The sequence below is a fragment of the Mirounga leonina genome, unplaced genomic scaffold (assembly GCF_011800145.1).
Source record: "Mirounga leonina isolate KUSES-001 unplaced genomic scaffold, KU_Mleo_1.0 Mir_127, whole genome shotgun sequence".
Classification (NCBI taxonomy): domain Eukaryota; kingdom Metazoa; phylum Chordata; class Mammalia; order Carnivora; family Phocidae; genus Mirounga; species Mirounga leonina.
This window is the reverse complement of record NW_023270316.1, coordinates 18548678-18620766: the sequence shown is the minus strand read 5'-3', so window position 1 is coordinate 18620766 and position 72089 is coordinate 18548678. Positions and strand designations below refer to the sequence as shown.

General features: G+C 39.5%; 1 long non-coding RNA gene across 1 annotated transcript; it reads left to right on the top strand.

The window, feature by feature from the left end:
• The first annotated feature begins 19885 nt into the window (after nt 1–19885).
• On the top strand, nt 19886–51351 carry LOC118009306. The gene is made up of 4 exons (XR_004678873.1): nt 19886–20147; nt 21911–21984; nt 37571–37675; nt 47630–51351. It is a non-coding gene; the product is annotated as an uncharacterized LOC118009306 (long non-coding RNA).
• Nucleotides 51352–72089: the final 20738 nt, after the last annotated feature.

Here is a 72089-nt window from a genome sequence, read left to right as displayed (position 1 = left end):
GGGCAGAGGGAGAAGGAGAGAATCTTAAGCAGGTGCCCCTAGAATCTTGCTCTTTATTTTTTAAGATTTTATTTATTTGCCTGACAGAGAGAGACACAATGAGAGAGGGAACACAAGCAGAGGGAGTGGGAGAGGGAGAGGGAGAGGGAGAGGGAGAGGGAGAGGGAGGCTTTCCGCTGAGCAGAGAGCCTGATGTGGGGTTCGATCCCAGGACCCTGGGATCATGACCTGAGCCGAAGGCAGACGCTTAACGACTGAGCCACCCAGGTGCCCCGAATCTTGCTCTTTGAATAATATGGGGTGCCTGGGTGGTTCAATTGGTTAAGTGTCCGACTCTTGGTTTTGGCTCAGGTCATGATCTCATGGTCGTGAGATTGAGCCCCGTCTTAGACTCCACATCAAGTGGGGAGTCCGCTTGAGATTCTGTCTCTCTCCCTCTGCTCCTCCCCTCACTTGTATGCTCTCTCTCTCTCTAAAATAAATAAATAAAAAAAAAAAAAGAGCAAGAGTCCCTTTCTCCTCTCCTTCACCCTCACCAATCTCCCCCTTACACCTTCTAGAATGACATAAATATATACATTTTTTTTCTTTCAAACTGAAGGGCCCAATCATCACAATTATTCACACCTTGAATAATTATTTACTGAGCACCTACCGTGTGCCAGGCCCCAACTTTCCCAATAAAGCAGTGAACAAAATGAACAAAACCCCCAAATTCAAGAGCATCTACATAAAGCAGAAACCACTTACCTGAAAGGATTAACATGCCATGGTTTGGTCTGTTAATGGAAAAACACATTTATTTGTGTTAAATTAAAATACTGAGGGTTGATACATATACACAGACATCGATAAATCATTAGCGATCCAGTCTAGTCCTCCGAGTATTTACACAATGAATTAGACATAAGAATGAGCTATCAATTATAAACAACAGGAAGGATGCAGCCATGTACTCATTACCTGCAGGTGATCCGAGCTCGTATCTGGATTGGGAGTACACATGAGCCTTAGGAAATAAGCTCTCTTATCCCAGTCTTACTGCAAGAATTGGATTCCATGTCCTTCTCTGTCATGAGACCAGGGACGTTACAGGCCAGAGGAAGAGGCACTGTCAGATATGCAGGCGAATGTGTGGGCCCACAGACTTTGAAAGCGAGCTGAGTAAACTACAATAGTTCCGGGCTTCCCATTGTGTTTTAGGAGGAAAAATAAGGAAAGAGGGCTACTGGTTGTCCCTTTTACCCCAGAATGTTCATTCCAAGCATGTGGCCAAATGCACACATCCACAGAATATTCCACTCCTCTTCCATTTCCTCTGGCTTCCCCTGACCTATCTAGCGAGGTGATCCCTTTAGGAAAGGACATCGAAAAGGCCCGACTTCACACCTGTCAGGCCCAATCGTGCTTGCTGAGCAGTATCAGGACTTTCTGGGGTCTTGGTGGAGCCAAGATGGAGATGACAGCACCAAAGGGTGGGTCTCAGCAACAGCCCTGACCAGCAAGTCCTTCACTAGGGAGGCGGCAACGTGGAGAGGTTTGGAGCACTGACTTCATAGCCTGACGGCCTGAGTGTGAATCCTGGCTCGACAGCTTACTGTTTGACTTCAGAGAAGTTAGTTAACCTCTCTGTGCCTCAGGTTCCTCATCTATAAAATGGAAACCATAACAACACAAGGAAGTGCCTCAAGGAATTTTAATGAGGATTAAATGAGTTGGTATTTGTGAAGCACCTATAAAAATACAAGTGGTATGTGAATATTTGATAGTGATTCTTATAAATTTATCCTTCAAGAAAGGCTGGGTAGTGATAGAGTGAATGAAATGTTTAAGCATCGGTTACTTAATTGCCAAGGTTGTTTTTGCTTGGTTTTCTGTTGTTTTGGTATCAGCATTAGGGTTAGTTCTTTTTTTTAATTCCCAGGAGAACTATAAACAATCTTAAATACTGATTGAACCAGGAGAAGGCCTCAATTATTAATCTAGCCTCCATTCAGTCTGATTTTCCCATTGATTTCTAACAAGATTCTTATCTCAGAATGGAAATCATTGGTAAGTGTTATGTTTGCGTATAGTTATTTTACATATGAATGGTGCATATACTCTTTATCAACAGTGCCCATGACGAACTGTGGCTGTGGGTGACTCCAGAGCCATGTCCCCTCACCTCCAAAGCTCACTGATGCACATACTGACAGTTTGATTCTCTCCCTCCTCCTTACTCCAAGTGGGCCAACAGAATAGGGAATTAATTAAAAACATACATCTATTGATGATCACCATACTCCACCTCTTCTTAAAGACAAGCCTGATCATTTTCCTTCCTCCATGAGCATTCAAAGCGGTTCAAAATTCCCTTCATGTTTCTGTTTTTGTAGACTGTAGAACAATGCTTAATCAAACTTTGTCAAGATAAACATGAAAGAGCCCACCTGCTTGGATCATTTCCATGAGCCCATATCCATGTTTTGTTTTGTTTTTTAATAGAATTCAGTATAAATAAGTTAGGTAAAACAGGTCATGTATAAGTCCAAACAAGCTGGTAGCTCTGCTTCCCTTCTCTCTATTACTAACTACCAACGCAAAAAAAAAAAAAAAAAAAGAGAGAGAGAGACAGAGAAAAGGAAAACTCTAACAAAGGGTATCCAGAGTATCCAAAATTTTATTTTGCCCATTAAGAACATTAACAAAAAAATTATCCATCATCTTAATTTTTTTTAAAAAGTCAATTTTAACACAAAATAAAATGGACATATTTAAGAGTAAATAGTCCTTAATATGAGGTGCATTTAGGATTTTTAAGATGCCTATAATTGTCCTTATTTTCCTCTTTTTGTCATGGGTTAGTGAATTTTGCATTATCTCTTGAGAAACCAGTGTAGGAGACATTATTGCCGATCATGTTATCTGTAAGCATAGTTGTCTCAGTCCATTCAGGCTGTTATAACAAAAATACCCTCAGCTGGGTGGGTTAAACAACAAGCGTTTATTTCTCACAATTCTGGAGGCTGGGAAGTCCAAGATCAAGGTGCCAGCAGATTCGCTATCTAGTGAGAGCCCTCTCCCTGGTTCATAGATGGCCATCTCTTCATATGGTGGAAAGGCGAGGAAGCTCTCAAGTCTGTTTTTATAAGGCCACTATTCCCATTCATGAGGACTGCCTACGGACCTAATCACCTCCTAATACTGTCTCACTGGGGTTTAGGGTTTCAACCTATGAGTTCGGGGGGACACATTCAGTCCATGACAACAGTTTGAGCACAAGTCCCATACCCCCTGAGCACTCCATTTTCATCTCTTCAACCTGAGATTTACCAGGTCTTACAAAGTGACCTCAATTTCAGGAAATATTATAAGGAATTAGTCCCTGTTTTATAAGCCTAAGTCAATCTAACTCCCTTTGGAAACATCACATATTACAAACAAACTTGCTAAATGTTCCAGTAGTCAGTGTTTTACATTGCACACTTGGAACCAGGCTTCATAAAAATTGTGGCATGTAAATTAGCAACTCGATACCAATGCTGTGCATTAATATACGAACAAATGCAACCTGGTTAACTTGCATTCTAATTGTTTTAACATTACAGACTTAAAACACACTAACATAAAACACCTCAGTGTGCATTTTACATTGAAATCTCCATGCAGTGTCAAGGCCTTTTCTTCAAATATGGTTTCACTGATCAGAATTTTATTGATTAGATCATGTCCTTCCCACAAGAACCATATCCCAATGTATCTTCTGAGATTTCTAATATTGGTTTCAATAAAAAGGAAAAAAAATCATAAAACATTAGCAAAATAATATGAGGATCTTTATAGATTTTTGGCTTATTTTCTTCATAATCTTTTATGGTTTTTCACCCATTTCTGAGCTGTTTTTTAAAAAATCATATTGTCTGCAGGGAGTCTTTCTAAAGCATTCAACTTAGTTTTCCTAGAAACAACCATTTTCCCTTCCAATTCTTATTTCATTAGTTTATGTAACATTAATGCCATTACATAATTACAGTAACAACTAGCATAAATTAGTTTAGAAACAAACACAACTGATTTTTGGCAAGCCCCCAACACCGACTGGTGCGAGCAGAAACGTAGAACTTAAACTGGAAAGAAGCCTGTTAGCCCTAGTGAATACTCCGTGGCTTTGGGTCAGTATGTTTTACGGAGGAAGGACAGAGTTTTGATTAACATATTGAAATAAGAAAACATATGTTCACATTAACAGTTTTTTCATTTAACTTCATTAACTACTAGAAAAGTTAATCACAAATAGAATACTAACATTTTAGCATTGCTGCATCATTTAGTGACATAGAGAAAGTTGTAATAATGGTATTCTTTACAAATATAATTTTTAAAGATTTATTTATTTATTTGAGAGAGAGAGCATGTGGGCACTAGCAGGGGTAGGGGCAGAGTGAGAGGGAGAGAGAGAGAATCTCAAGCAGACTCCCTGCTGAGCGTGGAGCCCTCCTCGGGCTTGATCGCACAACCCTGAGATCATGATCTGAGCTGAAATCATGAGTCCAACGCTTCACTGACTGAGCCACCCAGGCACCCCACAAATATAATTTTTGAAACAAAATTGTATTGTAATATCTTGGCTTAAAACAAAGAGACTCGGGATGCCTGGTGGCTCAGTTGGTTAAGCGTCTGCCTTCGGCTCAGGTCATGATCTTGGGGTCCTGGGATCGAGCCCCCACATCAGGTTCCTTGTTCAGAGGGGAGTCTGCTTCTCCCTCTGCCTGCCACTCCCCCTGCTTGTGCCCTCTCTCTCTCTCTCTTTCTGACAAATAAATGAATAAAGTCTTAAAAAAAAAATACAAAAAAACAAAAAAAACAAAAACAAAGAGCCTCTAGGTCTGGGAGAGCAATATTAGATCTAGCCTGTCCCCTACTCAAATTTGCAGGGTGACCATAGACAAACCATGATAGAGACAAACTTTGTTTCATCTGTTTTGCCCTCCATATGTTCTCTTTGAAAAACCATCATTTTTTATCACCCCTCTCATTTACTACTTCTTTCAATCCCCTAATAAATATTTTAAGATGCTGCCTAGCTGGTCAAATGCCCTTAATTTTTACATCCAAAATTTTCCTCCTCAAAGATCTCCCACACCAGGGGTGCTGAGTGGCTTAGCGGCTTAAGCATCCGACTCTTGGTTTGGCTCAGGTCATGATCTCAGGGTCATGATCTGAGGATTGTGAGAACAAGACCCGACTCAGGCTCCGTGCTCCCTGGGGAGTCTGCTGGAGATTCTCTTCCCCTCCCTCTCCTTCTGCTTCCTCCTCCCCCCACCCCCACCCCACCCCCGGCTCACATGCACACTCTCTCTCAAATAAATAAATAAATCTTTAAAAAAGTTCTCCCACATCAAAATTTAGCTATATCCTGTCTCAGTTCTTCAGCTTCTGTCTTAGCTAGGTTAATACTTACTAAGTTATGTCAACATGAATATATTAATGTAGTTAGTAACTTGAAGATCTAACAATACGCTCTGAGTTAGTGTGCTTCCCTATGAAGATAGCATAAGGATTTTAATAGGAATCTTATGGAGATAATCTCTCTCCCAAAAAGGTGTGATTAATGGTAGGGAAGACTTAGGAACTGGTAGTTCTTAGTGAATATATTTTTCGTCCTCTTTAAAAATTATTACTATGGGGGCACCTGAGTGGCTCAGTGGTTAAGCGTCTGCCTTTGGCTCAGGTCATGATCCCAGGGTCCTGGGATCGAGTCCCACATCGGGCTCCCTGCTCAGCGGGACGCCTGCTTCTCCTTCTCCCACTCCCCTTGCTTGTGTTCTCTCTCTCGCTGTCTCTCTCTCTGTCAAATAAATAAAATAAAATAAAATAAAATCTTAAAAAGTCTATTTAAAAAAAATTATTACTATGGAAGCCACCTAATCATTCTTTTTTTTTTTTAGAAGAACCTGCCAGAAGAATTTTTTTTTTTAAGGTTTTATTTATTTGACAGAGAGAGAGAGATTAAGCATGAGCAGGGGGAGCGAAAGGGAGAAGCAGGTTCCCTGGGAGTCTGACGCGGGGCTTGATCTCAGGACCCTGAGATCATGACCTGAGCCAAAGGCAGCCACTTAACTGACTGAGCCACCCCCCAGGTACCCCACCACCTAATCATTCTTATCATTAGGGCTGACTTAATTCCTTGCACCAAAGATACATGTAAAATTACCTCTACCAAAGAAGGAGGGTGAATTCACAAGCTGCCTCTCAATCTCAAAGGCACCTTTATTTTATTTTGATCCAGAAAGTCAGTCTGTGTGTGTGTGTATGTGTGTGTATTTTTGGCATACTTATTAAAGTTTGTTTTCAATGGAAAAGAAGCATGCTATATTTAATTTCCAGAGGAGTATTGATCTCATTTTAGGTCCAGCCAAAGAGGTTATTCTTAATAGAATAGCTGGAGCCACACCCTTATTAACAGGCACCTAGTCAACTATAACCCACAAGCCACTGGCACCACGTTTCCCCCCAAAATTAGAAGCAAATATTGAAACAAACAAAACCCAAAAACTGTAAAACTCTCCACTCCTATACAGTTTGGCTGAAACTCTTTCCCCTCTCTCTTCCCCATAAATCAAGGGTGGGAGAACTTCAGCCTCAGGCCATGCCAGTTCATGGGAAGTACAGTTAAATATTTGTCATCCCACTTACTCAATAATTCTCAAGCATTTCTGAAGCTTTCTATTTTCTTCCTTGGCTTTCAAGTTACATGAACTGCACTTTTAATCTAAGGAAAAAATAATTCCACAAATTTTGACTGAGGCAATGTCACTTTTGCAAGTTTATCATGACCCCTTTAAAGTAGAATTATTTTTTAAAAATTTTATTTATTTATTTGAGACAGAGAGAATGAGAGACAGAGAGCATGAGAGGGGGGAGGGTCAGAGGGAGAAGCAGACTCCCTGCCGAGCAGGGAGCCCGATGCGGGACTCGATCCCGGGACTCCAGGATCATGACCTGAGCCGAAGGCAGTCGCTTAACCAACTGAGCCACCCCGGCGCCCTAAAGTAGAATTATTTTTTAAAGTTCTTTTCAATCGTGCAGTTATTTTTAATAAAAATATTTATTACAGTTTTTACATTATCAATTTTGTTTTTTAAATATTTGTCATTTGTCCTTTTCTGTTAGAAAGTTCTAATTTAACAAACATGCCAAAAATATGCATGTGTCTATTTATACAGGCTTTCTGGATCAAAATAAAATAAAAGGGTTTTTTTTTTTCCCTACTTATAAATGTAATTCCTGAATTTGCCCTGTTTCTACAGTGAGATGGTTGTGTGGTGGTATATCTTCTATGCAAGGAATTAGGAGTCAGCCCTAATGATGAGGTGCCTTCCAAAGGATGCTTCTGAACTTAGTCTCTACAGTTTTGAACTCTTTAGAGAAAGATTGTATGTTTCTGTCAGTGTAAGTTACTAAGAAAATTATAAAATTGACATTTTCTAAGGCCTCTTTCAGAGTGTATTGACACTGTGGTTTATGGCCTGTGTTACTAATGGTTTATAAGCAAGATTTGTAAAGATAGCTGATTATATACACAGTTCATTTTAGAAGACTATTTAAAGGTTTTTGAGTGGCATAAGTAGTATATTTCTTTTTAAAAATATATATATTTATTTATTTATTTACTTTCTTACTTATTTCAGAGAGAGCATGCATGTGTGCGTCTGCAGGGTATGGGGGGTGGGCAGAGGGAGAGAATCTCAAGCAGACTTCCTGCTGAGTGTGGGCGCCATTGTGGGGCTCGATCCCATGACCCTGAGATCATGACCTGAGCTGAAACCAAGAGTCCGACGCTTAACTGACTGAGCCATCCAGGCACCCCAAAAGCTATATATTCCTAAAAATATTTAACTATAGGGTCTACCAATACAGAGAGTCAAGTTAAAGAGTTCCGTTGATCCAGACTTATTCTATCAGGGTCGGTCTCTCTCTGACTGTTTCATTGAATAAATAAATTAACCCTCGGAAAATCAGAGAATCACAGCCAAAGGGACAACAGTGGATAAAATTAATGCCAGTTAACTGAGATGTTGCCATTTTTCTGTACCTACCATGAATAATAATAAATTAATATCTCCCAGAGTGAGGCTAAAATCTTAGAAATGGTAGTCTTTTTCTTTCATGCACACACCTACACAATTAAAATGAATTGAAGAAGATTTAACTTAAATGACATTTAGAATTTTGTTTTCTGTTATTGTTTTTCTCCTGCGCACCCTGCCACTTTGCAGAGCAAGGAGTGTAAAGGTGTAAAGGGTGCTGAGGAGACTTTGAGTAAAGCAAAACTGGAATTAAGGAAAAGGTGGGTCAAAGAATCATAATCATAATCTTTGGGTTATGAAGAAACTAAAAAAAGACCTTATATTCACGTAGGGAGACCCAGAAATAAACAATAAACATAATAAGAAAGTAAATTAAAGTGGATGTTTTAAGATGATGAGTGCTTAAAAAAAGTAAAGCAAGGAGAAGATTGGGGGGATTTGCAACTTTAAATGCATTCTACAAAGAAGAAGGTAAAACAACACTTAACTCCACTTCTTGGGGTGGAGGTAAAGGGGTGGGAGACAAGTCTTGGCAAAAGAGCCATAAGAGAATTTTGGGTGAGCCCTTGTTCTTAAGTAAATAAGGAGAAAAATAACCATTCCCTGCCTTCCTCCTGCTTTCTCTTCGCCCATTAAGCAAACACTGGCAACTCTTTTTTTTTTTTTAAAGATTTTATTTATTTATTTGAGAGAGAGAGAATGAGAGAGAGAGAACACATGAGAGGGGATAGGGTCAGAGGACGAAGCAGACTCCCTGCCGAGCAGGGAACCCAATGCGGGACTCGATCCAGGGACTCCAGGATCATGACCTGAGCCGAAGGCAGTCGCTTAACCAACTGAGCCACCCAGGCGCCCCACTGGCAACTCTCTTAACCTCAGTTCTCTATACAAACAATACTGAAATGGTACAGGCATATCAGTGAAGATCCACTTTTTGTATACTTATTTTAAAAAACGTATAGACACATACAAAGAAACCCTGTATCCAGCATCTTCTCACTGCAAGGCATTGTGCTGGCTATTTTCCCACACAATACTTGTACACATGTCCATTCTAAGGGTAGGTCTTGAAAACAAGCTCTCTGTGTTATACATTTCTGTATCTTACTCAAGAATTATTTGTTGACTGAATAAATGAATTCATTCATTCATTCATTCATTATTGAACATTGGATTTGGCCCATCAAATTAAAAAACACAACAACAACATGTATCATATGATCTCACTGATATGAGGAATTCTTAATCGTAGGAAACAAACTGAGGGTTGCTGGAGTGGGGGGTGGGGTGGGAGGGATGGGGTGACTGGGTGATAGACACTGGGGAGGGTATGTGCTCTGGTAAGCGCTGTGAATTGTGCAAGACTGTTGAATCTCAGATCTGTACCTCTGAAACAAATAATGCAATATATGTTAAGAAAAAAAAAAAGAAGAAGAAGAAGAAGGTAGCAGGAGGGGAAGAATGAAGCGGGGGAAATCGGAGGGGGAGACGAACCATGAGAGACGATGGACTCTGAAAAACAAACTGAGGGTTCTAGAGGGGAGGGGGGTGGGAGGATGGGTTAGCCTGGTGATGGGTATTGAGGAGGGCACATTCTGCATGGAGCACTGGGTGTTATGCACAAACAATGAATCATGGAACACTACATCTAAAACTAATGAAGTAATGTATGGGGATTAACAGAAGAATTAAAAAAAATAATAATAGGGGCGCCTGGGTGGCTCAGTTGGTTAAGCGACTGCCTTCGGCTCAGGTCATGATCCTGAAGTCCCAGGATCGAGTCCCGCATCGGGCTCCCTGCTCGACGGGGAGTCTGCTTCTCCCTCTCCTGTTCCCCTCTCTTGTGCTCTCTCTCTCTCTCATTCTCTCTCTCAAATAAATAAATAAAATCTTTAAAAATAATAATAATAATAATAAATAAAAAACACAACAACAAAACCCAACTTTTTCTATCATGCCCCAAAGGAGACAATGTCAAGTTCAATTCAGAGTAAATTTATCAATTTAGAGGCAATTTACAGTTATTTTTCATTCCCATGAATCTTAAACCAAGGAGAAAAGACTTGGAAGAAAGTAAGTCTTTCCTCCCTTTTGTACGAATTACATGACTATGTTCAAATGTATTCTTCAGCTTGCTTTATGAGCACACAGCCTCTCTGGTTTTGTATAGCCTACGCATATGAGTATGTGTATGTATATGTAGAAGACTCTATGTAGAGAGAATTTCAGGTACTTTGGTAGTATAACGGCTACTTTTATGGTGAAAAAATTACTACAATTTCTTCAATTATAATTTACTCATAAAATAGAATGTGGTGAGAAGCTGGCTCAATAGGTATAATAATATAATTTAGTATCTTTATGACAATAAGAAGAATCTAGATGTTGGCAAATAATCTTATCATAAATGTATTTTAACTTTATATTATTGTTAGTAATAACAACAGCTAATATTTATTGAGTCCTTGTGTATCATTTATGACCATTTACATGTATTATCTCATTTAATTCTTAAAAACAGCCTGATAAAATAGATATTATTAATATTTTTCTCTTAAAGATGAGAAAATTGGTAGTTAGAAGGGTGTCCATGATTTCAGGCTAGTAAATAGAACAGTTGGGACCCCCAGATGAATTTTTATTGCTCTAAATTTCATTCTTTAATCATTGGTATATGTTGTTTCTACTTTAATAAATAGCTATGCAGATGCCAGGTGTTTTATGGGACACCTAGGAAGGTCGTGAGATGCCTTTGAAACTTCAGGAGAAGACGAAAGGGATTACTTAATCTGTATTATACTCTCAATTTTCTATTGTCTAGAATTGGCAACATGAGAATAATTCTTGTCTTTCATTTCTTCTAGCAATCAGAACAATAGCAACTTTGCTTTCATTGAATCTGATGCAACTAAATAAGTAGGATTATTTTAAAGTACATGTTCATGATTTATTATTTTACTACTTATTTATTATTACATTTGTTATTATTTCTTCTGAAGATTAACCAAAGGAGGATTTGGTACCTTGGAAATGTTTGGATTTAAATTATTTAATTTTCTTCAATATATTCATGTTGACTAATTCCAAATTACTAGTAATCCCATATAAAATTAGCAATACTCTTCAACCTAGTTGGGCAGTTTTTAGGTAACAAAGACGTAAGATATTCCTAACAAGTCAAAATAAAAATGAAAAAAATATGGAGTGTTTTAAATCTCTGAATCAAGTTTAGCTGGTATTGTTTGAATGTACTCTAAAATACATCAAATACGACAGTACACCTATGAAGTTCTGCTGAATTGCAGCAGTTCATCCTTCCTGAGAAGACTAGAAAACACTAGCGAGGGTCCTGCCTCCTGGATCAGAAGGGGCGGGGCACACCCAGGGGAGCTCTGTAAGAAATGGCTCTCTGTGGCTTGTCTTAGGATCCACCCACTTTCCGTTTCTTATGTCTCTGTCATTCTAACCTTTATCTACCAGCTCTCCTGTTGATTCAGGGCTGCCAGTGGTTAGTCTACTCCCTGCAAAGGAAGTATTGAAGAAACTCCAAGTTGGTACAGAATTTTGTCTCTGTGTCAGTTTTACCCGGGCAGTATGATGATTACTGGTGCTTTATGTTGGCTTTTTTTCTCTCTGTTGTTCTCACCTGCTTTCCAAAGTTCCATAGGGAACCCAGGCTTTTTTTTTTGGAGGGGGGGGGACGTCTCTTCTAATCCTAATATCTTATTTGCATTTCCCATGACCCCAATTTGATGAGCTAAATAGCATATTCATAGATAATGATTAGTGATCATTTGAATGCTCTTAAAAAAAAAAAAAAAGATTGATTTATTTATTTTAGAAAGAGAGAAAGAGCAAGCAAGGGGAGGGGCAGAGGGAGAGAATCTTCCAGCAGACTCCCCACAGCGTGGAGCCCAACTTGGGGCTCGATTTCATAACTCATGAAATCATGACCTGAGCTGAAACCAAGAGTCGGACACTTAACCGCTTAACCAACTGAGCCACCCAGGCGCCCCTCATTTGAATGTCTTGAGGCAGACAAATCCAAAGACGGTCAGCACCGTTAGCTGTATTAGCTTCCCAATTTAGAGAAAGCGATCATAAACCCTCACTAGCCCATACATATGAATGAATCATTATATTAATGGTCTATTCAGTTGGTTAATACTCAAATACAATAGACTATAACCTGTTAAAGCTCTTTCAGAGTTCCAGTCAAAAGTTGGTCTGCTAGAAACTTATTTCTATTCTACCCTTACTTTGGTTTTATGTCCAGGATATATGATAGAGTGTGGAGTCCCCAGGAAATTGAATCTATCAACCTATCTAGCCCACAGCTGAATTCCCCCGCTTGCCCACTTATAAAGAATTAATTTTGATATCAGAGAATATCAAATGGTATCTAATGACTCCTGGATGGCAGAAGAAGGTGGTATCTAATACTCTTTAAGGCAGAGAACTTCCACCTGGGGGCCACAGGTTCTCTGGAAATCACTGAATTATCTCAGAAAAAATGTGTCTTCCCAAGATCCATTCATGATTCCAGTGGCTGATTCAGTGCCTCACCTTTGTTTCTCTGATCCTGAATCAGCTGGTTAATCCTGGTCAGCCTCTCTTTGTCTCTCACTGCCTCCCAGCCATTTTTATTATAGTCCCCTCACACCCACCATTATCAGTGTTTCATCCCTTGGTCCCAACTCACTTCTGATTTCGTAACTTAAAAGCCTGATAATCTTGACAGATTCTAATATCTAGTATCAGTTTCTCCATTGTTTTTTAATGCTGGTTCCTTCCCTCCTCTAGCATCTCATTGGTTCCTACCAAAGCTTCCACTAAGTCCCTTTATATAATACTACATAAATGTAAAGAAAACCAAAATAAGTCTGTCTCCCTTTTCAGATAGAATTACAAGGCTTATTTATTAAATATGTCTCTAAGGATACATTCATAAAACAGAAATTGCATTCTTGATTCTGCAGAAAGGACTTTCACATTCATTGATTAATTCAACAATTTTTGAGCACATACTCTATGGTAATCATTTTAGATGAACATACATTAGACTTCAAATAGCTCATTCTTTTTGCCAATATTAGGCATTAATCTTGAACACTGGGTATTGGCATAACCAGCTGCTACCGCTGTTAGATCTGTGGATCTAAACAGTGCTCATTAAAACAGTCGACTCACCCAGATAATGTAAGATGTTAGTCATCTCTTAAACATTTAATATTGAAAAAGGGAATTCTCTTAGCTAATGCTAGAGGTTAGTGTTTTCTTGAATATTTGATATTGTAAGAGCCAACTCTTCTGGCTAATGTTAGGCATTAATAGTTTTTTAAATATTACCTATAAGTGATTTATCCATTCTATCCATGACTCCTTAATTGCGACTGGCTTGTCCATACGTAATCAATTAGAGAACACACAAAAGCCAGCAACAAACAATATACAGGTATTTAACCACACCATCTTTCTATGGGTCTCATTAATCCCTGCTCTTCTGTTTGCCTTGGGTTCCTTCCTCCTTGTTGTCATTGCTGTCTGTATTGTTGTTTTGAAATTGAGAGATAATCTACATATAACAAAGGACATAAAATACACTAATCATAAATGTGTAACAGTGTCTTTTTTTCTTACATCCAAATAACCACCATCCCTTAGATCAAAAAATAGAATATTTCCAGCATCAACATTTCTAGGTTATTTTCCATCCTCCATTCCTATCCTCTGAGCTCTGTCTTCCTCCTTATTTCGATATCCTGCATGGACTTTTATGGTTCATAAACTCCAGCTTCCTTCATCCCTTCCTATCTTGACTTGGCTTTAAATGCTCTCTTGGATTAGTTCAACTTGCAGTTCCCAATAACAGCTACCATAACCTCCTAGCAGAGAAGAACAATTTGCTCTAAAATATTTTGCAAGCAAATTTTAGCACTGGGCACATCTAAGTGTGTATGGCTAATCTAATATTATTTGCTTTTAAATTTATACCCACATCATTTTGGGAAATTTTTTTTTTAAGATTTTATTTATTTATTTGAGAGAGGGAGCACATGAGAGGGGGGAGGGTCAGAGGGAGAAGCAGACTCCCTGCTGAGCAGGGAGACCGATGCGGGACTCAATCCAGGGGCTCCAGGATCATGACCTGAGCCGAAGGCAGTCACTTAACCGACTGAGCCACCCAGGCACCCAATTTTGGGAAATTTTTATAAACAACTGTGTCAGACATAGCTGGTCTTCCTACCACTAACAATGCCATCATGCACATCGTCTCAGAAAACAAAGAAAATCATTCACATTCTCAAGGAGGATTTCTGAGGCTCGGGTGGGTACTGATTTCTCTTTGGACAATTATAGTGTACAGCCCATACTCACTCTGTAAGGTTTTTAATCGGCCCTTACACTTTTATCATTTCAGACTGAAATATCATCTTTTGTTCCAATTCAGTTTTGGTTTTACCTGGTGAAAACTTTTTGAATACACTCCCTTGTTTTGAACATTGTTATATGAAAAATAAACTAATACGTTGAAGTTTACTGCCTGCATATGGAAATGGTTTAATTAACTGGCATTTAGGGGGAAAAAAGTGCACTGGTTTGCAAGATTTTCCAAAAATGTATCTCACTTATTGGAAGTCTCATTTAAATAATGCTTCTGTGTTTTTATAACGGTAGCAATTTCTCTATTGGTTAGACACTTACCAAAATATAGCAACTGAACCATCAGAAATCTTCAATCTGAACAGATTCTCATCTATTCACATTAAAGTGACTTCAGAAAGCAAATTATGTATATATAATTATAATTCACATAACCAATTACAATTTCCATAACATTAAAATAATTCTTCATCACCTTGATATACATAGAAAGTATTAGGCCTGAATGTTAAATACTCAAGTGTAGTTATGTAAAATAATATGACGATTGTGAAATCTGTGTTATTCTAACCAGTCTTAAAGAGGTAATTATATAATCAATATCGTAAGTTGATTCTGGAACTATGAACTACCAAAGCAGACCTAGATGATTGGCTGAATCAACCTGTTTCCTCTGATATAAACTGAGGTTAAAGCCTATATTTGAAAGCAAGAGAAAAAAAAAACCCTAAGAAGCTTTTAGGAAATTAAATAAAATTGATTGAAAGCATTAGCATTTGGTAATTACTCCTACCAGGGATCTGTTTGTTGTCTGTCTTTTAGTATTTTCAAAATATTATAGATGACCCAGATGATCTTTGTGTATCCCTTTCTCACAGCTGAATGACTGAAAAAAAAAATTGAACTTACATCTAAACATGTCCACTACAGAGAATTTTTTCAAATACAACGCAATCCATATTTGGAATGATCTTTCATTGCTAAGTAGATTTCTTAAAATAAACTGCAACCCCAGAGAGCAAATATGCAATAGCTCGCTAGTTTCCAATGTGCCTTATAAACTTAGATTGTTACAGTTAATGTACATAGTTTTTTCAACATAATATTTGTGATGTTTTTGTCATTTTAAAAAATTTTTATGCCCATAACTCTTTGGTGAAGGATTTGAAATACGCTGGCGTGTTTCTCACAGTTTCTCTGAGTGAATTAGCAATGCAACATATGTAATATGGATGGACACGTGCACAAGCGCCTATCAAGATTAACAGCTAAAGATACTGATGAGTCAAACGCTTTTATCTAATGCGAGAACTAAGTACCAGAGCTTGTCAGTTCTGACTTAGCATAAGCCTGACCTGGGAATTTTTTTTAAAAAAACAATGCTCAGGTCTCCCTTCTGACCAATTAAATCAGATTATTTGCAAGTAAGGGCCAGGCGTTTGTATGTTTTAAAGGCTCTATGGGTAATTGTAAAGTACAGCCAGGTAAAGAATTACTGAATTAAGTTAAAAACAAGAAATTAAAAATAAGATACTTCTAATTTTGATGTTGCACAAAAGAATGAAATAAGTGAAAATTGGTGAAATACTTTACCGTAATTTACTATGATATATCACCTTTAAATGTTTAATTAAAAATATATTAAATTTGTTTTCTAAAGCCATACAATTTTACATATATTGATAAACATCAGTGCATACCAAATTTATTTAAGAGTAGAGACTATCTCTTTATTGTGACAAATAGTATCTAGTATATCTGGTTTTCTTTTTTTTTTTTTAAAGATTTTTATTTATTTGTCAGAGAGAGAGAGCACAAGCAGGGGGAGCAGCAGAGGGAGAGGGAGAAGCAGGCTCCTCACTGAGCAAGGAGACCGATGTGGGACTTGATCCCAGGACCCTGGGATCATGACCTGAGCCGAAGGCAGATGCTTAAAAACTGAGCCACCCAGGCGTCCCTATATCTAGTTTTCTTAATTAAATAATAATCAGTTATTCCCATCTGGTTCTACAGAGTACCACAGTGACAATTTTCAAGGATACAAAAGAAAGAACTTCCTTTAAATTGCTTCTTTATTCAAAACCACACACATTCATTTTTCCCTCTATAATTTGTATTTTCTTAATTTCAAAACCATAGATGGAACCATCAGGTTCAATGATCATGATTTTTGTGTTCACTATAAATTGATTGTCATTAATAGCACCTTGGAATGCCATTTGTAGCAAATAATCCACATATTCATGTTATGTGTGATTATCAAATAACATATATGAAGTGCAGATGTTCTAAATTCTTAACTATGGAAATAAAATACCTGACATCAGTGGGATTATTTTATTAGACATTGGAAGGAACAAATAAAAGCCTGAGGACCTGAATCCTTTGCTTATTTTTGAAATATTCATGATAATCAGTAATATGCTATAATTCTTGAACTTTTCATAAGCAAGGGCTCTGTCTTATTCCTTATTAAAACCATGAGCAGTACCAGAGAATAGCAGGTACTTAATAGATGATTGTTAACTTGGATTGAATGTCTTTAAAGTCCTAAATATAAAACATAGTATGATAAGACTAGACGATGCATTTTCAGACATTTACAAATATATATTGTAAAACATCCCAATGATGATTGAATTTGTGTCATTGATCACTGCTACATTATAAGAGTTCAAAATGTTCTTGATTTATAACCTAATAATTTTCCAAGGTCAATGTGATGTTTAACTATATCTCCTTTTCCCTTAAAATTCAAATACTGTAAGGAAATAATAAATTACTATAGGAACCTATATTTAAAATGCCAAATTGCCAAAATATGAAATATACTTAATTGCAAGAGCCAACTTATAGACTGTCTCCATATTAATATTCAAATTATACAGAGATACAGATTTAAAATAACAGATAGTTGTATTTGTCTTAGATTTCTACATCATTCTTAAGTTTTTCACATCTATCTAATGGGAATGAGATTACTGATTCATTAGTTTCTTAAAATCCTGTAATTATGCTACAAAACAAGAATATTCAAACTGAACTTATTTTTTGAAAATTTAATACGACTAAGTCAATTGATACTGACATAGCAAAAGATAGGGAATAAAATTCTGAATGTTATTAATAAGATCAGAACTTTTTACGTGTTCTCAAATCACATCATCTATGCCTATAAGACTGAAGCATCTGGGTGAAAAATACAAATATTTCTCTACTACTTGTTATATACAATGTAAACAGTTAATGCAAATGTTCTCATGTTGAATTGAGCTTTTCATTTCATCTAAAAAGTTCTGGACTATGTAAAACTGTACCGTGTGTTTTAGCTAACTTGAGAAGTCTGTGTGCCTACTTTGGCATTTCAGATAGCTTTGTTTTTACATTCCTTGGTTGCCGAAGGCATTTGTTAATGGTTCAGAAATTTTTTCTGATCTTCAAAATCGTAACCACAAAATCTTTACTTTGGTGATAGAGTATACCTCGCTGTGGCCCTAGGTGTGGCCCCTGAAATTGAGAAGGATGAGTTTCTAGTTAGTTAGTAGTGACTTAAAAAAAAAAAAAAAATACTAAGTTGGGTAATCTTTAAATTCATTGGTATTGAAAAGTTTTCAATTATTCTAATTATATTCATAATTTCTTTCTTAATTTCGAAAGGAAGTGTGAGTGAACCCCTTAAAAATAAAATGCAATCTACTAATTGTGAAACTTTCTGGGATTTCCAAGAAGTTGGTTTAAATGAATTTACATCTTCCAAAATTCTGATTACCATAAAAATGTATACCTTAAGAATTAAATCTCTCAAACTATAATCACAGAAAATAGTTACTTGTCTGTTAGCCTTCCACAGAAATATTGTTAGATGTCTAAAAACAGCTTTTTTAAAAATAGCAGGATTGCAGTGTTGACTTTAATTGGAAAGAAACTATGAGATAAATAACTCTCTCCTGCTAAGAAACCTGTGTATAGGTGGGATTTCCCATGATTCAGAGTGTAATAAACACTCAACAGCACCTCTCCTCCCAGCCATTCTAATTTAAAGCAGAAGATGAAGTTTTAAAGAAAAAGGAATTGACGTATCAGTCAATGCTGGTCAAAAGCAACGTTAAATACAGACTTTAAAGAGAATTAGTAATCAATTTTCCCCTTTGAAAGTCTCATAGATTACTATTATAGAAGGACTAATATTGTAAATATTGTAAAATTTCAGATTTGGCCATCTATTTTGATTTGTAAAGCAAAAATATCTAGAAAATAGGTCCTTCTTATAAAAGAATAGCAAAAAGAAGAGTTAATCCTTTACTTTTTATATCTCTAGTTTGACGACTGAATTTAAGCAAAGCATGGCAAAATGAGTCAAAGATAGTAAATATTAGCAGTATCATCAAGATTTGAATGCCGAAAATTTTAACATTTGGACATTACAGACATCTTCTGGTAATATGGTTTTTACAGTTGACTTGCAAAATCACGAAAGAGTGGTATGTGCTTTCCACTAAATACTTACTGGATTATTTAAAACCAATTTAAAATTACTGTACTTGTAGTAAGCGTTATGAACCCTCACTTCTTTTGACAATTATGTTTCCGAGAATTCTGGAATTTCCTAAACCACAATATGTAGAAGGAGGTGCTCCTGAGTGGGCTCCTTTTCTCAGCTTTGTGGTTGTTTATGAGGTTCTTTTCGAGCTCTACTATTTGTACCGGAGAGCCAAGTGTTCTTACTAAGTGCAGCGGGGCATGGGAGGAGGATCAGGTACTGCAGCAGCGAAACCTCTGCTCGGGCATGCGTTTTGGTTCACACACGGCCGGGTTAAGGAAACACATTTCAACGATGTAAGTCTCGGGTGTAAAGCGTTCATCTCTGTTCTCAAACGATCTGTGTGCACTGAGTAATCCGGTTTCAATGTGATAGTAAGTCACGGGGTTTTATTCATCTTTGGTTCATGTTGGCACGAAGCAGGCCCCTAATTACGACCGAGACCCATCGTGGGCAAGGAAAGTAATAAACAGTAATCACATCGCGTACACGTCGAGTCCCAGCGAGAGCAGAGCTCTCAGGAAGCCGCAGGAAGCGTGCGCTTCCAGGAGGGTGTGCGACGCGCGGGGGTCTGCACGCGCGCAGAGCTTGTTAACGGAGGGCGTGCCGGAGGCGTGGCGCGAGGTGTCCGGGCGAGGCGCTCCGCGAGGCGGGCGGCGGTGGGCGGGCGGCGGGGAAGCGCGGCCGGGGAAAGGCAGTGCTGCGCCGCGAGCGGCTCCCGGCTCCCGCTCTCCCAGCCGCCTAGCCCGAGCCGCCGTGGGCGGGGCCTGCGGTGATTGGCGGGCGGGCGGGGAGGTCGGAAGTACTTTGTTTTTTATGCTAATGAGGGAGTGGGGCTTGTCCGTATTTACGTTGAGGCGGGAGCCGCCGCCCTTCATTCACCCACATGGCCCTTCGAGGTGCTGCCGTCGCCGCCCGACCTGCGCCTTCGCGCCACTTCGCGCCCTCGGGCGAGGCCGAGGGGGTGGGGACGACCCCCGCCGCGTAGCCGCGGCTCTCGCTCCTCGCGAAGCCCCTTGGCGGGGCGGGCCGGCCGGCCGGCCGCACCCCCGGCCTGGGGCCTCCGGTCGTAGTAAAGCGGAGGCGGGTGGGGAGGCGGGAGCGAGAGCCCGCGGCGGGCGAGGCGAAGATGGTGGCGGCTACTCCTCCTGGTGAGTCTGCCCGCCCCTCCGCCGCGTGAGTGAAACCTGTTGTGTGCGGCCCCAGTCCGGAGGGAGGGCGGGTGGGGCGGAATGGCCCGGGGCAGCGTGGCGGCGGCGGCGTGGCCGGGGCCGGGGCGGGTCTCGGGCCGTTGGCCGCCCCGGCGTGTGGCAGCCGCGACTCGCTGCCCCCTCGCTCGCGGGCTGGCGGAGGGGCAGGGCAGGGCCGGGGCAGGGAGGGCGGGAGGGGGCGGCGTGCGCGCGGCGGCCGCGCCCGGGACCCGCGCGGACCCTGCCTGGGCCGGCCCCGGCGGGCGGGTGGGCGCGCGGCGCACACAATGGCCCCTCAGGGAGGGAACGCGCGAGGCCCGCGCCCCCTCCAGGCCTCGGGGTGCACGCGGGGCGCGGGTCCCTGGGAAGGGAAAGTTTCTCCCGGGGGCGAGAGTTAAAGCGCCTCCAGAACAAAGCGGCGGCGGCAGCGGCACATGGGGCAGGCCGCGGGCCGGGAGGGGGCGCGCCCACGAGGTACCTGCGCGCTGGCGGGCGGCGTGGCGTGGGCGGGAGCCCGCGGGCCCCCAAACTTTGTGCGCGTGAGGGTGGGCGGAGGGCGCGGGAGTTCGGGGCGGCGCGGCCTGGACGCCACCCCCACTCCGCGTGGGCTTTGTTAACCCGCGTGGGCAGTCCCCGGGCGGGGCTCGCAACTTCCCGGGCCGGGGCCCGCGGAGCAGGCCCTGGCTGGCCTCGGTGGCGGCGTGGAGTCGCTCTCGCCCGCCCGCTGGCAGGGAGCGCGGCGCGGGAGGGCGGCCCGGCTCGGCGGGAGCGGCGGCTGCGCCGCCATGTTCCTGCGGGGCGGGCTGCGCGGGGGTGAGGGCGGGGGACATGGCGGCGACTGCGCGCCGCCGCCGATTGTTCCCGGCTTAGGCCTCGGGCCGCGTGCGACGGGCACCGCAGTCGCGGAGCCCCCGCCCCTCTGGGCCGGGCTGGGGGGGGGCGGGGGACACAAAGGAGGGGCGGCGCGCCCGCGTCCCCGCCGTGCTCGGGCCTCGGCGCCGCCGGTCGCCGCGCGGCTGCCGCCGGGAAACGGAGGGGGGGCGGGTTGCCGCGTCCGGCAGGGCCCGACTCTGACCCGCCGCCCCCTGGCGGCCGCTCGGGGAACCGCAAGGCCGCGCACCCCCTTGTGCGACATGTGCTGCCGGCCCGGGCTCCATGAGCGAGGCGGGCACTTTGCGGTCTCGAGTGTTCCTGCTCCCTTTCCTACTCCTAAGCCGGAGCAGAGGGGATGGGAACTGGAGGAGGCGGGCTCGTTCTTGTACCACCGAAAGAAGAAATGACCAGCATGCCATCCCGACCGCATCAGTTGGGGAAGCAACTCTTTATCCCGGCTTGCAGCCACGAGGTCTTGGTTGGGGGAGGGGTGGTAAAGAATAGTCCCTTGGCTGCTGCTTTTCCCTCCGCTCGGAGCCGTACAGTTAACGACTGTTGTGCGTTATACTGGAGTATTTCAGGATCTGTTTAAATAGGACGTGGATCCAATACCTGTGGGGTTTTCAACTTTATTCTCTTTAACGCGTTTTTACCCATATACATTGTTGGTCTTTTAAACATTGCCAGTGTTCCTTGGCTACGTTATCCTTGGTTTAGCAAATGGTTTAACTAATTGATATAAGGGTGTTAGAAAAGAGACCGTTTAAATTTAAATGTAGGTTTGGAGGGTGATGATAATTTTCAGCAAATATGTTTGTCTTTTTTCCCTGTTTCCCCACCCCCAATCCCAGTCATACACGTGGACCTAACTGCACCAAAAGCTTTTCTAAGGATACTTGGCTGAGAAGAAAGTTTTCCCTAGTGGGTAAGTGTGTTCTAATTTTTTTGTTAACTTTTCTTTAAAACAGTTTTTTTTACTTTAATCTTTTATTTCAGTAAATAGATTGGGTTTTCAAAGAGTGAAATAGGGATCTTGTACTTTGTCCATTTACCTTTTCTAGGAAATTAACTCAGTGTGGGTCAGCTAATTTTTAAGTTAGTAAGAGTACAATGCAAATACCATATAAGTTTTTGGAAATTGATGTACGGTTTACAAAATGTAATTTTAAAACTGCTTTAAGTTGAGTGATAGATCTGTTTTGGAGTAAGTTTTCAAGATTCAAAGAAATTTAAACAGGATGTTTAAGTTCTATAACCAGCTAATACACTTGAAATGTAGTCTGAACAGTAATTTTGTTAATTTGCTAAGTATTTGCTAATTGGAAGCCAGAAGAAAAGAAAAATGTTTTGCCACGTGGATGTGAAGAATCCCTCTAAAAGGTACATGAATCAAATTGCCCTGTTCATCTATTAATTCTCATTCATATGCAGTCTTATCTTGATTGATTGAAAAAAAATTTTTTTTGAGTATGTCTGGGAACCTCCAGGTAAAAGAAGAGCCATCAGTTTCTCCGACAGTATTAGATTGATGGTTAAGATTGTCTTGTGAAAAAGATTTTTCTAATACTTTTAAGGTCTAAGTGTGCTTGTGAATGAAACTTACAGGTTTGAGATAATTAAATTCATTTTCTCTTCCCCATTAGGGACTATGCTGAATTTTGTATGTTTTATAGCTCTTAAGAGTTGGAGGTGTTATTTCTAATTATTTATTTCAAATTTAGCAGGAATAAAGAGACCATCACCTTGTAAGACTGAAGATTGTGACCAGTCAGAATAATGTCAAAGTGCTTACAGTGCAGGTAGTGATATGTGCATCTACTGCAGTGAAGGCACTTGTAGCATTATGGTGACAGCTGCCTCGGGAAGCCAAGGTGGGCTTGAAAGTGCAGGGCCTGCTGGTGTTGAGTGCTTTTTGTTCTAAGGTGCATCTAGTGCAGATAGTGAAGTAGATTAGCATCTACTGCCCTAAGTGCTCCTTCTGGCATAAGAAGTTATGTTTTCATCCAATAATCCAAGCCAAGCAAGTATATAGGTGTTTTAATACTTTTTGTTTGCAGTCCTCTGTTAGTTTTGCATAGTTGCACTACAAGAAGAATGTAGTTGTGCAAATCTATGCAAAACTGATGGTGGCCTGCTATTTCCTTCAAGTGATTTTTTTTTTTTTTTTTTTTTTTTTTACTAATTTTGTGTACTTTTATTGTGTCAATGTAGAATCTGCCTGGTGTATGTGATGTGACAGCTTCTGTAGCACTAAAGTGCTTATAGTGCAGGTAGTGTTTAGTTATCTACTGCATTATGAGCACTTAAAGTACTGCGAGCTGTAGAACTCCAGCTCCGGCCTGTCGCCCAGTCAAACTATCCAGTTACTGAACACTGTTCTATGGTTAGTTTTGCAGGTTTGCATCCAGCTGTGTGATATTCTGCTGTGCAAATCCATGCAAAACTGACTGTGGTAGTGAAAAGTCTGTAGAAAAGTAAGGGAAAATCAAACCCCTTTCTACACAGGTTGGGATCGGTTGCAATGCTGTGTTTCTGTATGGTATTGCACTTGTCCCGGCCTGTTGAGTTTGGTGGGGATTGTGACCAGAAGATTTTGAAAATTAAGTATTACTGAAGATTCAACTTCCACTTTAAAATGTTCCAGAAATGTAAAGTATTAAAAAAAGCTTTGTAATTTTAATTTTTTTGTCAGTGTGAAGTTCATAGATACAACTCTTTGTTCTTTAAAATGAAGTTTTGTCATAATTTTGTGCTAAAATACTCCACCTCTGAAGTTGCATGTCAGATTTGATTATAAGTTTTTACTATATTCATCTAATTAGGTTATTATTAAGTATTTAATTATAATTGTGAGGAAAATTTATTTTAATACTATGATAATTTGTAAAGTTAGGATATTTTTGCTTTTCTGGAGCTGGTATTCACAATGTCTTAATCTTAAAGTTAATAAATTGTGTTACTTGTACATTATTTAAATTTGGTGAAAGTATTCTGTTTATTGCAATGTATAAAAAAAGTTGTGGGGTTTGGTTGGTGGTTTTTAAGCATGTTAACTTACATTTGGGAGGGGAGGTTGTCTTTTGTTTCTAGTAAACAAATACTGTTTTACCGGTACTAGTGTTCTTAATGTGTAAAACTGTTAACTGGTTATGTACTAGTTTGCTTAGTAATTTATGCTGTATAAACTGTTCCGTGATCCTTAGACTGTCCTTAGCTTTCTGGAACTTAAAATATAGGAGTTAAAAAGATAATAAGACACACTGGTGCTAAATGGAGTGACAAGTATATGTGTACATGTCTCTAATGCCAAGAGTGTAGTTGGGTGGGAGTCTGAAATTAGTTTTTCTTTAAGTCTGTACTACTGTTAACATTCCTTCTCCCTTCATAAACCAGACTTTTGCAACAATGATAGTTAGTCTAGGCTTCCGTGACTTTGTCACTGGAGTGGAACCTTAAGCAATGGCAGTTACACAGTATTTTATCCAATATTTCTGCTTCTTTCATGTGTCTTGTGTCTAGTCTGTGTCTCACCTGTATAGAAAAATGTGGGTTAACTTGAGAATAATCAGATTTTATAGGGTCCGTTGTTAAAATTGGATCCAAGCTGAATTTTGGAGGAAAGCTGTTATCTTAGTAATATGGAGTAAATTTTCTATAGCTTATTATACCAATTGGTAAATTTAGAAGACGTCTTACCTTTTTAAAATCAATTACGTAAAGTCTAACATGGAAAGTTTAATCATGGATCCCTGAATAGAAAGGTAAGAGTTTCTTAGTTCTGGAGTTGATTATTAAAAGGTAATTTTTCAGAGAGAGAAAATATTAAGAATTATGCAATGATTTATACAATGGAGATGTAATTGTCTTTTAGTTTGAGTTCCTAAGCCTTTTGAATTGAAGAAAATCTTGAAATGGTTTTGTTTTGATATTTAATGACAAATACTGCTTTGAACTAAATGTTCTCAAAGTCCCATAATACTAGCATGGCTGATCGTAGTCTGTAGAAATGGGGTGTGATGGTGATTAGTGGAAAAAGGTGTTTACATCTACCAAACCATATAATTTCATTTTAAAGCTTTTGAGGGGGGAAATATACTAGCATTACTGTTTGAAGTAGAACAGTGATAGGAAGCTTTTCCACAGGATTTCTTTATATGCTAAACTGTCAGATTTTAATAAAACCCTAAATGGTTAGTTAACTTTTTCTCCCTAGATGCTTGAACCTTTGTAGTACTTGTTCAGAACTCAATTGGACTTAACTACACTTCACGTCTAGTAAACAAGTTAATAGATGTGAATGTTTTCTTATGGGGTTGGCAGTAGGGCTGAGGTTGTCAAGGGTTCACTAGGAATTGAATTTTATGTTTCTGGTTTTAAAATGTGTGGCAAAGTTTACATTCTTGATTCTGTTAAGATTTTCTTAGACAAGACAGTTGAGTTTTCGAGTAGCGCTAACACAAAGCCATGCAAATATAATTAGTCATTTTGATATAAAAATAAGTTGAACACGTTCATTGTAGCTCTTAATTGCCTGCCTCTTCTCTAATTGTCCTGGGGGAGAAAGCTCTAACCTTTTTTGTGTTTCAACCTTAAAAGTGTTTAAGACTTTTAGGGTGCTGTTGCTCCTGGTTTGATAGCCTTAAGACTGTTTTTAGGAAGAAATAAGTCTTTATATTTTTTTTTGCATGTTCTGCATGTATGATTCTTAGTCTGTGTTAAAAGGAAAGCACTTAACAGCTCTACAAATTATTTTTCAAAACTGCTTGCAAAGTGTAGTGATTTTACTAAAAACTTTGAGATCTTCATTTTACAGGCAAACCTGTCTAAGCAGAACAAGCCAGACTTGGGTTTTCCCCTGTAGCTTGAAGAACCCTACAGAATGATTCCTGACAAAATGCAACCTGCAATTGCCTGGAGAACAATTCAGTGTTACATTCAAGTTAATTATGTATTTAATGAAATATTGTTCTGTTAGTAATTGACAACCAAGATTGTCTATCATTAGAAAATTAGCCTCTTTTAGCTGAGTAGTAAAGGTAAGGAGAGCATAAGTATACAGGCCAGTATTTCGTGTCCAACTAAAAATAAGATTATCATGTCTACTTGAGTCTTGGCGGCAGGTTATTCTTTGCCTGAGAGGTGGTTTAGCTTACACTGTTTTTAAAAAAGTCTGAATTAATGTAGCTTTCTGTTGATAAATTCAGTTCCTGATGTAATAGTCCCCATGAGTTTTAAAGGATAACTAAGATGGATGTATCCCATGATTTTAAGACCACAGGAAAATTGTTTAAAAAAAAAAAAAGGCTTAGTTTTCTTTTTCCAGTAATTTAAACAGGCACAGCATTCAGACAGGCCTACTTATATGTATTTGCAATTTAGTCATGCTGTTTGAGTTGTTTTGGTGCATTTAATGTAAATAAATAAAATTACATATTTTAAGAATGTTTGTTAAGAAATTGTCCAGAATAAGCATATTAAAATAAAAATTTTAAGGTTGTTTTTAGTTGTGGCACTTTTTCTGGTGTTTTTTGTTACTATAAATGATCCAAACATCTTTGCTTATCAATTTGAGGTAGTTGGGAAGTGGGGACAGGTACTGAAGTGATTTATTACATGAATTATTTTAGTTATCTTTGGCATCAGCATTTGTATCTTAATTTTACACATGAAGTGAGATCAGGAGTATTGGAAGGATATAAAACGTAAATGGGCTCTTGATTAAAACCCATGTCAAAAATTAGTCTATAAAAGGTTATTCTCTTATCTTGAATCTGACAAATGTTTAAATCACATTTGAATTTACTTGATTTGGAAATTTGGGTTCTTGGTATTTTAACTTAAAATGTGATAAGGGCTCCAAGAATAAGTTTGTGTGATTTTTTTTTTTTTTTTTTAATAACAGACCATAGGCACTTAAAATCCAGCCAGTTTAGATATTATTAATTTAAGTATGAAGCATCTTCACTTTGATCTTTAACCTATTGATACATTGAAGTTTAAGGGGAAACCAAAGTGTGTGAAGTCCTAAACAACTGCTTTTAGTAAAGATCTAAATATTTGGTTATAAGGTTGAATGTTTTTTAATGGATTTGTACTGTATTTTTAAAATAAGATGAAAATTAAGGTTTTTAAGATACTTTGTGGCCAGTAAAGCAACTCTAAAGGCAACAATCCCAGCCCTGTGCAGTTTTGAGTACTTTGAAAAATAATTACATGCCAATATAAATATGGGTTTAGTCATTAATAGGGCAAGTATTTATGGTATAGAGGTAAAAAACAGAAACCTGAGGTTCGTAGCAAGTGATGCCAAACCAAATATTCAGTGAAGTGTCTCCATTATTAATTGCATGCCTAAATTTAAGAATATGTACACTTACTGGGAAATGAGCATGTATCTTTACATGCTTATTTATAAAAAGTATATACACAATGAAATTGCTATAATGTAATGTTGACTTCAATTAGACTAAGACATTGAAAGGTTAAATTCCACTGATAGACTTTAAAGGAGTCCTCCTCCTATACTTGTTTGAGATATAATCTATGTGGGAATACCAACAGATAGGGTAAGCTGGGACTTAATGTTGGCAAGACTAGATGAAAATTATCTCTATTCAGGTAGAGTTGTATGCTGCTTGAACCACTAGGTACCTTACAAGGCCAATTAAATTCCTCAACAAAGTCAAGAATGCAAAGGCCACGTTCAGGGAATACCACTGCTGGAATCTAGAGTGGTTATACATTTACAAGATAAGGTTCTTAACCACAGTTGGGCATTATAATTACCCAAAGATACTTTTCAAAATACAAAGTCGTAGAACTTTAATTCAGGTGCATAAGAATGAATCCAGAAAGTGAGTAGAGCTGGATGCTAGGAAGACAAGCATTTTGAGGAATTGGTTAATTTTGAACTATGTGTTTTAAGAATATACTTACCTAAATTGTCCAAAATGATGAGCCTTATGAATGCAGCCGAAGTGGTACTTTGGAATTTGTGGAGGTGGAATGCTGAATAGGAAAAGAGAATACATGTTTCGTGTTTCATATACTTCGTTTTGTGACTGTTTTGCTTTGCATAAACTTTTTAGCTAGTGCCAACCTTAAATCTGCTTCTGAATCCACAGGCTTTTCCTTTCTCCCAACTTTATGTAGTAAATAGTAACCCCTTTCTGCTCCAGTGATAGGCCAACAGTGTAATTGTGCTGGACATGGATCTCCTTGGAGTTTGAAATTTGTGGTCACACTGGTCTATAGGTCATTCTGGACAAATGATTTTCTAGCCCTCCAAAGAATTGTCCAATTTGCACCATCTCATGTTCTTTGATATTTAAATTTCTAATTTTAAATAGAAAGGATGTAGTTTCTGCCATGTTCTGAATATTTCTGAGCTGATTCTGCCCTTGCCTGTATTGTTGATAGTATAAATGATTTATTTTAAAATCTGGAATGTGATTAGCCCCCCAGCTCACTCATTAATCCTCTGTACAAGACCTTAAACTGGGGTGCCTGGGTGGCTCAGTTGGTTAAGCGACTGCCTTCGGCTCAGGTCATAATCCTGGAGTCCCGGGATTGAGTCCCTCATCGGGCTCCCTGCTCAGTGGGGAGTCTGCTTCTCCCTCTGACCCTCCCCTCTCTCATGCTCTCTGTCTCATTCTCTCTCTCAAATAAATAAATAAAATCTTAAAAAAAAAAAAAAAAAAAGACCTTAAACTGTTCTGCTTCCACTCAGCTCCCCAGGCTGACTTTTTCTTCATGGACTTTGCCCTTGTTCTTCCCTTAGCTTGGAAAAACTACCCCCTCAGCTATGTGATCTAATCCTGTTTCTGGTCTGCACAAGTACCAAATCAAACTAGTTCTTTAAACTGCATACTCTTCCTTCTCTAGGTCACTTTTCCTAATAGAGGACTAGTGGTTTCACTTGGGATCTTGTTAGAATGCAGGATCTGAGGACCTTCCCCGAACCTGAATTAGCAACTTCGCTTTAAAATCCTGTCCCTACTCCCTTCCTGGATGTTACGTGAAGGTAGGGATTTGAAAGTGGTTCATTGATGCATAATCAACACCTAAAACAGTACTCACTCAGCACATAGAAGGTACTTAAGTCTTGCAGGAATGAGTGGAAGTGCCCACAGGTGAATATGACTGCTTCAAAGAGACTGGGTCAGTGGAAGTTAACAGAAAACCAAACACCTTGGTCTTTTATAGTACATATGGGACTTAGGAAAGGTGTAATCATTGTAAAGTACATTAGTGATAATCTATCAAATATCTGGCAGAAGGGATTTGAGTAGTGTTGGTGAGTAGGAGACGTAACTAATTTACAGTAGTAATCATCCAGCAAGAAAGCGTTGGAAGCTTCAGGAGAATAGAAAACCTGCCCTTCTATGTTCCATTTGTGTGGCAGTGTTTTGGTGCTGTTGGAAGTAAATGTTGAACTTGACGCCGCTCTCACAAAATGAGCAACTGACATTCAGACTACCAGGGTAAAGGGGTGTACTCGCCACACTGGTACCGAGGAAGGTAAGCTTGATGTGAGGCTGTGTTTAGTGGCAGGTTCTCAACGTGATTTTGTTGCCTGAATGAAGTAAGGCTCTATCTTGTAGTATCTTCTTTTATCTCTGTTCTCTGTTCAGTTTCAAACCCCCTCCCCACTTTTTTGGTTATCAAGCAATTCAGCATTCTTAAAATATCACAGTGCCTACCAAAATACCATATGGTGTTCTAACTTTTAAGTTTCACTGCTAGCACAAGGTACCAGGAATACAAAGGCGGCCTACACTGGTATACTGGGCCTTGATGAAATTCGGAATTGTCTTTGACGCTCTGGGACAAATCAGTAAAACCAATACGCCTCAGGAATATTCTTTGTGGTGTAAGGAAAGGTTCATAGTAAAGAAGTTAAGGAAGGAAAACCCGGTACCTTCACAGGTTAATTTTAGGGAACGATATACGGAAATTACTATGACAATTTTTATTTCCTCAAAACTACACATCTGTGTAGTTGAACTAGTCTGGGCCCCAGGAATGTGCAGAGTCCAATTTGAAGACTGTTAGAAGTCACCACGTGGTACTGGCTATAACTGGCTGAGAAATTTAAGGAACTACTTAAAAAGAGTCCTAGAGAAGCATTTAAGAGGGAAACTTCCTGGTTCAAGTACCACCTCCCCCCGTTAGTAACTTAGGCAAATTTGTTTTTAGCTTTTCCGCCTTGATCAGGAAGATAAATAGGTGTCACGGCGGGTATGGGTTTACATCCAGCAAAAAATAAATGCATTTGCCCCAACTTCAAAATGGTTTTAAGCTTTGCTTGGCTTGGACAAGTTTGGGTGTCAGACCCACTTGAAATAATAGGAGGGATAAAATGTTCAGGCCTGGTCCTTTTGCGACATCTTTATCAGCAGCGACAGTGACGGCACGCAGGCTATCTAGCTGGGTGGTGGGTGGATAAGGGAAAAAGGATGGTGACACGACACTGAGGGGGGAGGAATACGTCCTGGCTGCCGCCAAACAGCGTGATTTCAGTGAACGGAGGGGTGGGAGAAGGAAGGCAGAGAATTTTCAGATAAGCTGACAATTTGAGCACATTTCAAAGAGGTAGATGTTCATTACCAGGCCTAAGATGCCTTTCACGTGCATGTGGCATGGCTGATTGAGCTGCTTCTAGGTCTTATATTATGTCACCTGAAGAGGCCTTCATTACCCTACTTGGGTCTCTCTCACTTGATAGTTCAAAGCACAGCACAAATTTTCTTACGGTTCTGTAAGTCAGGGGTCTCAGCACAGGTCTCACTAGGTTAAAATTAAGGTGTTGGCAGGGCTGTATTTCTGGAGGCTGTAGGAGAGGATCCATTGCCTTTTCCTGCTTCGCATTCCTTGCTTCACAGACCCTTTCTCCATCTCCAATCCAGCAGCCATGGGTTGAGTTCGCATGTCACATTATTCTGACCTCTGCCATCAAGTCTCTGACCTCTTGAGGCCTCCCTCTTACACTTTTAAGGACTCTGGTGATTTAAGGATATTCAACCCACCCAGCTATTCCAAAATAATCTAAAGTTAGCTGATGAGCAGCCTTAACTCTCTTTTACCATGTAAACTCTTTTGGCAGGTTCCAGGGATTAGGGCAGGGATATTTTGGGGGGTCATTTTGCCTACTATGTGTCCCCTTCTCATGAAATCATGTCACTTTTGGACATGGTTATAGTCCCAGGCCTGTGTAACTATTTTGAGATTTTATTCAGACTGAGCTTAAGTAAAGTTAATGGATTAAGGAAAATACTTGTTAACAATTCAATGAGAAAAAAAAAAAAAAACTCACTGTCTTAAGAATTTTCCTCTGTGGTTTTTTTTTTTTTTTTTTTGGAGATTTTTATTTTATTTGAGAGAGCATGAGAGAGAGCATGGTGGGGGAGGGTCAGAAGGGGAAGCAGACTCCCCGCTGATCCCGGGACTCCGAGATCATGACCTGAGCTGAAGGCAGTCGCTTAACCAACTGGGCCACCCAGGTGCCCCATTCTCCATGGTATTTAAATGTCAGTTTTAAAGAGGTTCAATGAGAAAATGATTATTCATAAATTCAATAACTACCCCATTGTCATTCTTGTCTGAATAGAACAGATTTTGTCGATGAAAAGGGCTCATAGTATGTTTCTCACAAACCCAATTCTAGAAAAAAATTGAACTGTATCGGTCTACTAACATTATTTAAAGGAGGACCTCCAGAATGGGGAAGCCATGAAATCAATATTTGTTAGCCAATAAAGCATGTAAATATTAAAGAACTGCTTTAAGAAGTGAAGATACAGTATGTAAAGCAAAATTAGCAAAAACTGGGAAATCAGCCATTGGAGACAAGTAGAAGGTAAATAAGCAATTTATACTTTGTTAGAGTACAGAAAAAGTTTGATATTTTCATTGCAAAGCATCTACTAGCAGAATAAAAACAATAAACTTTGAAATTACTAGGAAAAGGTACTAAGAACCCACAAAGCAAAACAAAAAGGGAACAAAAGCAAGAGGATTTTAATGGAAATTCACAGAAAATATTTTCAAGTAGTTTGTGTTTTGGCTCAAACAGTTATACTTAAGTTTTATAACCTGCAAACTTTATTTGTAGCCATTGGAAATGAGGCAGGTAGTGGTTTGGCCATGTTCAAAGGTAAGTCCTGGCCCTTAAGTGCTCTGGCCCGGCAATAACATCTATTATATGTGTGCTCCTTGAAAACAAGCAGATTCTATTTTGTATTTCCCAAAATGAATGCAAAATAGGCATTCGGTAAGTATCTGTTGAAAGAATCGAAGATTACTTCCAAATATTATTTTACAATTAGGGTATTTTCTGATTCACTGCAGTAGATTTCCACACCATCCTTAAATTCCTCATCTGATGTCAAATTTTGTCCAGAGTCTGAAGATTATGCTTACTTTGATGTAAAGGGTAGAAAGACAGTCTGCATATGGCAGCGGGGAGGGGCACTGTATGTAAAGGAAAAGTTATCTGTGCACATCTACATGTGATGTGTAAGCTGACAGGGTGGCTGAATGGAGTGCAATCGTTAGCTGGTGGCTTCTGGGAGCTTTACTAGTGGGTCATAATGTGATAGGGTTCCGAGCAGAGTTCAAGCAGAAGTAACTCACGCCTGGTTTTCCTGCTTTGTCATTGAGGCAGTGGGAAATGGGTCCATGACATCAGGACCACTCTTTCTTTTTTACTTTTGGCTACTGCCGTACTCCACCAGATCATGTAGTCCTTGGGAAGTAAGCTGCTTAAAGAACTGACAAGTATTTGTGAAAGTATATATTCATAACCCTATCCTACAGGCTATGTGTCTTCAAGAAGATTGTCAGTGATTCTGAGATAAATCTCACATGTGTAAATCAGAATTAATAAAATGAAGAGGTAACTGATACTAAATAAAAGGCTGAGAAAGTAAGTGCTACCTGAGCTCAGAGCGGCAGTGAGTGATACTGTGTGTGCATTTGGCACACGTTCTATCACATGGGTAATTAGAAGGGCAGATCCAATTTAGTGGACATAAATACGGCAATCAAGTGTTTTACTGGTTTGGTCATGGGATGTTGCTCCCTGTTTAATATGAAGAATCTAGTATTTTACAAATTTCCCCAGCCAAAGATGGAATGTGCAGTTTAGTACCCAGTGAAACCATTCAGTCGTAATTGATTGATATTACTGTCAGAGAATAAATCTCTGGTTTTCTTGCTTACACAGAATTTGAGACCTCTCACTACTAGAGAAGTGCTTTACCCTCTTGAAACGGTGATGGAATATTAAAATATCAAAGACCCAAAACACACATTTTTATTCATTTTAAAGCCTCATCCAGCCCTGCTGATATTTAGAGCCTGCTGTAATATTTTAATCTTAGGTCTGTCTCCAAAAGGATGCCATCCAAAAGTAATTTTCATTTTTTGTATAAGGTTATTACTTTGTATTCATTTGATTTATTGAAAAGAAATTAAGGGACAGTAATATATTTATACAGTCATGTAATTTGACTTTAAATTAGAGGTTCTATACACATTTCCAGTTCTGGATGATGATACATCTGAAGTAAGGAAGCACTGATGAACCTTAAAAATAGCAGGAAAAGATTAAAGTCATAGATAATTTAGTGAGGTTACATTGCAGAAATTAAATAAGCATGTTATATAATGCCATTATTTTAAATAGCTGAGAATGCCTTAGTCTTGATCTTTGCACACTTTTTTAAAAATACAATGATAAAGACAGCATGTGCTACTAAAACTCTGAAGATAATTTTGAGATCAGTGATTGATTTTTACACGTTACCCATGTTTTATTAAGGGCTGCTGACGCTGCTTTGTCTTAAACTCATCAAATAATTGGGCCAAATTTGAGAAAATCAATTTCTACTAAATAGTTAACCATAAGGTATATTTGTGTTAGCAAACAAAATGCTTTCAAAATGTCCCACTTTTGAAACTGTTTGAGTTTTTTATGTTGACCCAGTAACTGTTTGCAAAGGTAAACCCAAGTGGAGTTAAGCAATTGCCTGGCGAATTTGATCACGGCGACGACCATAGAGGGTAAGATGAATAAACTGAGTTTTAGAAAATTTACTTCATGACTGCAGACTTTAACGCATCCTAGATCTTTAGGAGGTTTTGTTTCAGGACTATGCATTCTTTTCTCCTCTTTCTTCTTCCCTCCCATCCTCTTTCTCTTCCTCCCCTTTCTTTTTCTCTCCTCCCCTTTTTTCTCTCTCCTTCTCCTTGCCTTCCTTCCCTTCTGTTTTCCTCCCTCCCTTTTCATCTATTTATCATTTATCAATCATCAGTGATAATGCACATGGTTAAGGGTTTTGTCTAGTAATCATTAACCCATCCTTACAAAATGTTAAGTATTTGTGGAGCTATCAAGGTAAACAATACATTTTTAGTTTCAGTTGGATGTTTTACATTCATATGGAAAACTCAGAGGTAAAAGTATTATTTAAAACAGTAGTATATTTTGAAACATGACAAAGACCAAGATTATTTTCTACCAGATTCATTAACTTACTTCACCTGAATTAACTGGCTGTTTGTTGAACCATCTCCTATTTCCTAGCCATTTAAACTTCAAAGTTCCTGGAGTTTGCATGGTGTCTAATCTGTCTGGATGCCATCTTTATCTGAGATTAAATAGAGGTCTTTCCAAGATTTTTTTTAATCTCATGAACCCATGCCCAAGTAACAGTTTAAAAGATTGCATAATGATGTCAAAGAAAATCTTGTATGTCAAGACCAGGAAAGATCCCTGGAATGTGGACAGCTAGGGTTGAAGGGAGCAAGGAGGACAGAAACACCATGGCTCACTCCTGTTTTTCACAGACATTGGGCACAGGTAGGAGGTGACAGAAATCCCAGTTGTATTGGGAATTTGACAGCCAGGCTTGCCACCTCACTCAGGTGACAGGCCTGAGAAAGTCTCACCAGATTTCTTGCCACTCCTTGTGGCATGACAGGGACAGAATAATTGCTGTGCATTTGAGGCATGAGAGTGTCCGAAGGATCCTGCTCGCCTGAATGAGTGTCCTGCTTGAAAAGGCCTTCAGTCATGAATAAGAGACAGCCCCGCAGTGGCAGACGTGGCCTCCTATCCAGAAATCAGTGTGGAAAAACCTCGCCCTAGCCTGAACTTGTACATGTTCTTGCTACATGTGTATATGGGATTAGAGCCAGAAAATATTAAGAAAGCATTATTGGAAAATTTTGGTTTGGAATCATTTACTAGAGCAAGTGGATTAGAAAAAAGGAGTTGGTAGTGACAGGAGGAGTGAGGTGGGAGTTGCGGTCGCCACAGACTCTCACCTCTGAACCCAGGATACCAGTGAGAGTAGGGCACGGCCTGTCCTCGCTGATGGGAAAGGGTGGTCGCTGCTGCAAAAAACACAAGGACCCGTATGCCTCCTCATTCTCTAAATCTTGCCTCCACAGCAGGGGAATTACAGCCGCCCCATTCCTACTCTATGTAGTTTCTTTGCCGAAAACGGTCTAGTAATAATCAGGCTCCCTGCTGCAGAACTGCAGAGGGCAGCACCGAGCGCCTCATTCCCTTATGCGGAACTTGGAAGAATTACTTTGTATAACCTTAAAATGTATGTGGCGTGGCTTGAGTAGTTTTGCTGGAGACAGTTTATTTAGCTCTTCATTCTTCAGAGCGGACCTGTGAATGTCCTTATGTCTAGTGAAAGATCGTAGTAGCCAACAAGTACCTTGTGTCGGGCACTGGTTATTTCTTTCATCCTAACAATAATGACACTGTGAGATAACCTATCATTACTGTTCCCATTTTACAGATGAAGAAACTGGGGCAGGGAAGCTGTACAGCTGACCCCATTCACAAAGCTGATAAGTGGAGGAGCCAGCACTTAAATCTAGGCAGTCTGGTTCTAGAACCAGTTCTCGTAACTGTTGTACTGCCTTTCAGACCAATTTATACATTATGACAATTATGCTAACAAAATTTAAGGAAATAGCAAAATATTAATATTGCCTATTGCTGAACAGAAAAATTTAAGGCAGTTTTAATATTCTAGAGAAAATATATTACTAAAATAATTCAAAAAGCACAGATATTGTTAATAGATCAATAACCAAGAAATACTTTAAAATGTGACTAAATAAATTCCCATCAAAAACTTTGAGCCTAGAGAATTTGGGGTATTGAGTTATTTTAAATTTCTGAGGATGAGCCAGTTCCAGTGTTGTTACAAAACACTGAAAGAACAGAGGGCAAATTAAAAGGCTTCTAATGCATTTCTTCAAGTTAGCACTAAAATCTGAGAAAAATACTAAATAGAGGATAATCTCATGACAGATGCAAAATAACTACATAAATATAATACAAATAACACTGTAACAAATTTAATAGTATATTAAAATAGTTGTTGTCACCACTATGACTTAGCTTTGCTTTGGTAGTATTTAATAAACTCAATGAAATAGAACACAGAAGTAATTGGCCTAACTATTGGAAAGGTGGAGGCAAAATTATCATTATCAGCATTCAAAATGATTGTCTTCCATGGAAACCCAAAGAAAATCAGTAGAGAAATTACTAGGACTAATAAAGAGACTTCAATCAGGTAATTTAACTTAAAAAGCTAATAGTTTTCCTTAGGTAGTAGCATATTCATGTTACAAGAAAATTGTTAAAGACAAAATACCTAGAAAAAAGTCTTGAGGCCTGGAGAGTGAAAGGTAGAAAAATTTAAACTTCACCGTGATTCATAAAAAGTTGTATAAACAGAGCTAGCCAGGTTTCTGTATGAGAAAAACAGCAATATATCAGTCTTCCTGTACTGTATCATTGAGCCAACACTGCTCCAATAAAAACTCAGTGGAATTTACTTTTGGACCCGGCAAAAATAATTCCAGTATCCATCTGGAAGAACAAACAGGTGCGAAGATGGGAAGAAGGTGAACAACATGGGAAATATATGAGGCACTAAATGTTTCATGAAGTTAGACTATTAAAATAAGAAACACTGGCGATAATCAAGGTAAATCAGTGGAGCAAAATAAATAGGCCTCCAACCCAAAAATATATAGTTAAGAAAATGCCAGAACCAAAATTAAAATACAAGCCCTACACCAAAAAGTGTTTGAAACAAAAAAAGGGAAATGAAATAATGATAATAAAAATGAAATAGAGTTACTATTCTTAATATAAAAAGTAATCATAGTAAAAGACATCACAAAATTCTCTAAGAAATGAACAGGCGAAAGATGGGCATTGGTAATTTGGGGAAAATGAGAAGCAGATAGCAAATGAATACAGTGTATGCTGGTTGGGAGAAATGGCAGAATTAGTGTAAGACGTGGGCAGTACTGGGGCTTATTTCTGTGCCACAACACCCAGGCATTTTTACTTGGTGGTGAAGGGAATATTTTCAGAAAATTCTTAATATACATTGCTACATTTTCTATTTTATGACATAGAGACTGTTTATTTCACCCCCAAATCTGTTTTCCCATCCCCCATCTAGGACCAGGATCAGCAGAGTTTTACCTGGCACATGACTGCCCAGCTGGAGACTATTGGCTCCTGTGCAATGGGAGTGGCCAAGTGACAAAGTTCTTGCCAACGATAGGTAAACACAGGTGATATGTGCAGCTTCTAGATCACTTCCTTTAAAGCAAGGTGCTTATCTTCCTCTATCTCTTCTCCCATCTTTGGGATGAAATATGGATCTGGTGCTGGTGAGTCAGCTTTGACCGTGCAGAGAAGCAGAGTAGAATTCTAGGGTTGAGAGAGCAACAGTGAAGGGAACCTGGTTTCTAGAAAACCTTTCAGAGAGGAGTCTTCTACCTTAAATGGGATTGCGTTGATATTCAGATCTGAGACAAAGGCCTACCAGCAAGTAGTTTATCTTAAAAATGACTCCCAGAGCAGGAATGAGGGGGAAGGGAGTGAAATGAAAGTTGGTCACTACTAAAATTGCCTAGTGTTCCCACCCCATGAAACCTTCAGGATACCCTTATGAAAACTGTCTGCCTTGAAAGGAAGAGGGGGACTCGTTTTTCTTATTGGTTGTCCTACTGAAATCACTCCAGGATGTTAACCACCATCTCTTCTGGATAGCACATTTATACAGGTATTGGCAAAAAGCAGACACATAGATGGGTGGAACAGAATAGAAAAGCCAGAGATGCCTGGCTGGCTCAGTTGGTTAAGCATCTGCCTTCGGCCCAGGTCATGATCCCAGGGTCCTGGGATCCAGCCCCTCATCCCAGCTTCCTGCTCAGCGGGAGGCCCGCTTCTCCCTCTGCCTGCCACTCCCCCTGCTTGTCCTTGAGTGCACACTCGCACTCTCTCTCTGACAAAATCTTAAAAAAAGGAAAAAAAAAAAAAAAATAGAAAAGCCAGAAATGGACCCACAACTATATGGCCAACTAATCTACAAAGGCAAGAAAGACCATCCAATGGAAAAAAGAGAGTCTCTGCAACAAATGGTGTTGGAAAAACTGGAAAGCAACATGCAGAATGAAACTGGCCCATTTTCTTATATTAAACACAAAAAGAAGTTCAAAATGGATGAAAAACCTAAATGTGAAACAGGACACCATCAAAATCCTAGAGGAGAACATAGGCAGCAACCTCTTCGACCTCGGCCATAGTAATTCTTACTACACATGTCTCCTGAGGCAAGGGAAACAAAAGCAAAAATGAACTTTTGGGACTTCATCAAGATAAAAAGCTGCACAGCGAAGGAAACAATCGACAAAATTAAAAGGCAATCTGTGGAATGGGAAAATGACTTGCAAATGACATAGCTGATAAAGGGTTAGTATCCAAAACCTATAAAGCACTTACAAACTCAACACCCAAAACCCAAATAATCCTGGGGCATCTGGGTGGCTCAGTCAGTTAAGTGTTGGACTGACTCGGTTTCAGCTCGGGTCACGATCCCAGCGTCTTGGGATGGAGCCCTGTGTCCAGCTTGGTGTGGAGTCAGCTTCAGATTCTCTCTCCCTCTCGCTCTCCTTCCCCCTCTGCTCCTGCCCCTGCTCGCTCACACTGTCTCTCTCTTTCTAAAATGAGTAAATAAAATCTTAAAAAAAAAAAAAAAAAAAACTAAGGGGCACCTGGGTGGCTCAGTCATTAAGAGTCTGCCTTCGGCTCAGGTCATGATCCCAGTGTCCTGGGATTGAGCCCTGCATCAGGCTCCCAGCTCGGCGGGAAGCCTGCTTCTCCCTCTCCCACTCCCCCTGCTTGTGTTCCCTCTCTCTCTGGGTCTCTCTCTGTCAAATAAATAAATAAAATCTTTAAAAAAAAAATAAGAATCCAGTTAAATGGGCAGAAGACATGAACAGACATTTCTCCAAATAAGACATACAGATGGCCAACAGACACATGAAAAGATCCTCAACATCACTCATCTTCAGGGAAATACAAATCAAAACTACAATGAGATATTTCAAACCTGTCAAAATGGCTAAAATTAACAACATGAGAAACAACAGATGTTGGCAAGGATGCAGTTCTAAAAATAGAACTACCCTACGATCCAGCAATTGCACTACTAGGTATTTACCCAAAGGATACAAAAATACCGTTTTGAAGGGTTACACTCATCCTGATACTTAAAGAAGCAATATCAGCAATAGCCAAATTATGGAAAGAGTGCAAATGATGAATGGATAAAAAAAGATGTGGTGTGTCTAGACACACACACTGGAATATTACTCAGCCATAAAAAAGAATGAAATCTTGCTATTTGCAATGACATGGATGGAGCTAGAGTATTAATGCTAAGCAAAATAGGTCGGTCAAAAGTAGCATATGATTTCACTCATGTGGAACTTAAGAAAAGTAACAGATGAACATAGGGGAAAAGAGAATGAGAGGCAAAACACAAAGCAGACTCTTTAACTATAGAGAACAAACTGAGGGTTGCTGGAGGGGAGGTGGGTAGGGGGATGGGTTAAATGGGTGATGGGTACAAGGAGGGCACTTGTCACGAACACTGGGTGTTGTATGTAAGTGATAAATGATTAAATCCTACATGTGAAACTATTACACTGTATGTTAACTGGAATTTAAATAAGAACTTGGAAGAAAAAGAGCGCATATCCATTGCATTCTCCCTGGGCAGAAAGTGAGAGATACATAGCACAGAGCCAAGATGAGACACTGTCTGTGTGCTCTCTAAAACTGGTCAGTTTGTGTAGATCTCCTTGCCTCACAAGTGTCTGGAATACGAGGTGTCATCAGGGAGATTTAAAATGGTGCACAAGAGATGTCCAACAGCACACCCTTTGCACCACGCAGATCTGCGTTAGTCTCAATCCATTATAGATTTTCTGTAAAATTATGACTGGCCAGTCTCAAGACACTTAACATGACGGGAGTACTGAAATAAGTTGCAGTCCTATTACTGCAGCTAGTCCTGCCTGTTTTTGATATTTATCATTTCTTTCTTCCACCACATTTTCTAGATTTCTTGATCTTATCTCTCGGCTTGCATTTCAGCTGATCTTGGTCATTTACTTGGTGGGATTATCCAGGTCTTCACCCCTAAAGAGTCTGACCCCTTATCATATTTGTGCTGTGGTTGCTATAATTGCCCACTCGTCATGATCGATGGGCATAAAATCCACAAAGAGACACCCTTGTGCATTCCCTGGGCTCAGGATACACTCTTCACTCACCTCATTTTATACAAGCAACTCTAGTGTATAGTGATCAGGATTAATTACTTTCACCATTACAATAACTCCTTCCCCCCTCCCCCAACTTGTACCCTGCATTAGGAAGCCCAAATTTACCAGGGCTAGAAAGAGGTATTCTTTTCTCATTCTGGTGGTCACCTGGCAGGCTCTTCTCCATTGTCCATCTCCTTCAGCATATAATGGTCAGCAGCACCCAGAAGTAATAGTTCCATTGGGCAGTTTCATAGTGGAATACCTAGGGCAAAAGCCCCATGAATTGCTATCCCTAACACACCAGGGAGTGGATTTCTGGTAAATTCTACTGACTCAATCCCACAGTGACTTCTCTGCCATTCAGTGAGCCATACTGAGCCTTTTAACAAGGTCTGGATCTCAGTCTTTTGGGGGGAGGGGTTCTTCCTTAGGGCTCTGTCTCAGCCATAGGGGTGATAGCTGTCCCTTATATCTACTATTCCTGTATTCTTTGGGTTTCTCTTTACTTCTTAATAGCCAATTCCTCATTCTTCCACATCCCTGTTTAGTGATTCTTGATATTTTTTTAGACTTTATTTATTTTTAAAGTAAACTCTACACCCAACACAGGGCTGGAACTCACAACCTCCATATCAAGAGTTGCGTGCTCTACCAACTGAGCCAGCGAGGCACCCCAGTGATTCTTGATATTAAACTCTTGCTCAAATTACTGCATGTTTTCTCTCTCCTGATTGGACCCAGACTTAAGTTGATACCATAGTAGATAATGAAAAGAATGAATCTCCTAGGGGTAAGGCCAGTGGCCATGGGGAGCAGTGGACAAATGTGTTCCTGCTAGGGATCAGAACCAAAGCCTAACCAAGGAATTTATTTCCTAGAAAGGAAATCTCAATTCCTGCCAAATAGAATATCAATGTGATTGCTATGTTTCCCATTCTTTATTTTCAGAATGGTAGTTTTGATTGCAGCTCTTCATCCTACTTTATCATTTGTTGTTTCAAATTTTTATTAAAATTCTAGTTAGTTAATATATAGTGTAATACTGGTTTCAGGAGTAAAATTTATTGATTCATCACTTACAGATAACAGCCAGTGCTCAACACAAGTGCCCTCCTTAATACCCATCACCCATTTAGCCCATCCATTGTCCACCTCCCCTCCATCAACCCTCAGTTTGTTCTCTATAGTTAACAGTGTCTTATGGTTTGCTTCCCTCTCTTTTTTGTCTTCCCATATGTTCATCTGTTTTGTTCCCCAAATTACACATATGAGTAGAGTCATATGGTATTTGTCTTTTTCTGACTGACTTATTTTGCTTAGCATAATATGCTCTAGCTCTATCCATGTCATTGCAGATAGCAAGATTTCATTCTTTTTGATGGCTGAGTAATATTCCATTGTGTGTGTATATATCCACACACACATACCACATTTTCCTTGTCCATTCATCAGTCAATGGACAGTAAGGCTCTTTCCATAGTTTGGCTATTGGTGATACTGCTGCTATAAACATCAAGGTGCATATGCCCCTTTGAATCTGTATTTTTGTAGCCTTTGGGTAAATACCTAGTAGTACAATACTTCATCATTTTGTATTGGGATGTATGGGAGTGCAAGTAACTTGTCTATAAGATAGTAAATTGCTAGTCTTTGAGATCCACTTGTAGATCAGGTGGACAGAAATAAACATCACTAGGAGATCCTAGATTTTGAAATGGGAACAATAACTAGATGAACTTTCACCTACATTCCTTGGGGAGGCCTGTACTTTCTGTATGGGAAGATTGATGCAGGTGGATACTTGGGCACTAGAGGCCAAAGGCAAGACTTCTGTTTTCCAATATTCTTTGGCCCATTTTCCTTTTAATAATAAAACTACTTGAGTTTTTGGTGAGTACTTGCCCAGCCAGAGATTATATTTTTCCAATTTCCTTTGTAGATAAGTAAGGGTAGTTTCTTGACAATGGCATGTTAAGGGAAGAGGTACTTGTGACTTCCCAGTTTTGTTCTTGACATAATTAGGTGTATTCTCCTCTCTCTCTCTCTCTTTTTTTGCCTGGGTCTTGACTAAAGACACAGTCTGCTGAGCTAGTTTTAAATATGTAATCCAGGGGGAGGGACGGGGGGGTCCTCCTGCTTGCCCTGCATTGCCTGCTCACTCTGGACTGATATTTGAGAGAAAAATAAAATTATTTTTCTTATTTTGTTTTTGTGTGCTAATGCATCATTGGTCTCTTTGTTGTATCAGCTTAGTCTGTTCCCTAACACAATCTTCTCACATTCCTTTCAAATTAAGTATGTTATTTTTCTTCTATCTGACATGGAACTTTTACAGTATTTCTTTCCCTTGAGTCTACCCTCTCCCCATTTTTTTTGCAGAGAAGAGTTTGCAGAAATCTTTGGCTTCATCTCATTATTCTTTTCTGTCACTGCCTGCAGGCAGAGTCCATAATGTAAAGGTAAAACTGTGTTCAGCATAAGTTCCCTTGAGTATGTAATTATAACGCATTCCAGGGTGCACCTAAAGAAGAAGAATCTGTTTCTCCAACCCGAGATTGCTTTTGGTGTCAATCACACAGTGAGATATAGACAGAGGCAATCACTGTAGTAACTAACACTAAATGAGGCAGACCACAATAGAAAACATTATGCATTTTCATTGCTGATAATCTGGGCGGAGGACTCAGAAAACACGGAGGGCCCTAAGCATGGAATGGGAGAATTCTAATTCTCATTTTGTAGGTGTGCAAAATATCTCATAACCAAATAGCATTTTTGCTCATTGTCAAAGTATGAAGTGACTTATTTCTGTCTTATACTGGATACCAGTGTTGATTAATAAAACCTATCAGTATGTTCTATTATCAAATCACAAATACTGATCAAAGTGTAGATATTAATTCCAGTTGCAGCATAATCTATAACAACTAAAAATATATAAACATATGAAAATCCTTTACATAAATACACTAAAATGTGTTTTTAAAATTCATATTTATATATACAAAAATATACGCCCATAAGCAATATAAGTAAGTGATGATTGTTGATGGTCAACTATTTTACTAACTAAATTAAAATACACTTATTTCAAAACTTAAACTCTTATATGAAGAGAGTTTCATAAATAATTTTCTAATTTATGATTTTGTAATTTATTTACTTCATAAATAGATTATTCTGATTGGATTTTAAATGCATCATAGCACTCAGAAGTTCAGATCTAGAACCTTTATATAGGAGAATGTAGTTTGTGAATCATTTAGTAAAATATTCAAGTAATCAAAAATAAATGCTTTCAATTTCTTAAATTTAATTGCTGACATTACCTTGATGCCTTTGAAAATATATTTTGGAAAAGTAAAGGAATACAATTAATTTTAGAACTGGAAATGAAATAGAGGTAAGAAGTTTAGAAACAGTGTTTCCCAAATTTTAATCATTTTTTTAAACACTCTCCCAATTTTGGTATGTCTGTATAACACTTAAAATAATATTTACCTAATCATTTTATTTCACCCCATTCCATTCCTATTTAAATATGTTTAATTTTTAAAAACCAGCATTATGGTTTTACCTACCATAAATATTACACTCAACACAATATTATTTTCTAACTATCTACTTAAGTAAAAAATATTCTTAGGTTTGCCATCTAAAGTCATCTCACATAACCCACATACCACACTTTGGTTAATAATTGATGTGGCATTGCAGTATACAAAATTCTTCTAGTATTCGGGGCCTAAGTAAAATACAGAAGTCTCCTATACTTAAAATATTCATTGTGGCAAAAGTATGTTCACGCTCTGATCACCCAGTATTGGTGATAATACTAAGTATGTCGCTTTTTCCAGCTATTGAGCAAACCAATAAAACTTAGGACACATTTTATTCTGAAGTATGACTTGGAACACTATGAGGCACGTACTGTTATTAATAAGGTTAACTTCACTATCTGAATAAGCTGCTCTGGCTTCACATTCATCATAGTTAAAGAGATAAAGGCAAATGGCAAGGGCTGACAATTGCATCTCTAAAATATACTATGTTCAGTAGCAAATATGTTATTTAAAAAAGGTTTTTTTGGTCCAATCTTTCAGGAATGCTTCATTTTGTTCAAAAAAATTGAATAATATGCTTTATAATTATCTTTGTGGTAAGAAAGTAAAGTAATTGTCAGCATAACACTAAACAGTATTTTAGGTTTGTGGGATTATGTTTTTGCATATCTGTAAATTGCCAATTTGCAAGCAAGAACTCTCAAAAATTCAAATTCTATTGGGTAATAAATAAAGCAATAAAAAGGCAGATTATTTTACAAAATACAATACACCCTTTTCAGTGACTATGACACATCTTCCTATAGAGCAGTGGATTCAGATTTGGAGACCAAGTATTTATGACAGGATTTTTCTATCATCCAATGTATATATGGTTACAGACAAAAATGCTTGCTGGAGTAAAGCCTCAGCTTCATGCAAGCCCTGTATCAAAATGTGCTTGGTAAGCTGGGACGCTATACATGCTTTTGGACTAAAGCTGAGTAATGAAAGCCCCATACTGCCTAAGCCCACTCCAGTTGTTCAGAGTAGACCAGAGAGTCCTAACATGACCATGTGGAGCAAGTCTGTGCACAAAAGTCCCTCCATGTCCCATCAACCCCATGCCAGTCCCATCAAGCTCACCCAGTTCTCAGGGTGCTGAAAGGGATCTTTCAGGCCACCTTTGGAGATGTAGTTCTCTTCTATTGCTGTGTAACAGATCACCACAAATTTAGCAGTTTATAACAACATCCATTTATTAGCTCACATTCCTGTAGGTCAGAAGTCCAGGCACAGCATGGCTGGCTTTTGCTCAGGCTAAAATCAGGGCATTAGCTAGCTATGTTCTCATGTGGAGTTCAGGTGCTTTCCCTACCTCATCATTGTTATTGACAGAATGTGTCACTTTGCTGTTGTAGGACTAATATCCCCATTTCCCTGCTTGCCATCAGTTGGGAACAGTTCTAAACTCCTAGAAGCTGCTCCCAGTTCCTGAGCATGACGTCCTCCCCATCTCAGCATGGAGAACTGCCCTTCCAGTCTCTCCACTTGCTCTTCCGTGAGCAGTCATAGAATATTCTCTACTTTTAAAGGGCTCAAATGATTGGGTCAGGCCTTCCAAGATAATCCCCCCCCATCTCCAGGTTAATGGTGTCATACGTCATAACCTAATCACAGGATTAAAACACATTAAATTTGCAGTCTTGGGGATTCTGCAGGGTGTGCACACCAGAGACAGAATATTGGGGAACATCTTAGAATCTTGCCTACTGCAGAGACTTTTGTCACTTTCAGCCTGACACATTTCTTTGGCTTGAATCCTCACACTCAAGACTTTTTCTTTCTTTCCCCAAAAGGAACTCAGAAAAACTAAAATTGTCACTAAATTAGTCTACATGAAATAAAATATACGTGAAAGATGTGTATCCCTGAGCTTTCAAACATGTTTCAAGGTGACACCAAACAAGCTCAGATGCTTTTCATCATTCTCAATGCAAATGTGGCTGCAACCAAACCATCACTTTATGGTGAAGCGCTTTTGTGACACTGTGGTAGCTGACAATATGATTTATACTCGTGCGGACGTTGTATTAATTCAATATGATTTCCTTCTAACTAATGTCAGACCTACTGTGCAAGCAGAGAACAGGTTTATTTCAGTACTAATACTAATTTATTTATTCATGAATGGTTTTTTTCTACAAATTAAATGTATTTTTTAGACTTTATGAGCTTAGGATGCAAATAGTGAAAATTTTAAGTAATTATTGGTGATTTGGTTGTGTGCACTCTTCCTGAAGTGCCTTAACTCCCCCTCCATGTTTGATTATTAATTGGATTCCTATAGTAACTAATTCTCAACCAAAAGCTTTGATTTATCAAAGTATAGATGAAAAGGTACTTATGAAGGACACAAATCTGATTTGGAGATGTTCACTAAAACATTAAAATTTATTACTAAATATCAAATGGCAATTTTCAAAGCAGGATAAAGACCATAGGCAATAAATAAAATAGGCAACGCATAGTACAGTGTCGTGGAAAGAATAATAAAGAGTAAGATACTGGATAAGCTACTTAATTAATCTTAGTTTCAGGTTTTTCACTATAAGAGGGGGGTGATCCTCCAACTTTATTGAATCGTGAGAATTGAATGATTTATGAAATCTATTGCCGGTAATAAATGTTCAGTAAACACTTCCTTTCTCTGAACGTGAATAAGCTAATTTAATAAATCAGCTTATTTTAATAAACTTTAAAATGGGAAAAGTCACAATTTAGATAGAGAACACTCCACAGACTTAATTCAATTTGTAAAAATCAGTAGATTCAGTTGCTCTAACTCAAAGTCAGAATAACAGTAGCTTAAATAATACTTAAGTACTTCTAAGAATTTGAAACAAAGGACATTTAATAGTGGAATTAGTTAGATGATGGAATCATTGAGAGATGTCAAATTGATGATATGTCAACCCAGAGATGAGCAAAAGCAGGGCAGACCATCTCCCTACACCAGGAGAACAAAGGAGAATGAAGTGTCCCTGAAACCTGGGCAATGGGATTATGAAGGAAACGCAGCCAAAGATGCCATGCAAGGCATAGGGAGAGATACCCTGGTTTCTTCCTTCTAACAAAAGGCAGATCACATGGGAACATGGGAAAGGGCCTATGAAGTTTGAGAAGAACAAGAAGGCAGTGAGTGTATCTGAGGGCAAGCAGACCATGGGCTAGCATTCGAGCCGGTGAAAGTAAGAGAAATGTAATTGACCGGCATCTCAGATTTTAGGTGGTTCAAGAGAAGCCTGGATCCTGAAAGTACTGTGATGATTAATTCTCTTAATTGTGTTTTCTCAGAGCTTCAGAACCACTGCTAACAAAAAGAGATCTGTTAAAAATAGAGACTTACTCCCCAAACCCCTTTCAGGTAAGACTGAGGTGGACATGCAGCCCGTGGCTGCAGGACTGACAGAGGAATAAAACTCAGGAGGGTGGGCCTTGCTGTTCCTGGCCTCAAGACATGGTGTAAGGCGTGGGACCATTTGTTGTTACACTCTTGTTCTTTTTCCAAATGTGGGAATTCTGCCTGTCTTCATTGTCGTAAACTGATATTTTGGGGTATGGAAGAGTGTGTTTTCCAAAGATGATCACAATAATATGTATCCCATCCTTCAAGCTTTTATTATGGTGCAATGTTGACACATATTCATTGAGATGGCAGGGGGTCTGTGTTTTTTCTCTTTGGATCTGGGAGAGCCTGTGACCGTGAAAAAAGTGACACTGTGACTTTTGAGGCTGCACATAAAAAGAATACAGTTACTGCCTGAACCACTTGATACTCACCCTTGGAACCAAATCACCATACTTTGAGGAAGCTAAGTACCCTTATGAGAATCTGTGTATCTGTATCCCGGCCACCGTCTCAGCTGAGAGTCAATATCAACCAAATGTTGGTGACTGAGTCCTCAGATGATGCCAGTCATCAGCCTTCAAGCCTTTTCAGCTTGAAAGGAGTAGAGATGACATGCCCCCACCAAGCCCTTCCCAAATTGCAGGCCTATGAACAAAATAAATATCATTGTTTTAAACCATGAAGTTTTGGAGTGGTTTTGTGACTCAACAATAGATAACCAGTACATAGAGTGATTAAACCTATAATTTAGTCAAATGTTGCCAGACATGACAAAGCACCTTGGACTAAGAAGAGTATGCTTAAGAGCTCCTAGACATACCATTTACACAGTAGCTGGATTTGATTTTTTGTTCTCTGCCTCTGGGGAAGTGTAAGTGCATTTTCGGTTGTAAGTGGGATAATTGTATTTACTATATGAGGCAGAGGAAATGTGGGAATTGTTTGTGCATGTCTAATATGATGTTATAACTGGATCTTTCCTGTCTCTATTTTGACAGAGGCACCAGTGATCAACATCAGATTACCTAAATGACAGTCTCCAACTTCATACTGATTTATTCAACATAGAATGCCTATTACATGCCACTTGTTATTCTGGGTGCTGGGGATGAAGCAGTGAACGAAGCAGTTAAAATTTTCTGCCCACATGAAGCTTACATATGCAGAATTAGAAAGGAACCATCTCTAAAAACCTATTCCTTAAGGAATATAAAAAGGAGTCAGGGTGTAGTAAAGAGGAATTTGGTCAAGAGATTTTATTGGAGAGAGTTGTTGACGTGTGTTAATCAGGAGAGGCTAAGTTATGTTAGGATGTTAGGATGACGACTACTCAGAGATGAACCAGAGGTGGGATATGTGTAGGATGTCATGAATCTTGTCCAATGAGGGCCAGTAAATCTCAGCAGAGAAAGAATGAAGATGAATGTACATAGGCCTAAGGGTGTAGAACAAAATGGTAGAAGATCATCTGGAAGAGTCATCTGCCTGACTGGATCAAGGGCAGTGTAAGAGAGAGATAGTGTGTTAAGGAATCTCTGAAGAGAGAAAGGGCAGGATCAGAGAACACAAAGGATGCACCCCTGTTCCCTCTACCTCCCTCCTTCCTTCCCCATGGCATGCCTCCAGAGAGAGCAGATCCAAGCTTGGGAAGAAAAGAATGTTCAATGCTATATCAAGCTTAAGATTTGGCTTAATATTTTGTACTGGGTGTCTAATTTTTAAATTGAAATTGTGTTTACTAACAATAACTGAAGAACTTTTAATTTTTGCAAGTGAGTGACAACAAAAATTATGGACCTGTCCAATAGTCTTTCAAGGTAAGGGAAGATTACCTGAACTGAGTAAGTTTTGAAGCCAAAGTAAGGGACAAAACTTAATTGTCACTGTGATCACAATCCTTATGTCATGCTTGTTCAACACACCCAGTTTACACCTATGGGGTAAAGGGCATGTTTTTCCTAGGTGGACAATGGATAGCTCTCCACTTCTACTGCTCTATTACTGGTAAGAGAATTCCATTTCCTTATGGGGAGTGAGTTAAATGAGGATCATTCCACCTATCTGTAATCATAAAAGTGGACACCTGTCCCAGCCTCAGTGAGAATGATAAGTAGCGCATTTGATCGAATAACTTCAGGGAGGGTAAGGGCTGCAGCTTTCTGTTGGGATTACTAATCTGTGGGTGGCCATTTTTTCCACAATGTGGAAAGAGAGAGAGAGTGAGAACAAATGAGCACAAGCCTACTTCACTATATCATTTTGATCCCAGACCCAGCTTTACCATGAAATATCTCACTTATTAAAGCAACTAAACTTCAGTTTTTACTTAAACTAGTTTGAGTTGTCTCTTGCAACATAGTTTTGAACAACTCCTGTACTATATTTGAAGAGGAACCAATATATATGCCTCATCATTTGTAGTATGTCTATAAAACAATGCTTCTTAGTCTTTATGGGTCTTGGGTCCTTTAAAATCTAATGAAATCCAAGGACCCCCCATTTTTACACATTAGCACAATTAACTATAGTAGAATTTGATTTTCTTCATATAGATGACAAAGCAACATGTCTAAAGAATTCTATCTTCCTAACATTTTTTCAAATATTGAAAATGAAAAAAAAATAAGTTAAAATGTAAATTCAAGGAGAAGGATACACTGCTTGGCTAGAATGCAAAATTGACACAGTGGAATGGTTTTTGATTCATTCTTCTTTGGCAAGTCAGGAATACTTGCTGCTCTCTACCTATGAACATGCAGAAGACATCTTCAGTGTGGCTTGTGGTGCTTTTAGGTGTCTACAGATTTCTGTTTAGAGTAAAAATTTCAGAACTCTGTTATTTTCATCCGTAGCCTGAAGAATTTTCTCCAGCACTAGACCATCCTACAAGGTTGTCTGCTTTCAGTATCTCTTTCCAGAGTGACAATGTGTACCTAACAATAAGTGTTTTTTTGTTTTCTTTTTTTGTTTTTTTGTTTTTCCCATCAGTATCTACAATGTCATGTCAAGGCCTCCAATCAAACAATTTACCTTATTCATGTGGCTGAAAATATCTGTCAAATGACCAATTCATGAGTCAACTCTTCCCTGTCAAACTGAGCTGGAATTTGGGTTGGTTATATCCTCCTAATAGTAAAGCTTCTATAAAAGGTTCATTTAAGTATGTGAAGACTTGTCTTTTAGAAAATCAGCAATCACATATTAGAGTCTTTGTTATGACAAAACCTCTCAACAGGTAGCAATTCAAGGCACCATTTTAGTTGTGAACTGATCTCAAACATGCCAGTATAGAAAGCTATGATCTTGCAGCCCAGTGATGTCTGGCACTTTTTCATTCACCCACAAAACCAGATGACTTCCAATCACACGTGTTTATCTCCACCTGGAGTAGCAGGATGTTTCTTCTAGTTGAATTTTCTTCGACAAAATTATAATCTTGAAGATAATGATGCCAAATTAGTAATTCTTTTTTGATGATATCTGTGAATGCCATGAACAAAATCCAGGAGCTGCCTGGTTTCATTCTATTGTAAGTTGAAAGTCCAAATAAATATTGGTATTATAACTTGTTTGATTATGCTTAAGTATATACATACAAAATGATGACTAAATTCGGCTAAACCATTTTAATAACATTATCTAATAACTGGTCTTAAGAGGACAATGGTTTTCCTCTAGTTCCATCCATGTTGTTGCAAATGGCAAGATTTTGGGTTTTTCTGATGGCTGCATAATATTCCATTATATATATATATATATATATATATATATACACACACACACCACATCTTCTTTATCCATTCATCTAGAGGGTATTATGCTAAGTGAAATGAGTCAATCAGAGAAAGACATGTATCATATGATCTCACTGATATGAGGAATTCTTTTTTTTTTTTTTTGATATGAGGAATTCTTAATCTCAGGAAACAAACTGAGGGTTGCTGGAGTGGTGGGGGGTGGGAGGGATGGGGTGGCTGGGTGATAGACACTGGGGAGGGTATGTGCTATGGTGAGCACTGCGAATTGTGTAAGACTGTTGAATCACAGATCTGTACCTCTGAAACAAATAATACATTATATGTTAAAAAAAAAAGATAGTAGGAAGGGAAAAATGAAGGGGGGAAAATCGGAGGGGGAGACAAACCATGAGAGACTATGGACCCTGAGAAAGTGAGGATTCTAGAGGGGAGGGGGGTGGGGGGATGGGTTAGCCTGGTGATGGGTATTAAAGAGGGCACATATTGAGTGGAGCACTGGGTGTTATATGCAAACAATGAATCATGGAACACTACATCAAAAACTAGTGTAATGTATGGTGATTAACATAACATAACAAAATAAAATTTAAGAAGAGGACAATGGTTTTAAATCAGGTATTTTGAAAGATAAATGCAATATATATACACACATACATATGTATATATATACTTTTTTAGCCTCTTGTTCTTATTATTTCACAGGCAAATTAATATTTTTCTGTCATCTTTCTTTTTGATCCATTTCCTGGAACATCTCTCTCTCCCTCTTCTATTTGTCCAAGTTATATTTATTCTTTAAAGCTCTCACAGTTCCCTTCTCTTCAATGATAACTTTCCTGCTGCATAAAGACTGCTTTGATCCCATTGGCATTCATTACAAGGCTTAACACCCACTCTCACTCTATAATTTTCATTCCCATGTCACATGTCAGTCTTTCCTACACAATTAGCGTATAGTTTCCATTAGGGTAAAAATCATCTCTCTACCACTTCTATATAACACTAAACAGAGTGGTTATCTATTCTACCTGCAACATATACTTTAATACTTTATTGTTTCTCTGTTTGAAAGTATATTGATGGCAAATGTTATATATTACAGAGCTTTCACACATTACCCATAAACATCTAGAGCTATTTTTCCAAGAATAATTCTTAATGTAAAATTACACCATAAACCAATACATTTTCAAAGAGACAATTTCAAATGTATGCATTTAAAAGATAATAAATCAGAATAAAACTTTGAGATGGTGTCTAGTTTTAAACATACTAAATGCACTTGAATATAGGCCTTTACCAAGAAACTGATAGTTTTAAGAAACTTTCTCAGGGAAGATTTATTTATCATATAATTCAAGTCAGAATTAGAAAACCTAAAATAACAAATTGCTAAGGAGTTTGACTCCACCAAGGAAAAGAGAAGATCGCACACTATTCTTAAAATCACAGACAATCCCTTTAAACATCAAAATTATTCAGTTTGCCTAAAGATATGTATGCCTCAAAATAAGGAGAGCTTAAGTTTCCAAACAGTTTTCGTGTTTCTCTCCTCAAATGGCCTGGGAAGCCAGGCTTCATCTTTTTTAATGCATCCTCCTCTAAAGTCGTCACCAGTACAAATATACCATGTTTCATTTTGATGTTCTCCAAGCACAGTGACTGGGATATTCTTTTTTTCAGATGTCACCAAATTTCTAAGGTTCATTTTGCTATAGGAAATAAGATGAGTGTTTGGCAGTTATTATATTCATATGTGGATGACACCGGAGATTTTCAGGGTTCTCTTTGACTACAGGCATCACAGGTAAGAACCATGGCCTACCCTTCTTTGTAGAAGACTCCCCAGAGCTGTGGTGATATCCTTGCTCGGCTTGTTAAACACCCAATAAAGACAAACCGGATGGACCGAGATTCCACGGTTGTACCTACGCCCTATGGTTGCATATTTGAAGGTTTAAGTTTGCTAAATTGATTGTTTTGCCTCTGTTATTTAGCCTCAGGCAGAAGACATGGACCTCCTTATTCATCAGGCCAAGCAAGCCTGGAAAATTTTCCACCAAACCAGCCAGGAGACTCTGGGACACTGGTGGGAGCCAAGAGGGTCCATCAGGCCTCAGTGGCCGTAGAGCGAGGCCATCTGGTCCTAAATGAAGCATCCACCGGCACTTGGGAAACTGATAGTAGCCAAAACTTTCATTAGCAACACTTCTGCATGCAAAAAGTCCCTGCAGAACCATAGTATTCATACTATTCCATCGTTACAGATAACTTTTTAAAATCATAAAAATATTCTCAAACTCATTAGCATGTTTTCAAAAATACATATAAGCTGCTTTATTTTGTTATGGGAAATATTTATTGTTATTTTCTGATTTCTGCCAATTAAAATTTTCAAACAGCATTATTATACGTGACTCCTCAATGTTTATTTGAAATCTTTTCATCTGCATGCAGTTTTCTATATACTTTCAGTATTTTTTTCTTGAACGATTGCCATTTATTTTCCCATAGAATTTACTGAAATGTGAGCCCCTATATTTTTGCTGGATGAACAAACCACATCAGTTTAAAATAGAGATCATGCATATTGCCTATATATGATTTAAAACACTTTTTCCTCCACAGACTTGTGTTTGTCACACGTTCACTTCTCGTTCTGGGAAGGTCTGAGGCAGCTGGGTGTTGCCACTTTTGAACAGTTGGTGGCTCTAGTGCTTTGCAACCGTCTTGTGAGTCCAGAGGCCCCAAACAAAGTAAGAGAGCTCTCTTTCCCCCGCGTGGTGCAGAATTTGAAAACAAAAGCGCATTTGAGTAAATGTGGTGCACTTAATCAGAAACTAAAAGCTGTATCAGATATGAATTCAGAAGAAAAGTTTTAATCCTTGCATATGGTTCAGACTATGTAATACAATGTGAATACATATTAGTATATTCACTAAGTACAATTAAAGGATCAAAAGCATTCTACGAGAAACACATTGTAAGCTGTATATGTAATTTTAAACTTTCTAGCATTTCTGTATTTTTAGAAAGAATAAAAAGAAATGGGTGAAATTAATAACATTTTATTTAATCCAGAATATTATCATTTCAACATGTAATTAATATAAACATTACTAATGAGATATTTTGCATGTTTTTTTTTTCCCCCTTCAACACCCAATGTCTATTTTATACTTAGAGCACATCTCAATTTGGACTAGCCACATTTCAAGAGCAGGCTAGCTGCACGTGACTAGGGGCTATTGTACTGGTGAGTTCAGGTCTAACGTAACTAAGGGTAGCCCTTCTATTCAGATTCGATGCAATCTATTAATATCAGGTAGAAATTAATTTTTGTAAATCAAATTCTGTAAAGAAAATCTCATTTTTGCATTAATCTGGTCCTAAGATTGGAGCTTTCTTCCTACGGGAAATCATCCAGGAGACGTAGCTTACAATTTTGCTGAGATAGGAACGAAGCACGTGGCTTAGCTAGCAGCATATGAGTTTGTGTTACTGACACTTCTAGAGATGGCATTACCAAAGGATTTTTGGATTTCTCCAGAGCCATTGGTCCCTTAACATTTTAGACAGATTATAACATTTCCCCCATGCATCGCTGTGATCTGGTCCTCCCCTTCCATATTTCCAGAATTTAGCTTGCCACATTCTTTTATCTGGCTTTTGCAAAGTCTACTCAGACTCCGTTGTGTTTCCCTTCACAGGCTGCTGTTATCATCTGGATTGTGAAGAGCATGGCCTCTCGAGTCAAACCCACTGATTTGAGTCCTGGCTCCACCACTAATTGGTCGGGTGATCTCGGGCCAATTATATATCCTTGTGCTTTAGTTGACATCTAAAAACTGCAGAAAATTATAATACCTGCCTCATGAGTTCTGGTGAAGATTGGCAAGATATGTTAATACCAGACGTCTAACACACCATAAACATGAACTTGCATATGTCTTAGCTCAATACTTCGATCCTGTAAAACATATTGGTGTTCTCTTATCAATCCTACAATATTTAATAACATAAAATAACTTGACACTAGACCTTTATTTATTTTTTAGTGTAGAGTGAGAAATTTCATTGGAAGATGCCTCCTATTGACACAATTAAGTCAATAAAATAAGGGTCTAGGTTAGTTTTTATCAGATAGGATCTTCTGAATATTTCACAAGGGAAGTGCCAAGCAAGCACAGTGACTGAGGTTCATGGCCCTGAACAGCATTTTGGAACATATGGCTTCAACCCAAATACAAGATTTTCTCATTTCTCCCCTGTGCTGCTTATTCCTTATTATATAGGATCGATTCTGTTGCTAAAGAATGCAAAAACTCATCTTTTCAAGTGCAATTCTTCTGTACATCCACACAGCATATCTACCGTGTAATTATGGCGTGTTAGGTATACAGTTGTTACATCGGTATTACTTAGAGAAAATGAAGCATTTAAAATGTTTGAGGACAGTAGATTGGTTCTGGGTCTTGGTGAATAAACTTGACTTGCTACTTAAACACAGAGAAATGAAATATGCTTTTCAAAGTAGTCAAGAATGTTTATTACTTCCTCAACTGTAGATTGAAGTTAAAAAAAATTTAGAACACCCAAAAAAAAAGAAGTCATCTCTGCCATCTGCTATAGTCTAATCCAGGAATAATGATCTAGGGAGGACTAGGAAACAAAAGCCAGTAAATTGGTAACAATTCCAAAAACACCTACTAGAAAAATATTTGTGCAATGGTTAGTATCTTAGATTTTTCAATTGATAAGTATTTACCATCTGCGGCCACAACTGTTAGGTCTATTTCTGGACAGTAAGAATGTGGAGTAAGTCAGGAACTAGAAACATAAAAGATATCATGTGGAATAACTTAAGATGAAATTGTACAGTCAGAATATGCTGTATTTGTATTTTAATTCTCTCTCCTTAAAATATTCATGAATAGATTATATCTCCACATTCAATAAATACTTATTGTGTGCCTGATATGTAGGTCTTTTAACTAACTTTATTTTCTTACTATATGTTTGGATCTCTTTTATAGTTAACTACCATGTTCTTTGAAGGGACTGACTTTCACAATGTAGCTCACAGAGGTCTCTGCAGAACGGATAGGCTATGGGAAGTCACAGCTTGTTTTAGGCTGAAGGTGGTAAGAATGATGAAGAGTAAATCCCAGAAAATTTCCGAATGGAGAATTGATGATATAATGATTGATTACACACATGCATGTGGATGCTAAAAGAGAAAGGAATCTCAATGACATAATCCAATAAGATGATAGTGATTCAGTCTGAAATGTTGTGATGAAAGGTAGTAAAACTGGGGTCCTTGGATAAGATGGTTTTCTTTTTCTTAATGATGACAGATTATTATTTGGAGGAGTGGAAAGCTGATGGATTCAGTTCTTGTAGAGGTTTCTAGGGAAGTGAAGCAGGCAGGCAGTTAAGGATGAGCAGACATATTGTAAGCAGAAAACAGAGCCAAGACATTGTTTGATGGCAAACATTTTGTTATGAGCCATAAATAGTTGGCTATAGAGCTCCTCGCAACAGAACTCCATGGCCTGCAAGGGCAGACAAATTCTGTGTGCATATTAAAAGTTTATTTGATCCATGTTTTCTGCTTCTAATTAAAATCTCATGGTAAGAAAAAAAGTTTTAACTTTAACCATAAATGTCTAGATGCTTTTACTGGGCAGACACTGCTGCAATTTTTACTTTGAGTTTTGCAGATTAACCAGAGAGGTAAATAAGAGTGAAAATATTAAAGTGAGTTTTCTTTGATGAAATTTAAAAAAATTACCAGATACACTCCTTTATCCAGGGCATCAGTAGTTGTGAGAATCGGAAATGTAAAAAAGAGGAAGCCCTAGACTTCCGCGGCCCAAGTTGATTCTCTTTCTTTATGCTTCAGTGAAAATTAGCTAAAACCAACAAATAATCTCAGCTTTCCATATTTCTACTTCTGTTTTACTTAATTTCTTTAAGACTGTGTGTGTATGTTGTTGTGTAAGTAAGTGTGTGTTTCCCTGTCAAATGTTTCTCTCTTAAGTGATCCTCAGCTACAGCAGCTCGAGTTTCCAATGCGTGTTAGCAGGACTTAAAACAAAATACTCATTTTTAAACTTTCTGACTCATATTCTAAACCAGTCACATTCCCCTTGTACTAAACGCTTCGAGGATACAAAAGTGAACTCTTATTGATTCTGTACATAAGGACTGCACTGTAGAGGAGGTGATAAATCCCACTATCACCAATAGCTAGCTGATACGTGCTACACAAGAGGAGCAAATGATGTGATGTGAGAATCGAGGCAGGGCTCATTGCTTCCAGACAAGGTAGACTGGTTTCATGATCAATGAGTATAATCTGAGACATGTTTAGGACCTGGGAATACAGGTCTGGGAACCAAGAGCTTAGTCAAAGACACAAAAGTGGGAAAAGGAAGTGATTCCTTTTCACTTGAATGAAGTACCTACAAAAGGGAACAGTGGAAACAACTCTGAAGAGGTAGGTTGGGAGTCAGCTCAAGAAGGTCTAGGAGGTTACGTAATGGACAAGTGTGTCACCGAGGCATCTTATGAGCAGAGTGAGTGTTGGGGCAATGGTCAAGAGCACAGGCAGATCAGACAGTCCTGTGTTCCAGATCTGGTTCTTCCGCTCACTGGCTTGGTCACCTCATCAAGTTACTTAACCTCTCTGAGCCTTGATTATTTGCATCTGGAATTATAATTGTACCTATAGGCTATAATGTGGATTAAATTAAAAATGAGGTTAAACACCCAGCCCCTGACATATAGTAGGTGATAAAAAAAAAAAGTTACTGCTAATAGTAATGCTATTAATTATAATAATAAGATAGTCTTGGCTTTTGCATTATGTGAAATTATTTTAATTCCTGAAGTACCCAAGTCAGAGGCAAAACCACTCACTGCCATTCTATTGCAGAGCTAGGCTTATTTTCTATTTTATTACTAAGATTGCCAGTTTTGTTTTGATCTATATATATTTTGGTGCTGCGTTTATATACTTGAAAAATATGAAAGCTAAAAAACCATGTGTATAATTATTTCAAATCTATGTAGTGGGAATAAATGTCTTAATTCACTTGAGCAATTAAAAATTTTTTCCAGTTTAAATTTTTTTTTTTTTATTATTTTTCAAGAGGCCTTGTTTAAACCCAGAAACATTTTTTTTAAAAATGTAGAATTTCAGAGCTGGAAGAGACATAACAGACCATTTAGCTCAGCCCCTCTAGAGAAACTGGAAGCTCTGAGATCCTTGGTGACTGTTTCAAGGTAACGATATTAAAGATGAAGGGAAATGTTGATCAGATCTCGGGGCAAATAATTCTCCCTCCTCATTATCTGGCTTCGCCTTTTTTAATGTGACTAAAAGTGATTTTCTAAGAAACTTAACACAAAATACTGCAAAGAAATCCTTCTCAGCATTTTCTGGCCAAATAACAATAAAATAATATGGCAACTTTTTATTTTATTTAAAGCATTGTCCAAATTAGCATATGAACAGCACAAAAATGTCAGTAACACATTCTTTGGTCCCTTTGGCCCTTTTAAAGTAGTCTTTGAAATTCACTGCTTATACTTCTACCATTGACTGTTTAGAGTGACTTGGTTTTGTCAGCACTCTGCCCACGCTCTGAGTCCGTCAAACTGCTGGTGGGGAGGGGAACGCTGAGGCCAGGAGCACAGGAGCAGGGGCATGGCAGCCGGGGAAGCCACAGGGAAGAAGGGCAGACAGGAGGGTTGAGGACATTTTTAATAATGTGAAGGACTGGGGCGCCTGTGTGGATCAGTCGGTTAAGCATCTGACTCTTGATAACAGCTCAGGGTCCTGAGGTCAAGCCTTGAATTGGACTCTAAGCTGGGTGTGGAGACTACCTAAAAATTAATGATGATGATGATGATGATGATATGGAGGGTCTGGTGTGCTTCTATTTCATTACTGCCCCAATACGTATAGGTTCCTGAAATTGCAGTAATGCATATTAATTAATTTGGATATAAAGATTTACATTTCATAAAAATTTACTCAGTTGCAAAATGAGCAGTCATAAGCTCCCATTAAATATCTGAGAATCTCTTGTGATAAGAATGTTAGGCGAGGGGCGCCTGGGTGGCTCAGTCATTAACTCTGCCTTCGGCTCAGGTCATGATCCCAGGGTCCTGGGATCAAGCCCCGCATCGGGCTCCCTGCTTGGCCGGAAGCCTGTTTCTCCTTCTCCCACTCTCCCTGCTTGTGTTCCCTCTCTCACCGTCTCTCTCTGTGTCAAATAAATAAATAAAATCTTAAAAAAAAAAAAAAAAAAGAATGTTAGGCAAGTGCTAGCTTTCCTTTCAATACCTTTTCTTTCTTCCACTAACCTTTTAGTATATACTTCCTTTGCTTCCTCAAATGTTGGGGAATACAGATTTCTTTTTTAGGACAGTGTGGAATTTTATTTATATAAAATATTTATTTTCAGATTACAACTGTAAATTTAGAAAATACTTGATACTATAAAGAAGAAAGTAATAAACCAGAAATAACTAGTTAGTATATTTTGTCATCCCTTTTTTCTAGGCAATTTTTACTACAGCTACAAACATATTCTTCATACATTTTCAATCTTAACTTTTCCATCCAACATTCTTTAAGTTATTTGAAACCTTTAGAATATAATTTTTATTGACTAGATGATATGCCATCATATTGATGAAGTGATATATACATTGTTTTCATTAGTGGTACGAGTGAATGAGAATAACAGTGTCAGTCTGTGCTGCCTAAGTCCATTGATTCTCAATATTCTCATGAGAAGATATTTGTACCTTATTTTAAAATTTCTAGTTGATTAAATCGCACTTTGAAATATGCAGGACATTTGTTAAGCAATTACACAATGAAAGCAACTTGCTTCTTGAGCCTTGTGCTTTGTGAAGCTACGGGAGCCTTGTTTGTGCACTTCGAGCAGGGCATCCACAGCTCTTTATGGTCCATATTTGTTTTTGTGTGTGTCTATCCTTCTGAACTGTAAATGTTTTGAGGGTAAGGACTGGCTGTGCTTCAGCTCTTCATCCCTAGTTTTATACTTGGAACAGAGCCTGGCATATAGGTGCTTTGATGTTTGAATGCATCAATGAGATGATTCAGGGCCCACCAAGTGTTGATAAAGAAGCCAGTGGGTTCAGTCCAAGTGAGGGGTTTGAGTAATGCTTTTTGGATTTTGAGGGCATGAACATTCACTGTGTCAGATGTGTGGACAGGGGTAGTACTGGAGATCTAGTATGATTGTTTCTCCAGTTTTTCTCTATGTAACATTTGAGAAGTGAGAATAAGGAATGGAGAATGCAGGGAATGTATTTTGAATTCTGAAATTTGTAATGTAAACTTTTTTTCTCCTGAGCGAGGCATAAGTTAATTAGTGAAAGCCAAGGCAGGGCTTAAAAATATATGTTATTTTATGATTGTAGACAAAGCTTCTTGAAATATTATTTATGGTTATTTACATTTATTTGGATTAAAGGAGATAAAGCAGACTGATAGAACCTGTGTATTAGAGGTATTTCTCTGCACCATGTTTATGTTTTCCTCCTCATAAAGAGCGACAGAGAGTGTTCTATGTTCAATTTCCATGGTTAGTGTGCATGGACCAAGTAATCAGTATTTTGATTTGCATAGTACATGTTATGCTCAATAGATACTTGTCAGAGTGAATGGAATGATTTACATTTGAAAGTGAGTAATGAACACTGGTATGGTTTCAGTTTTAAAATTATATATATATATATATATATATATTTTAAGATTTTATTTATTTATTTGACAGAGAGAGAGACAGCTAGAGAGGGAACACAAGCAGGGGGAGTGGGAGAGGGAGAAGCAGGCTTCCCGCCGAGTAGGGAGCCCGATGCGGGGCTCAATCCCAGGACCCTGGGATCATGACCTGAGCCGAAGGCAGACGCTTAACGACTGAGCCACCCAGGCGCCCCTAAAATTATATTTTTATAAACATAATTATTTTCCTAGTTTCCTAACCAAGTTTTGTGGTATTAAGACTAATTCTTTAGCTATTAGACCAGTAGACAATGTGACTTAAAATTGGTGGTTTCATTCTAGCTATCTACTCTCAAATTTATGAAGAGCAGATGTCAGACATGTTATCATTATTAAATTATCACCAGTCAGGCTTCATGATCGTACTTGAGTAGAATGAATAGGAATATAAGCATCCACTCCCATTAGTTTTTCTAATGAGGCAGGATATGTCTAACTCTCCTATAATAATTGGCTAGACTTGAGATGTGACACCTAGCCTTGCAAGCATTGATTCAGCACACGTTTACTGAGTTACTAGATCCTGTGAACAGTGTGGAGCAGCTTAAGATTTTCTTAGGGAAACAAAGCATAACCACCGGATAGCCTAAATAATGATATGTAATTGATCAGCAAGTAATCATTGCCACAATAATATGCTATAAGAATCCAGAGGTGGCAAAGAATAATTTGAGTGATGTGGCTGGAAAAGTCTTCCTAAAGAACAAGAAGCTTGAGCTTTTAAAGAGAAAGCAGAGAAAAAAAGTGATTTTAGGTCTAACTAATGCTTATGAGTAGAAATAAACAAGGTATATTTGGTGGGGAGGAGTGATGGATTTCTCTCTGGCAGAAACAGAGGGTTCATGTAGGAAGGAGAGTGGATTTAGAGCAAAATAAAAGGCATTCACTTTGTCTAAATATCGAACTTGCATAAACATTTTATGGGAATTACTCTGGATCCCAAACCAAGAGTCCATGTTTGGGTAAAGTCCAGAAATCTGTATTCTAATGCTCCAAATTAACATGATGCAGGTATTCCCTGAACTATACTCAGGTAGATACTAGAGTCTGCTTTGCCAGCAATTAGTAATTGTCTTGAATAGAGTACAGGCCTGCCACAAACTGCCTGATGTGAGCCCAGGATGGAAGATGATTTCGATCAGGAAGAGACTGTGGGTGATGAGTCCCCTCTGGGAAATAATGCAATCAACTGGTAATTTAATGAGAAAAGGTGGGGCAGTTGGAATGAAAAAAGATGAATATGAGCGATAGGTGGAGACACCGGCAAACCTTATAATTTACATTACATAGAGGCATTAGGGGAGAAAGAGGATACAAAACATTCTGGGTTAGCAAGATGATTTTTATTAATGAAAAGAACAGACCTCAGGGCCTTGAGTTTGTTCATTTAAGAGGGAACTCAGTGGGTGAAGGAGAGTGTGAACTGGGGAGAAGACGATGAAGTCCTTTGGTAAAAAGAGAACTTGAGATAATAGTAGGGTACCCAAATTAAAAAGCAGAGGCGGGAGATGAGAGGACAAGGCCAGTGAGCACTTAGCACACCCACCAGAATCACTGGCATTGGTCAGAGAACCAGTAGATCCTCAGTACTCATGGTCTAGCCCTGCTAGCCACAGACTCTGGGGCCTCACACGGCAGGTTTCTCTCCCTTTTTCCTTTCTCTCATGGTATAAGGGGCCAGGAGTCTGCCATCATGTCAGCAGGCTGCTTTCTTGTGCAGGCTCTGAGGGAGAAACGATCCCAGGCCTCTCTCCTAGCTTCGGGTGCTGGTCGTTCCTTGGGTCGTAGCTGCGTCACTCCAGTCCCAGCCCCCCAGCCCGCAGGGCCCTTTTCTCGGTCTCTGTGACCTTTCCTCTCTTATAAGGACGCCACTCTCTGGGTACAGGGCTCACCCTAAATCCAAAATAATTTCATCTCGAGAGCTTTAATTAATGACATCTACAAAGACCCTATTTTCAAATCAAGTCACATTCTGAGGTTCTGCGTGAAATTTTGGAGGACCCTGTTCAACAGTACATCCTGCTAGGAATATGTAGGAAAAGAAGAGGAGGTCCTAAGGTGGAGCTTTGGGGGATACTAACCTTTAGGAGGTAGAAGAAAGGGCGAGAAACAGGCAAAAGAACAGAGACATACTGGAGAGCCTGGAGGAGGACGGTGCACTGTCAGGAAAGCTGAAGTTGGAGTCTTCAGGGAGAAGGAGTCTGGCAAAGTCAGGTTCAGCAGATATATGCATAAAATTGGCCACTAGGTGTTGGACGAAGGTGATTTATGAACATCAGGAGAGCAGTTACAAGATGATTTGAGAATGTGGGCAGAAAAAGAAGAGTGAGGGAAAACTAGGATGATAGATAGGAAATAGATCAGATGGACTATCCCACCCCCCGCCCCAGATAGAGAGGATCAGAATACCATTCTCCTCCAGAAGGTTGGCAATTATGTAAAGTGTCCCCAGACACATCCAGAGAGAGGATTGTTCTCTCTTTTCACAAAATCTGGATCAAGAGAATTCAAAAGTGGTCAGAGCAAGGGATTTCTCCTCTGCCTCAGAGCATGAACTGCTTGTACCTTTTCATATGCAAATATAAAGAATCAGGCTGAATCCTGATTAAATTGCAAAGACGTTTGTAAAGTAATATCACATCTAGGGATAGTTATTAAGGCCTATGTATGGACCTTATTTGTAAATAGCAAAGATTAAACATATGATAAAAGGAATCTTTAGATGGAAGAATTAAAGATCAATTATGACAATGGTACACAGCACTGAAAGCCTCTGAAAGAACTTCCTACTCTTTAATCAAAGATAATTATCAATTATGAGGCTTTATCATTAGTAGAGTGTCTACACTTTGCATCTTAAAAAGCGGATGATAATTAGTCTCTAGTTCTTGCTCTAAGTGCTCATTATGTTCAGAGAGGAGTGACTCTTTCCTTTTAAAAATGACTTTTGGCTCATGATCTTGGGCAACTTAGACTCTCCTGTCCCTACACTGAGTTGAGATAACGCTCATTTTTTCCATTACTCAAAAAAAAAAAATTGATAGTTGCATAAATGCTAAATCATACAAAGAAACCGTAATATGGCTATAGAGAGGGCAAAAGATTTTTAGCTCTGAATAGTTGTTGAATTCAGAGGAGCAGATTTATTACCCTACTTACACTGAAGATGTAACTGTAGATCAGGATGGCTATTTTTCCAATGGGAGAAGGATAATAACATCTATTTATTGAGTGATTATATGAACTCAGAATTCTACAAAACGTTTCACCTATGTTATCTCAGTTAACCCTATCAATAAGATCGCAACATAGTCATTACACTTTCCCCCCATTTTACATGGTAAGGAAAGAGTCAGAGCAATTTAACAATTGTGTCCAAGATGACACAGATGATGAATAATCATTCTGGAGAATATTTGATATGTAGTATTAAAAGCCACCTAATCTGAAGATATTAATATTTAAGATATTGTAATACCAGAAGTTGCAGGAAAACAATTAGGAAATAATTCTTTAACTCTTGATTAAATAATTAATTTTGTGGTAACATTAAACTTTAAAGATATCCAGCTCACATTTTTATCACAGAAAAGAAAATGAAAAGAAGTGAAACAGACTTCGGAGATTTATTGAAAGTCAAATGCTACATGATACAATGATCCATACATAATTTTAGTTGGGAAGTTATGACCTGGTTTGAGAGGTGTTTTTGATGATACTATTCCATCAGATAGTGATATTTTCCACTTTGAAAATAATATAAAAATCTAGCAATTAAGTTGAAGTTAACAGGTTGCTGCATAAAAAATAATCAAAATTCTGATCAAATTAATGCAGGACACATGAGAATGTCAAACTTATGGGGGGGATTCATTCAGTAAAGTTGTGGGATGTGCATAATATTTAGTCACTGCTCAGACGGTGGAGGGGGTTGGGGGGAGGTAGGCTCCTTTGAACCTTTGAACTCACAAGGCTTATAGCTGGGCAGATAAACTCTTGAGACTGCTCAGTTTTCACATTAAACAACCAGCAATAAAAGGGATAAAGTTTGGATTTTTTTTTTTTTTTTTTTTTTTTGCAATTCCTGAAACCATTATTTAAGTAGGAATATTATGTATTCCATACAGGTAAAAACTGAATTTATTTGTTCATGCAGTTGCCTTTCCTTACGTATTGGTTTAATTAATCATGGATGAATGAGAGTTTTGCTCTATTGGAAACCAAAAATAGTTGGGGTTCTAAGTGTATCTAATGTATTTCAAAATCATGGACAAATGTGTATTGGTGATTAGAAGATGAGAATTTTCAAATTGGAAATATACATTAGCAGTAGATACCTATTTTTAGGAAGACTCTGCTTGAAAATGTGTTTCTGATTTCCATGTAAATTTCAACGTGGTGTCTGGTTTTGAGTATTTTATGGAACGTTGTACTCTGCTAGGAGTTCTCTCTTGCTGGCAGCTTTTTCTCAACCATTGCTCTGAACCTGGGGAGACATCAGGGGGGAGGATCCTTCAATTTCTTTCTGGTTACTTGGCAGCAGAAATTCCTTACTGACCTCCAATTTGGCTTCCTGTAGCTGGGCAGCTAGGGGAATAGAGCCTGCATTTGGGAGAGGTAGAAGGTAGGGCAAGGCAAAAGTCAGGATTTTTTTGGCAATAGCTAAGTGGAAGCACATGTATTGAGGATATTCTTGTTCTAACCCCCTCCTATTCACCCCATACTTTGAGATGGCCAGACACACGACAATGCACAGATCAGATTCACAGCAGTTTGTTAGTCACATACACTCATAGTCCAGGAGGACACCACACACCACGCAGGGCCCTGCGGGTTGTACTTGGAAGCAGAGTGAACCGGCAGGGGCTGGGGGAGGCCGGCTTTGTAGAGACAGGAGGGTGAGGTGACCCTTGGTTCCCAAGGAAGGATGAGGGGAGACAGGTTAGGCTGAAGATAAGGGGGGCTGGAGCTGGTCTGTCTGATACTGGAATGACCCAGGGAGAGAGCGTTTCCTGCTGAGTAGGGGTGGGGTGGGGTCGGCGGATCTTATCTGGCAAGAGCAGAACTCATAGCTAACCTCTTCCGACTCTCTAAGGCTCACGGATGTCCAGGTACACATGGAATTTTAGTCCTGACAATACAGTTCTCACGACTGAAAGTTTAGTGGGGGAACAAGGGAGGAGCAAGTAGTACCTCAGCCAACTGCTGAGGGAGGCACTTTTTGGGCCGGGGTTAGAGCCATGCAGGTCTCTGGACCCCTAGAAAGATGAGATCAAGTGGGCTCTACACAGGGACTAGCAGTGAGTATCAGGGTTCTAGCCATATATGATAGGTTGAGTCAAGGAGCCAAAAACCGGTAACGTTTGTCAGAGACAATAGAGTGTAGTGGCTAAGGGAGTGCACGAGTTGGCATGGCTGGCTTACATCTGGGCTCTTATCAGATCTATGGCTTCTGGAAGGTTAATTTCTTTATACTTCTGTTATAATAGTCACTGCAGGGGTGGTTGAAATGTTAAATGAGGTAATACCTGTAGGCACTTAATAAATACCAGTTCTTATTAATGATTGGGTACATAAGTTACCCCAACCAGCTTCTGAGGGTGAGCTAACCAGTGGCCAGTCGTAGTCCAAAGCAGTAGTAGTTAGGGTTGAGGGCAACGTGGTATCATTAAGATCACCTAAATCATACCTGAGCTTCTTCATTTCTCTTTACAAGGTCTTGAGTTGACACATTTTATTTTTATTTTTTTAAAGATCATATTTATGTATTTGAGAGAGAGAGAGCATGAGGAGGGGGGAGGGACAGAGGGAGAAGTGGACTCCTCCCTGAGCAGGGAGCCTGACCCAGGGCTCGATCCCAGGACCCTGGGCAGACACTTACCATAACCAACTGAGCCACCCAGGCGCCCCAAGTTGACACATTTTAAATGGTTACTTAGAAGCTTTGCATTTAGAAGATCCAAAGGTGTATTTTAAATAACGACCGTTTAAAGATTCTATCTAATGGTATTGGTATTTCAAAAGCAGAACACATGCCTATTAGATAAAAGGCATTCAATAAATGTTTATTGAATAACCTTTGAAAAATGGGCCATTATCACTATCAAAATGAGGAAATTTCCCCCTAGCTTCATCTGTAATATTTAGAGGTAAATTGAACAAATGATTAGTTTTAGTATAATATGAAGAGGTTGTTCTAGAATGTTCATACAAAAGGCACTTTGGTATTGCATTCTGGTTGAAGAAGGAAACTTGCTTTGTAGCTTCAGAGCATAGCCAGCACATACGGTTTGTTTGGGTGCGGGGCATAAGGATACTCCTAGGAAAGCAAGCCCTTCCAAGCCATCTACTGTGATAGTGATAGGGAATAAAAAGTAGAAACAAATATTAATTTTTTTGTAATTGGGGGGACATTTTATATGGACTAATTTCTCATTAGCCCCCACTCCATTTTTATATAACTTCCCACCTAATTGTTTTGTTGAAATAAATTGCAAAAACAGAGAGGAAAATTTGCTTACATGTCCCTATAATCCCTATTATGCCTAGCACGGTGTTTTTTTTTTTTTACATTTAGTATGTGTTCAATCAATATTTGTTAGTTGATTGGTTTTTACTGAACCATCAATGATTCTCAGTTGTGTTTGTGATTTTACCCTTGCAAGACAAATTGTTTTAGAAATTCCAAGTGAATGAATTGGACCAGGTGATCTCTAAGGATTCTTTTAATGCTAATACTCTATGATGATCAAATCTATCAAGGAGAAGTCTTGGTAAAGAAAAAAGAAGTTTCGGAAAAACCTGGGGATTTATTAGCCTTATACTGACACAGAAGGAATTCTGGTAGAATAAAATTCCATAGATAAAAATTATATACAATTACTAGTAAAAAAATCTGATAAATTAATAAACCACCTTTGGTGTAACTGAATGGAGCCCAATAGGTTCTCTGGTAGGGCATGGAGTGGCCAAGAGTCCGAGGTTAATAGCACACTTTCTGTATTCTGATGTCTGGGTTTGATTCCTGGCCGCATCTTTTAATAGCTATGTTGGCCTAGGACAAGCCACTTCACCTCTCTGTGCCTGTTTCCTCATCTGTAAAACAATAATAGTAGTAAAGACTTTATAGGGTTGTTCTAAAGATTAAATGAATGAATTAGTATCCATAAAAACCACTTAGAGTGCTGTCTGTCACCTAGTTGCTATACACATCCTCCTGGTCATTCTTCTTGCTCTTCTCATAGATACACATAGCTGATTTCCAAGCAATCTCTCCATGCTTGGAGGCTAGAGAAGTTCATGGGGAAGTTCCTCCCCGCCCCCCCTTGGGATACATATATAAAGCTTTGCTTGAAGTCCTTGAATTTAAAAGCAGGCTTTTTTTTTTTTTTTTCAATTCTCATTTATTAAGAGAACTTCTCCAAAAAAAAATCTAGTATTCATGGAATTGATGTCAAAAGGCCAGTGAGCACTATTTTCACTGAAGAAGTATCTCAGCCATCTCCCTGGAATGGTTTTAAAGCAATCTACTGCTGAAAGTGCTGTCTTTGATATCAATTGGTCGTTAAAAGTCCCATGACACTTAACTAAGACTTAAAATTATTCACCTCTATCTCTTGGCAAGGGATCAAATTTGAGATTAAATTCCTTTTAAGTGGTTGAGGCATTTATAGTCCACACTGCCTGAAGCTTTCAAGCAGTTTTGTTTGACTTCAAGAGTAGTATCTTCAGGTGCCTGTAGATGAAGACACGCTTGTCACTCACAGGCTGTTGAGTCAATCACATTTAGAAAATGCACGTGACCCACTGGTTTACCGATTCTAATTTATTCTTTTTGTAAATTGAAAAACTGACAAAATTCCTTTGTCATTTTTAAATTGCTTAAAGTCTTCATTTTTCTATCTTCCTTTTTAGAAACTCCCCTGAGCACTCTTATCTTAGAAGTTCTTTGAGAAATGTTTTTTTAAAAATTCCAGAGGTGATAAAGCTCAGAAGGGCCCATATAGATACAAAGTACTGAAGTAAAATATGATGCTAAAGGTTGTCAAGAGAATAAACTGGACTTTACTGTGATAATAAGAACCTGGTAAAAGTCTGAATGGAATTCTTACGATTTCTAAATTCTTGCAGAGAATCACAGTTAGTTACAGACAAATGTTCCAAGGCAGTAACATAATCCAATTTTTGAAAAGTTAACTTCTCATGGACACTCTTAAAACCTTATGAATGCTATCAAGCTTCTCAGTTGGGATCTTCCACTGTAAAGATTTTGCCCCTGGATTGTGTCCAGATCCCATTTCATGCAATTTCGATACAAATTCCCATGTACTGAAGACCTCGAATTCCAGTCGAATATTTCATCCTCCTTCCAGCTGGTGTTTCTCATCCCTGATCTTCTCTGAGCCTCTCCATTCACTCGCTCTCGTTTTCATCAGACCGTTGCTCTTCGGGAAGGGCTGGGAGGGCGCGGCGGGCTTTCGTTTTATTTATGTTTCCGCGACCCAGGCAGCGCCGCTCCGAGGTCTGTCCTGCGTGGGGTCGCGTTGACAGCAGGAAGGCGGGAGCGCCCGCGGGCCGCGCGCCGGGGGCGTGGCGTGGGGGCGGAGCCTGGGCGCGGGGCGGGACGTGGAGGGGCGGGGCTTCCCGCGGAGCGCGGCGGGCGGGCGGGCGAGTGCCGGGTTGGCCGCTGCCGGCTGAGTCCGCGGCTACGGCGGCGGTGGCCAGAGCCGGATGCTCGCGGGCTCCGTGCGGCTCGAGCCGTTTTCCTCCCTGGTGCAGCGTCAACTTGCCCCCGCCGGAGAGGGACACTTCGCGGCGCTCTGCTCGAAAACTCCGGTGTCTCAGCCTCGGGGCTCCTCGGGAGAAAGCCAAGCGCCCCCAGGTGAAGCCGGTGTCCCAGAACGGCCCCGGAACGCCTGCCGCCAGCTTGCACCTTTTGGGAACCGCGACCGCCGAGCGTTTTCCAGCGCCTGCAACGCAGGGCGCGCGGGGAGCGTGGGGTCCACTACGTGGGAAGGGGCGACGAGGACGCCGGTGATGGGCGCACAGACCTGGCGCGCGGGCTGTTGCTGTCTCCTTCTTCTGGCTCTCGCTGGGGCTGCTCGGAGCGAGGGCGTGCAGAGCTGCGAAGAAGTTCGGAAACTTTTCCAGTGGCGCCTGGTGGGAGCTGTCAAGGGGCTGCCGGCTTCGCCGCGGGCAGGTGAGGCGCGGCGGGCGGGCGCAGGGCGCAGGGCGCAGGGCGCAGGGCGCCGCGGGCCGGGGGCGTCCTGAGCGCCGACTCCGCGCTCCCGGGGCCCTCGGGGAGGCCGTTCGTGGGAAGATGACCTTTCAGGCGCTGCGGCCGGGCAAGGTGAACCCTGGGGAGGCCTCTGGGGAAGCTCGCTGTGAACCTCCCGAGCGCGGCGCAGCTGCGGGGACTCCCTGACTCCGCCTGCGGCTAAGCTGGGCTCCGGGCGCTGGCCGCCCGCGCGGGCCCCCTTGGTCCCTGCTGATGCGTCGGAAGAGGCCGGCAAAGCTGACAGCTGGGCACAGCGCGGCCTGACTGCGTTTCTGTGGCGAGTGGGGATTTCACCACTGCCCCGCCGGGGGGCCTCGGTTTGCTGCTTTCTCGTGTCGTGGACGGAGTTGGGTTGGTCGCTCCAAGTTTGATGCTAAAAATGCAAACCCGTGTTCTTCTCTTTTGCTGAATGGGGCATTGACAAGGGCAACCGGCCTCCTTTTAAATTGGGACTCGGACCCGTACACGCACACTGGTGTGACCCGTAGCCGCCCCTCTGCGCCCTGGCACCAAGCCCTCCTTGCGGGAACCTGAACTACCCAGTGTGTCTCGCAGACCCCTGGGTAGTTTCAAGCCCTGAAAGGTGTGACGGCAACAGGCGATCAAATTGAACGTATCGGGAAGCCGCTCACTAAACATGGACGAGACCTATAACCGGAGATTGAAGGGGAAAGAATACGGTGAGCGTAGCCGGTGTAGATTCTGCTTCTTGTAAGCGCCGTTTGCCTGCACCTTTACCCCTTGCTCCCCACTCCTACTGCGCAAATTTCCTTTTGCTGGCGGGATTTCTAGTTTTCATTTGGTCTGGAAGATTAGGTCTTAGTTGTCAAAGGCAGGTGTTTGAAGCTAAGATCTCACTGGAGTAATGCACCCTGACTATGAAGTCAACACACAGACGAGTGCTGTGAGCTTGTTGGTTGAATAAAGAATTTGTAGAGGATGCTTGGGTCCAAAATACGTCCTCTGCCTGAGTTTTTAGGGCGAAAAGACTTGCTCTTAGCACTATGGAGCTGTAGCTGTCTTGCTTGATTGTTTTGCTGGTTGTGACCCCTGTTCTCCAGTCATCTTGCAAGGAAAATCTGAGCATTTGGGAACATTGAATCCATTTTAGTTTACATGACCAGTCTTTAATATTTGAAATATTTCAAGTATTTATTTGAATGCCTATTCAGTACTAGGTGCTTTTCTTATACTATTTGAAACAAAATAGTTGATATTCTCAGCTTAGGGCAATTCTCTCCTCAAACAACAGTACCCCCTTAAAACCTATTCTTGTTATCAGTGTGTTCTTTTTATTCAAAACAAAGCAAAACTAAACCTCACTTATCAGTAGCTCATACTACTAAGGTGGCAGTTGTGTTGGGGACAGGAACAGGGTGAAGGCACTGAGCTGCATTATTAGATTTTACCCCACAAATGGCATAATTTTGGCTGATATATTCAAGAAACGTTGACAGCTCCCCAGTAAGGCCTTGATTTCCCTGCCCTTCTCATAGCTCAGTATTTTTGGTACCTGCTGAATGTAACACACTGATTAG